The sequence below is a fragment of the Callospermophilus lateralis genome, chromosome 10 (assembly GCF_048772815.1).
Source record: "Callospermophilus lateralis isolate mCalLat2 chromosome 10, mCalLat2.hap1, whole genome shotgun sequence".
Classification (NCBI taxonomy): domain Eukaryota; kingdom Metazoa; phylum Chordata; class Mammalia; order Rodentia; family Sciuridae; genus Callospermophilus; species Callospermophilus lateralis.
In genome coordinates this window covers 50,351,135-50,414,215 of record NC_135314.1, presented here as the reverse complement: position 1 = coordinate 50,414,215, position 63,081 = coordinate 50,351,135, and the positions used below count along the sequence as shown (strand labels likewise).

The window sequence follows — 63,081 nt, the reverse complement described above, 5'->3', positions numbered from 1 at the left end:
CTCAGGGGTACTCTGCCACTGAGCTACATCCCCAGCACTTTTAATTTTTTATTTTGATATAGTGTCTTGTTAAGTTACCAAAACTGGCCTCAAACTTCTGGTACACCTGCTTAGCCTCCTAAGTGACTGGGATTATGGATATGCACCACCACACCGAGCCTTAACTTTGTTTTATTTTGTAAATTTTGGAAGAAACTTTCTGTATAAAAATGTAAAGTCCTACATACAATTTTGCAAAATATCAGAGGATTTACTGATACCTTTGTTTAATCCTTGAGTTTGTACTTAAGAAGTGACTGCAGCTGACTATATATTATTGTTAAATATAATAATTATTATATATTAATTTTATAGTCAGTGCCACATAATGTTTCAGTCAACAAACGACTATATATACTGTGGGACCTTGAAATTATATCATGTACTGACATAGCTACTTTAATTTTTGTACCTGTGTCCTGATGTTCACACCGGGATAAAATTTTAACAATAACTTTCCTGTCACCAAGCAGCATACAGCTGTATTTAAGACTTGTTTTCCTGGGAAAAATGTTACTTCAGGGAATTTAATTATATTTATTCATACATTTAACAAATATTTATTGACCAGCCACCTCGTTGCAGGAAGAGCAATCTAGAAAATGATCACAGCTGAGGAGGTCCTGAAAATAAGAGCAAGCACCGGGGATGGAAGTTAGCAAAAACCAGATCACATGGGGTCATAGGGCCTGTGAGGGGATTCTGGATATTTTCTGAAAAATGGGATAAGCTAACAAGTTTTATACAAGTGAATAATGGGATGTGTTCAAATTCTTAATTAGGGGCAAAAGTTTATTATAGATCAAGGCTGTTCTAGAGGAGGCAAAACTGAAGATGCTGGAAGTATTCTGTGTGTCCTGTAACATCTATTTCCAGTCATTTTTTTTATGTCAGAAAAGAGCATAAAAAGCATGTGGTAGAAGAGGAGCAAGCTATTGGAGTGGTGGAGCACGTGTTTATTAGCATGTGGAAAGCTCTGGACTTGGGACAAAAATGAGTAGGCTATGATATCACCTCTATCCAGGAACAGGCATGTGACAGAACTGCATAATGAATGGGCAAAGCATGTACATTTATTTAGAGTAAGCTTTGACTTTTATAACAGTTTTATTGAGATATAATTTACATACCATACATACTATTTGCTGTAAAGCTTACAATTCAGTGGTGTTTAGCATATTCACAGTTATGCAACCATCACCACAATCAATTTTAGGAAATTTTGTTTACCTCAAAGAAAACCTAGGCCCTGCAGTCAATCTTCTTGTTCCCTCACTCCTAAGCAACCACTAATCTACTTCCATTGTATATAGGTTGCCTATTCTGGACATTTTATATAAATAGAATAATAAAAGGATGGGGGCTGGCTGATAAATCCCTCAGCTTCCATGTCACCAGTGGGTACATTCCACATATTCCTCAAAAGATCCTGGAGGAAGTAGCTCCACTTGCTCACAACTAGAACCATCTCTTGAACACGCCCTTCACTGCTTTTTTCCCTTTTATCATTTTCTCTGCCTCATCACTCCAGTTCCTCCCCAGTAAACTAACAACCTAAGTCCTTGCTTAGTGTGAGGAACCAAGCTAGGACATCCCTACATGGGGAACTTCTGTTTTCACCTTTGCTTCTGCCCCAAATGCATCTCTGTAAGCATTCCTTGAATTTTTTTGGTAAGTATTGCCATCCTCATTGTGGAGGTTTGTACTTTAGACTTACAAATTAGTCATCTTATCATAGTATTTTGAATTTCTCCAGCATTTTATTCCAAGGAATATGCCACCCTTTTAAGCAGAACCTACTGTACATCTTTCATCAGTTTGTCAAGAAGCCAGTACCCACATATGTTTTCTTGTTGGGTAAACTGGAAAATCAGGCAGCAAGCTAGAAATCTACTCAGTGCCATTGTGTTTAATAGCCCTTTCCCTTCTCCGGTCTCTAATGTGAGGGAAATCATTCAGAATTTTCACCCTTAATGTCCAGTTACTGTGTGTTCCATTCTGCACATGGTATCCAGTTGATGGTGAAGAGGATATACGGGAAAGAAAGATCGTGCTTTCTGTAGATAGATTTTGCATTTTCAACAATCAGATGGCATTCTGAGTGAAAAGTGCACAGCATCCAGTAGACTGAACTTAACATTTGATTGTAGTGCAATATGTACACAGAAAGCACAACCCCTGTGCTTCCCTTCAGTCACATTCACCCTCCCAGAGTAACCACTGCTGGGACTTGCCCTGACTTTATACTGCAGATTGAGTACAGTGTGAGCTCTTTTACTTTGCTCCTTTAATCCAACATTGTGAGATTCATCCACACCGTTTACATGTAATAAATTGTAGAACATAAATTCCCACTGCTGTATAGTATTGTATAGTGTGAATATTTTGATTTTGAGACAGGGTCTTGCTAAGTTGCGGAGACTGGCCTGGAATTTGCAATTCTCCTGCCTCAGCTTCCCAAGTTGCTGGGGTTATGAGTGGCATTACCACATCTAGCTCAGGTATCTCTGATTAGAGGGAACTTTGCACCTGATGCTAATGAATCTGAACTAGCACTTAATTCACAGATCATCGTAAATCATAGAGCATCATAGGATCACCTCAGGTTTTTTACCATGTGTTTAGTTAGGGGACAAAGAGTGTGAGGTGCTGACATTAAATCTGAAATATCTGCAAATTGACATTGTACTTTTCTTCTCCCCATTAAGGTGTAGATAATATCAAAACGATTGCTGGTAGGGTCTAGGGTCCTTCTAGAGTGTCAAAGTGAACCTGGATCTGAGCATATTTTCTCCTCAAACTGAATCCATTGCCTGGGCAAATGGATTCTAAGAGATGCTTTGTGTTACTCAACCCCACTCCTGAGCTTTGAGGAAGTGCTGGTTAGGTCTCAGTACCTGAGTCTCTTCTCTGGCAGAGGACAACTCAGGAATGCAGTTAGACAGACTTAAAGGTAAATATGGCCTTTGTTCTTTTTCTTTCCTTAATCTCAGCCTCTTATCTTCATTGTACTGTTTTCTGTTCTTTTGTCTAAATTACTGAATGTAAAAAGTGACTACTGTCATGTTTTCCAGTGCATAGCTAACAGTTGAGTCCATTCCAGGAAAGAAACAAAACCAACCAATTTGGCTTCTATATTTAAAATACTGTCGTTGAAATTGCCATGACTATTGTTGGATTGATTTGGAAGCAGCAGCAACTGAAGGGATAACTATTTTAGACAGTCATTTTGGAAAACACTTTTAAAATGCAAGAGTTTTTAACCCTTGTTTTGGGCACTTGCTATCATTTCTGTGACTGAGTGGGATTTTGTGTTTTACTTTCTTGGTTGCTTAGCTATTGGGTAATAGAGAAGTAGAACAGCCATTTCAGGAAAAAATAGAATCTGATTAGTTTACAATAGGCAAGATGAAAGACATGTGCTCTGTCTGTTGCTACATAAGTCTGCATGTAGCACTTGGCAGCTATTTGTATTTGGGCTATTTTTTTTGCTTAAGATTCAATTCAGTCTTATGTTGCGAGGCGTGATGCACATGCCTACAGTCCCAGTGGGTCAGGAGGCTAAGGCAGTAGGATTACAAGTTCAAAGCCAGCCGCAGCAATTTAGCAAAGCCCTCATCAACTCAGTGAGATCCTGTCTCTAAATAAAATACAAAAAAGAAAAAAAAAAAAGATGGGGATGATGGCTCAGTGGTTAAATGCCCTTGGGTTCATTTCCTGGTACCTAAAAATAAAAAAAAGGTTCAGTCTTATACACTTGAACCCAGCACTCTTAAAGTGTCTAAGATCAATGCTTCTTAAACTCAATGTGCATACAATCATCTGGAATTCTTGTTAAAATGCTTGTTAAAATTCAGATTCTGAATGCTTAGGTCTGGGTGGGGCCCGAGTTTGTATATTTCTAACAAGTTCTCAGAGCATGCAGATTCTGCTGGTCTAGGAATCACATTTTGGTAGCAAGCTTGTAGACATCTTCAGAAGCCCACAGCTAAAGACAATGAGAACCTGGAACTCCTGCCTGACCCAGCAATCAAAGGCAGATGATGAGATTTGGGGGGATGCTAGAGTAGATTTCACATTTATAATTTATCTTGTCCACTTCTAAAATTAGGCAATTGCCAGGTACAGTGGTGCATGCCTGTAATTCCAGTGGCTTGGGAAGCTGAGGCAGGAAGATTCCAAGTTCAAAGCCAGCTTAGCAACTTAGCGAGGCCCTAAGCAACTTAGCAAGACCCTGTCTCAAAAGGGATAGGGATGTAGCTCAGTGTTTAAGCACCCCTGGGTCCAATCCCCATATAAATAAATGAATAAATAGGCAACTAACAATATTAAAACACTTACAATGTTTTATATGAATTAATAAAATTTTGAATTTTTAAAAAATAATTCTTGCACCCACCGTAGTATTTAGAAAGATGGAGAGCAGGGGAAAGGAAGCTCTTTCTTGTTTTTTTCTTTTAAATACAAGAACCTGTCAGTAAATGTAGAAGGAATGATACAATCACCACTTTGAAATCACTAAAGAAATCAGTGATTCAGACAAATATCATCAAGGAAAGTGCTTTGTACTGTGCAGAGATCAGACATCAAATAAGTGAGGAAACTGGCACCACAGGTATTGCCCCCCACCTGGCATGCTGTGCCTCTAACCGGTGCCATAGAAGTACTCATCACCTCCTTCTACTGTCTTTGTAAAAACACAGAAACTCAACAAATCACAAAGAAACAAGTAGGTAATTAGAGATCTGGGACATTCTATAAGAGGCCTGGACTAAGGAGACATACAAATTAATTATGAAATCCCAAACTGGGAAATAAACACCATACTCAGAACAACTGAGCCAATTTTAATATGAGTTACATATCAGATAACATTGCTATATCAATGTAATAGAAGTATGGTGTGTTAGAAAATGTCCTTGGAAATATAAGCTGATGCATTTGAAGTAAAGTGTCATGATACCTAATTTCAAATAGTTTAGAGCAAGAAACGGAGAACAAATGTGGCAAAAAGTTAACAAATGATGATGCTAGATGGGTATTCTTTCACCTTTGCTATAGGCTTGAAATTAAAAAAAAAATGTAGTTGTAAATGGACAGAATGCCTTTATTTTATTTGTTCATTTATATGTGGTGCTAGGGATCAAACCCAGTGCCTCACACATGCTAGGCAAACACTCTGCCACTGAACTACAGCCCCAGCCACTAGCTTGAAATTTTTCAAAACATTTTTTCAATAAATTGAAGAGACAGGCTGGGTGCAGTGGCTCATGCCTGTAATCCCTGTGGCTCAGGAGGCTGAGGCAGGAGAATGGAAAGTTCAAAGCCAGCCTCAGTAATTTAGAGAGGCCCTAAGCGAGACCTTGTCTCTAAATAAAATGCAAAAAAAAGGTTGGGGATGTGGCTCAGTAGTTAAGTCCCCCTTGGTTCAATCCCTGTTACAAAAAAAAAAAAAAAAAGAAGAAGAAGAAGAAGGGACATAAAAGGAGACAGTGAAATGCTCTAAGGGCTCGGGAGCCCTTAGGAGAAGAATGGATAAAGTTGAACCAAGTAGTTATCACAACAAACAAATGGAGTTCCTGTCTTCCCTCTCTGCCTTCACCTGTGTCCAGGTTTGGGGAAGTATGTTCATCTACTCATGTTGGCATAATGAACTTGGTATGAAGCTGGTTTCTTTCTGAATTGTAAGCTACAGTGAAAATTTCTATTTCTTTAAAATAATTACTTGGATATAAATATTCAAGTGCTGAATTCTATTTAATTGACTCTCTAAAAACTAAATTGCCTTGCTATTAAACAGCATTCGTTGATATTTGCCTCTTTAAAACTATAGGGCTTTCTTTGACGTAGTATTTCAACATCTATCAGTTCCATTAGCCCTTTCTGAGTTTCTTGAGCATCATAAGGTCAATGAATTTCAGCAATTGCCTGTTACAAATGAGGCTCATTGTGGGGGGGGGGGGGATGTAAAACAACCTTCTGGAGATCATACAGTGAGTTGATCACAGAATTCCAGAAAAGTGTAGGACCCCAACAATCCTACCACCTGTTTTAATCATGACACCCCAACATGTCCACAATGGGATTGATAGAGATGTAGAAATGCCATTATTTCAAAATGCATTCTTTAAAAAATTATTTTTAATATATTTTCTTTAGAATTGGGTTTCTTACTAGGCACCATAGCACACTAAGAAGGCTGAGGCAGGAGGATTACAAGTTCAAGGCCAGCCTCAGCAGCTAAAGTAAGACCTTTAAAATAAAAAGGACTGGGGATTTAATTCAGTGGTAAAGCACCCCCAATCTCAATCCTCAGTACCAAATAATAATAATAATAAAACTGTTTTCTTTATTATAACGAAACCAGACTGATGTATTATTTTTGTTTTTTGTCACTACTGTTTGTCCAGTAGCCACAGGCCCTTCCTCTAAATAACATGTTTGGTAAGAACACTGGCAGGAAACAGCCCTCACAGAAGGGAAAGCTCCTGCAGGCTGCCCAGGTTCCTGCACCCTTCCTTCTTCACAAGGACAATGCCCGAGACCCAGCTGCTGCTGCCAACAGGAAATGCCAATGAGCAGTGACGTGGCCCGCTGCCCAAGGGGACAAGTGCTACAGTCCTCTTGTTAGTTTTTCTTCTCAGCAAACTTTGAACAATGGCCAAAAAACATGTCTTTATCTCCTGGGCAGCTGTGGAACCTCTGAGGAGCCTGGAAAAGGAACAGATTCACCTCTGAGGGCTGACTGTGTGCAGAGCCCTATGGCAGGTACCGGGTGACTCCGGGAGGGGTCTTAAAGGGTGGGAGGGAAGGGTTCTAATATATATAATCCCAAGTGCCCTCCATAGGATGGAGCACCAATTCCCCATGGCTGGGAGCCAGTGACTCCCTGCTCGGGTCCTGTCCTTGCTGTGGTACCCCAGCTGTTTGCCTTTCTCTACAGCCATCCTCTTTTGGTCTCCAGGAGGCCTTGTCAGGGTGGTGCCAGAAAGCATGAGCTGGGCTGCCCAAACTCCTCCACTCGAAATCTGTGAAACCTAGGCTAATTCAGTGTCCTGAAGGTTTGGGAGGGAAAAATCAAAAGCTTGGTTTTCAACAAATTCAATTAGACATGCCTGTGGAACTCTCCAGCAGGAAGCTACATATGGCTGTAAAACTTGGGAGATTGGTAACCTATAGGAAAGAGAGAAATTCTGAAAAAAGTACGACTTCTATATCAAGGTTGAATCAGAAAGAAACAGAAAACCTGAACAGACCAATAAACAATAAAGAGATTAAGGACATAATTTAAAACCTCCCAACAGCTGGGTGCAGTGACACAGGCCTATAATCCCAGCAATGTGAGAGGCTGAGGCAGAAGTATTGCAAGTTTGAGGCCAGCCTCAGCAACTTAGAGAGACCCTGTCTCAAAAAATAAAAGTAAAAAAGGACTGGGGATCTAACTCAATGGTAAAGCACCCTGGGTTCAATCTCTAGTTAAAAAAAAAAAAAAAAAAAAAAAAAAAACAGCAGACTCTCTCAACAACGAAAAGCAGCCCAGAACCAGACAGCTTTTAGAGCTGAACTTGACAAAATGTCAAGGAGGAATTAATACCAATATTTCCTAAATTCTTCCAAAAGCCATAATACTTCCTAACATATTTTACAAGGCCAGCATCAGCTTGATACTTGTGCCAGACAAAGACAACACAAGAAAACGAAACTACAGGCCAATAATTCTGATGAACATGGAGGCAAAACTCCTTGATAAAATATTAGCAAATCAAATACAACAACACATCAAAAAGACGGCCCATCATGATCAAGTGAGATTTAACCCTGGCATGCAAAGCTGGTTTGGCATATCATATGCAAATCAATCAATGTGATACATCACATTAACAGGCTGCAAGACAAAACAAATGATCATATTAATTGATGCAGGAAAATCATTCAACAAAGTTCAGTATCCTTTCTTGATTAAAAGAAAAAATTCTGAAAAGTTTAGGTATCAAATATAATAGAGACCTAAATATAATAGAGGCCATTTATGAAAAACTCATTGTAAACATCAAAATAAGTGGAGAGAAACCAAACTCTTCCTCTTAAGATCTGGTTGGCCACACTAACCATTTCTATTCCCCGAGGAACCAAAAGTACTAGTTAGATTGGCCCCTTGTGGTAGTGCTCACTTGTAATCCCAGCTGCTCAGGAGGCTGAAGCAGGAGAATTGAATGTTCAAGATCAGCCTAAGCAATTCAGCAATATCTTAACAAAAATAAATAAATAAATAAAATAGGCTGGAGATACAGTTCAGTGGTAGAGGACCCCTGGGTTTATTCCATGTACCAGGAAAAAAAAATTGAAAAGTTAGAAAAAATGAGTAAAATGCATACAAAGACTTTTCTCCAAAAAAACGGTGAGATCTAATAAGTGGTAAGGTCACAGGACATAAAATCAACATATAAAATTCTGTGATATCTCTCTTTTTTCTCTCATGGGGGAGTTCTAGGTGTTGTGGGAAACAGACTGGTTGAGAAGCAGCAAAGCAGCACTCAGAGAGGAGGAGAACTCCAAACTATTTTACTTTATACCGATGGGCCCAGAGGAAAACAAAAACTCCGAATTCTGAGCCCTGACCCACAGTTTCTCACAATATTTAGAGTTATCTGATGTTATCTTAGACCCATCCTATCACTGGGGCTTTTTCCTCTTTTTAAAATTTCCTAATCTGTGTGGCTGAAGGCTTTGGGCAGGATCTCTAACATAAAGCATGCTCACAGTAACAGATAAGAAGAAAGGCTCTTTTCACAGGCATCTGTTACATTTCAGAGTCCTAGGACAGTAATTTACAATCCAAAAGGTAGGGACCCCGGGTTAATTAGGTTTCCTGGAGACAGGCTGAGAGAGGGGAGCAGAACTGACCCTTCCCCAGGCACTGGTCTCTTACCATAATGTTTTTGTAATTTCATTTCACAACCAGGATTGGTTTTGCCATCACATAGGGATTGAACCCAGGAGTGCTCAACCACTGAGTTAATCACCTGCTCTTTTGTTAAAATTTTCTTTTATTTCAAGACAGGATCTCACTAAGTTGCTGAGGCCAGCCTCAAATTTGCAATCCTCCTGCCACAGCCCCCCAAGAAGATGGGATTAGAGGCATGGGCCACCATACCCCACAAAATCCATGGCATTTCTATGCACAAATAATGGCCTGGGGGAAAAAATCAAAATCTCACAATAACATCGAAAAAATTATAATACTTAGAAATAAATTTTTCAAGAAGGTAAGAGATATGTATACTGACAACTGTGAAACATTAATGAAAGAAACTGAAGAAAACACAATGAAAAGACAATTCATTCTTATTAGGAAGAATGAATTTACATGAACTAGATAGTACAGCCTACTACACCTACTACTAAAAAAAAAAAAAATTTTTTTTTGCAATACTCACACCATATAGACCAAGTGTAGTAGGCTGTACTATCTAGTTCATGTAAATAATTAAAATATCCATATTAACTAAAGCAAAATACAGATTAAACTCAATCTCTACCAAAATCCCTTCACAGAAATGAAAAAAAATCTTAAAATCTGTATGGAACCACAAGAGCCCTTTATCTGAATAGACAAAGGAAAGCAATTCTAAGAGGGAAAAAAAGGTGGAGGTTGCACATTTGCTGATTTTTTTAGAATAGTTTTTTAGTTTCAATGGACCTTTATTTTATTTATTTATATGCAGTGCTAAGAATTGAACTCAGGGCCTCACACATGCTAGACATGCTAGTGCTCTACCACTGAGCCCCAGCCCCAGCCCACACTTGCTGATTTTATGTAGTTATTTTTTATTCTTCAGCTAAAACAGCAGAAGAGATCATGTGCCTGTTACACTCAGCTGCAACTGAGAAACAAACTAGTCCAGGATGCCAAAGGTCCCAGGCAAAGGACCAACAGGGGCTGTTATGAGCAAGGTGGGTCTTCTCTCGGAGGTGGTGTTGATGATGGGATGACCATAGAAGCTCTAGATCCTCCAACACAAATTCTGGACAGTAGTAGGCAGTCCAACAAGTTGTACCCATGTCCCCAGTCTCCAGCTTTCCTTATTTCTGCTCCCTTGGCCTCCACGGTACACAGGTTGGTTTACTTGGACCTTCTGCCTCATCTTTCTTCTTTTGCACTTCAGCCTGTGCATTTGCTGCTTGGCTCTCATGGCACAGAAGTTTCTGAGAAGATGGTGGTAAGGCTGAGAGAGCGCATTTGCTGATTTTAAATTATATCACAAAAACGACAGTATCTAAAATAGTATGGTGCTGGCATAAAAAGAGACACATAAACGGGGTGCAGTGGTGCATGCCTATAATCCCAGCTACTTGGGAGGATGAGGCAGGAGGATAGCCAGTTTGAGCCTGGGAAGATTAGCAAGACCCTGGCTCAAAATAAAATTTGTAAGGGTGGGGGATGTAGTGCAGCAGTAGAGCACTTGGCTAGTTTGCATGAGGCCCTGGGTTCAATCCCAAGTATCACAAACACGGCATGTGCATGCACACACAGACACAGAGACCAATGAAATAGAAAGCTCAGAATAAATCCAAACATATATGGTCATCTAATTTTCAGCAAAGGCACCAAAAGGCGTAGTGGAGAAAGGATCAAATAATAGTGCTAAAAAGAAACAGGATTTCCGTAGTCAAAAGAATGAAATTGAACCTTCCTCTTATCCCATACACAAAAATCAATATGGAGAAAAGACATAAAATCTGAAAACATAAAAGTCCTAGAAGAAAACACAGGGGAAAAGCTACTTGACATTAGCCTTGACAGTGATTTCTTGGATATCACACCAAAAGGTTAAGCAACAAAAGCAGAATTAAATAAATAGGACTACATCAAATAAAAAAGCTTCTGCATAGCAAAGGAAACAATCAACAAAATGAAAAGATAACTAGAGTTTAGGGAAATTTTTTTGCAATACTCACACCATATAGACCAAGTGTAGTAGGCTGTACTATCTAGTTCATGTAGATTCATTGTGATGTTCACACAATGCTGAAATCACCTAATGATGCAGCTCTCAGAACATGTCCCCATCATTAAGTAACACATGACTATCAGATTGTAGTTAATATTCAAGATATACAAAAACTCATATGACTCAACAGTAAAAAAAAAAATATGTGTACACACACACACACACACACATATATAGCCTTACTAAAAAAAAATGGGCAAAGGGTTTGAATAGATATTTCTCTCCAAAGAGGACACAAAAATGGCCAAATGTGGGGCTGATATAGCTCAGTCCGTAGAGTGCTTGTCTCGCATGCACAAGGCCCTGGGTTCAATTCCCAGCACCAAAAAAAAAAAAAAAAAAAAAAGAGTGGGGGGGACAAATGTCCATGAAAAGGTGCTCAAAATTACTAAGAATTAGAGAAATGCAAATCAAAACCCCTATGAAATACCACCTCCCACCTGTTAGGACAGCTATTATCAAAAAGACAAGAGATTAAAGCTGTGTATGGTAGCACACACCTGTAATTCCAGCTACTTGGGATGCTGAAGCAAGAAGTCCGTGAGTTGGATTGGAGGCCAGTGTGGGTCATTTAGCCAGACTCTGGGAGTAGGGGTGTTTTATTAAAATAAAATAAAAAAAAAGCTGTTTTGGTTTGGTTTGATTTTTGGTACTGGGAATTTCACCCAGGGGTACTTAACCACTGAGCCACATTCCCAGCCCTGGGATAATAAGTTTTAGCATAAATGTGAAAAAACAAGAACTAACTATATGCTGTGGAATGAACTGGCACAGCGATTATAGAAAACAGTATGGAAATTCCTAAATTAAAACTAGAACTACCATTTTGTCCAGCAATCCCTCTTTTGGACATACACCCAAAGGAAATGGAACCACCGCCTCATGAAGTCCTCTCCCCTCCCATGTTCACTGCAACAGTATTCACAATCGCCAAGATGTGGAGACAACCTAAGTGTCCAGCAGTGGACGAATGGATAAAGAAACTGTGGAGCATGTGCACTGCATACACAATGGAATAGTATTCAGCCTTTTCAAAGGAGGCGGTTCTGCCATTTGCCACAACATGGATGGACTTAGAGGACGTTGTACCAAGTGGAAATAAGCCAGCCACAGAAAGAAAAACATTGCATCCTCTAATACATGAAATGTGTTTAAAAATGAGTTCAAAATATTAAGAATAAAACAGTGGTCACCAGGGTTGGGGTATAGAGAAGGAAATGGAAAGATGTAAATCAGACACTACAAAGTAGCGAATATGTAGGATGAACAAGGGGGAGACCTAATGTATTTAGGACTTTGACTAAAAGAGTGGATTGTAGCTGCTCTTATTGGGGGTGGGATAGGGAAAGTAGGTGACTATGTGAGACGACTGTGTTCCTCTATAGTAATCATTTTCCTATATATGTACCTTAATTAAAAAAAAAAAAACTGGGGAAGGAGGTCTGACTGGAGATATGCATTTGGGAGGCACAGGCAGAGTATGTACAGCCAGGAGACCCCCCAGGGGGCAGGTAGGAAAGAGAAGCAAGAGCTGAGCCATGTGTCTTCCCATCATTGGCTGAGCTTCCTCTTCACACCTTCACACTCTTTGGAACTTTTCTTTCTTATTTACTTTTGTTTTTTGTGGACCTGAGGCACCTCCTAGGCAAGAGAATGACAGTCGTAACTTTTGCTATTGACATGTGCCTTTCTTGACCTACAGGATTTCTAAGAATCACTGCAACACTAAGGTGGGTCCCATCACCTTCCTTTTCTAGGTAAGAACACACACAAGTGTAGAGAGGTCCAATGCTCTGCCCTAAGCCAAAGCTGCAAGGAGGCGGGGCGGGGGGTGCGGTATTGCAATCAACCTTGTGCAGGCCCCCACAGCCCACACTCTTCCCATAAGTCTGTGAGCCACCAGGGCCAATGACTATAAGCAGCTTCCCTCTGACGACCATCTCCATAAACCAGTGTTTCCCACAAGACTCCCAGGAAACACAGTGGAGAAACACAGAGTAGGAGGCTCAGATCCTAATCCCTACAACCTGTAAATGCTCCCTTACATGGCAAAAGGATCTTTGCAATTGTGATCAAGTTAGGAACTCAAGATGGAGAGATTACTGTGGATTACTTGAGTAGACATAAATGCAATTATAAGTATCATGACAGAGGGAGATTTGACAGACACAAAGGAGAAGGCAATGTGACCACAAAGGCAGAGAAGGATCAGAGGGATACAGTCGAGGCCAGGCAGTCACCAGAAGCTGCAGAAAAGAAGAAAGGAAGAGATTCTCCCCCTGTCCCCCTAGAGGGAGTGCAGCTCTGCCCACATCTTGCCTTTAGGACAATGAAACTGATTTCCCATTTCTGGCCTCCATTCTGGGAAAGAATCCATTTCCGTTTCTTGAAACCACATTATTTCTGGTAATTTATTACAGAAGCCTCAGGAAGCCATGCTTATTCCAAGGATACACACCCAGAAAGTTGGATAATAGGTCTGCTTTATTGACAGGCAGGCAGAGTGATTCTGATAGACAACCTATGCACTACACCGCCCAACTGCCCAGGCAGAGACTCATAGGGAAGAACTTAAACCCTTCAACTAGAGGAACTTAGTCTGGACTTCTTTCCTCCATAGAACCCAGAGTTGAATTTCAGAGGGGTCCCCACATTGCTAAAGATTGAGAAATTTTTCAAGGATGAGGTTTTCTTCAGATTCTCAAAGGAGTCACCACACTGCCTAGGTGTATAAACCTGGTCCAGGCTGGCAGGGACAAAAATAAAGCAATTTTAAAGTTTTGCCCAGACTGTGAGAAACTTGAGTTATGCATTTTCTTCCTATTAATTTAACTTCATCATGCCTCCACTGGTATTCATTTTATATAACTTCATTTTAATCATTTTATTATTATCATTTTGGTCCCATTTGGTTAATAACATATTTCACATGTTGAACATCTCTCTGCTGCTGGACTGTAACCTTCATGAAGGTAGGGAACCACTGTTTTTGTCAACAATATGTCCTGAGCTCCTAGTACAATACCTGTTTTAGTCCATTCTGGCTGCTATAGCAAAATACCCTAGGCTGTGTGGTTTATAAACAGCATAAATTTAATTCTCACAGTTGTTGAGACTAGAAAGTTCAAAATCAAGGCACTAGCAGGGTTGCTATCCAATAAAAGCATGCTTTCTGGATCATAAATGGTGACTTCTAGCTGTGTCTGCTCTCATGATCCAATCACCTCCTAAGGGTGCCACCTCCTATCCAATTGATGATTAGGTTTCAATATATGGAATTTAAGGAGATGCAAATATTCAGACCCCAGCAATGCCTAAGACACCACATAGTGTTTCATTTCTCCTATGAGTGATCATAACTTTTAAAAAATGAATGGACCAACAAAGTAGTGTAGCCACTTTGGAAAACATTCTGTTTCTCAAAACATTTAACATAAATTTACCATATGATCCAGTAATTGCACTCCTAGATATATACCCAAGTAGAAATGAAAACATATGTCCCACAAAAAAATCCTACACAAAAGTTCATAGCAACATTGTTCATAATCTCCATAATTTCCAGAAAAAAAAGCCCATCAACTGATGCATGGATAAATAAAATGTGATATATCTATACAATGTATTACTATTCAGTCCACAACAAGGAATGTGGCTAATACATATTACAACATTGATAAAACTCAGAAACATGCTAAGTGAAAGAAGCTGGTCCCAAATAGGTCAACACTGAATGATTGCAGTCATATGGAATGTCCAGAATTGTTAAGAAACAGGTTTATGATCCCTAAAGTAGGAGTGTTGAGGAGAAGTGGAGAGTACTTCTAGGTAGGTGTTAGGAAGGAGTAATGAAAATGTTCTAAAACTCGTTAGTGGTGTTGATTGCCCGACTCTGGATATACTAAAAACCAATGAATAGTACACTTTTAAAAAGTAAAGTTTATGGTATATGAACTATGGCGCATATAAAGCTGTCATTTTTTAAAATGAAATGATAGTCACGTCCTGCTTTAAGCAAACTTACTAAAATCAATAAGGAAATTTAAAAATTATAGCAATGTGTTTTCAAGAAAAACAGCCTTTGTTTTTCGTGCAGCAGTGTGACTATGGGAAGGGACGGATTCCAAAGAGACTCCGCTCCTAGGCTGTGGTCTGGATGATGTCCCTTGGGACGGGCGACTGGAAGCGGGCAAAGGTGAAGTTGACAGCTGCGGAAAAAGCTGAGAGGAGGATGTCGGGGCGGTTGAATCCCGATGTGTTTGCTCTTTCTTCCCGTTTCCCACCCACTCTTTGTATTGCACCCTTTTAACAACGGGAACCAAGGCCCGCTCACCTCGGGTTGCCAGCTCCCAAGCGCTTCTCCAGGACAAGGGTGTGTATTGTTTGGTTCAGAAAATGTGAATTAGTGAAGGGATGAGGTGCGTTAAGACACCCTGCCGAAGCTCGGCCCCCCTCAGTCCGCCTGCCGGTCCCGTCCGGCTGCGGGATTCGGGCTGGGTGGCTGCGAAGAGTCTGCGGGGCTCGGGCGCCACGGCGGAGTGGCTGAGGCGGGGACCACAGCCTTTGTGCGGAGGCTGCTCCGGCTCCCGCCGCTGGGGGGCGGCCTGCACCCCGCCGACCCCCGACAATAGCGCGAGGGTGGGGAGCTGTGCGGTCCCGGAAACTTTCCCCCGGTGTCGCCTTGGCCGCGCGCGCCCGGGAGCGCGGAGCAGGACGCGCCCACCTCTGCCGCGGCGGCCGAGGGGAGCCTGGAAAAGGGTGCACGGGCGGCGCCCGCAGCGGAGGAGGCTGGAGCTCGGGCCGGGCGGTGCGCGCCGAGCGGTGCCATGGGGGAGGCGCCCAGCCCCGCGCCCAGCCCCGCGCCCTCGCCTGCGCTCTGGGACTGGGACTACCTGGACCACTGCTTCGCCCGCCACCGCGTCTGCATCTCCTTTGGCCTGTGGATCTGCGCCTCCTCCTGCTGGATCGCCGCCCACGCGCTGTAATGGGGCTGGGACCCGCGCGAGGGGGTGGCGGTCTGTAGTTGGGGGATTGGCGTTACCTTCCTGCTAGTGCCTCTTGGAAACCCACAGGAAGGAGTATTAAAGGGGGGCGGGCGGAGGAGGCAGCACAAATCCGGGATCAAATCTAACATTTCTCTACGAACTAAAGTCGGATACTTCTTTCCGGATTCCACGCACACGGAACCTGGGCTGTGAGCCAGCAGGAGGAGGCTGGGTGGTGCAGTGAATGGGGCCCCGACTGGGTTCTATTGTCAGCTCTTAAAACTGACTCACAGCGTGAGCTGAAGGAGTTATAAAGGCTTTGGGGCTCTTGTGAATGGCAATAATTCATCATAAGATGGATAGGAGGATGAAATGAGGCAGTACAGGAAAAGCACTTAATAAGTGCTCATTAAACACCATTATCACTCCAGCTCTGCCACCAATCCCTGGGGGCCTTGGCAGGCCCTTTGATGTTTCTGGCCACAGTTTACCCAGAGCTCTCCTAGCTGCTGTGCAGTGGGGATGGCGATGACCAGACTCTGGCTACAGCTTTTGCCTTTGTCTTTAGTGTTTTGGCCAGTGGTCAGGGTAGCCTGGGTTCTAAGGGTGAAGCCTCCAAATCTTTAGCCACTCTGTCCTAGGCAAAGAAATCCAGAGGCAATGCCAGGATAGAGCTGCCAAGAATTCCCTGGTAGGGGAAAATAGACTAGCAATCTCCAGGAGTGAATGGAACCAGCTCACCCTAGAACTGCTCTCAGGCACTTGATAATGCTCCCAGTGACTGGAACAAAATAAAAGACTGTGGGCTTAATGCTGTACCATTCACTCACCCTGTCCCTGCCACACCCCACGAGGTAGGCACTGTGACTGCACTTACAGAGGAGGAACATGAGTTTCTGAGAGAACAAAGCACCAGCTCCTATTACAAAGGGCAGACTTGTGAGGACTGAACTGTGGATCAGAGAATGGGAACTCAGGAGACCCTGCTTCATGATAACCTTTGCTCCTCGCAGTCACCCTCTGAGGTCAGCGCTGTTAGGCATTTTACCCACATGGAGGCCAAGGCTTGGAGAGGTTAAGGAACTCCCTTGAGAATGTCCAGCTGGCCAGTCTGAGAGTAGGGCCTCTGCATTCTCACCCTGCTTGGAGCTGAACCTGTCTGTTCTCGGGACCCCGTCAACCCGAATCTCCAGCTGTCTTAGGGTAATGTGTGTGGCCATGCGGTGTGTGGCCTGGTCAAGGATCTCTGTCCCCTGAAGCTGGAGAATAGCTGAGAGCAACAGGGTACAGAGCAAGGCCTTTACACAGGAAGCCTGAAGGCCTGCCTTCAGCCTGCCTTGTCAGCATAGGCCTCACTTTGCTCCTCTCTCAAATGGGAGGGTTGAAGTAAATTATTTCTCATTTGGCTCCAACTCTGAGAGTCCCTAATTTGAAAGTTCTAACTCCTTGGCCTTGAATTGGTTTCAGGATCCCAGAGCCCAGGTTAAGGGTAGATGTTCCCACTATGAACTTTGGGTTTGGGATGGTGGGTCAGGAAACGTTTAGGAACCCAACAGCCTTCCATCCCCATCCATCATTCCCAAGGACTGAAGCTCAGAACCTCACAGTAAGGAATGAGTACTAACTTCTGGTTAAAGGAAATGAAACCAGAGCTGTTGTCAAGCCTCGGTTTTCCCCAGAAATGTAACAAGGAAGCATCTAGAACAAATCATGTCAGAGACCCAGTCAGTGATCCTTCCAGAGAGACCACTGGGCCTTTCCATCCTGTCCTGCCCTTCTGGTTATGTTCCTAGGCATGTGGGGGACTGAGAGAGCCCTAGGCAGAGAAGCTGGTAGCAGCTGAGGATCTAGGTGGAGGGAGGGCAGCCCAAAGTGCTGGGTAAAGAACATGCTCAGGTTGGACACAGGCCAGCCGAGGCCAGCCACCCAGTGGCAGGGATGGATCGGAATTTCATTTCGATTCCAAAGAAACAAGTGTCTTTCCTTTTTCTTTTTCTTTCTTTTCTTTTTTGGCGATATTGAACCCAGGTATCTGCAAATGTTGGGCACATACTGAGTATTGAACCAGGTCTTTGCATAGGTTAGGCACCTAGCCACCTCTACCTCCCCAGCCTGTTTTAAGTATTATTTTGAGACAGAACCTTGCTAAATTGCTGAGGCTGACCTTGAACTTGTGATCCTCCTGCCTCCGCCTCTCAAATTCTTGAGATTACAAGCGTGCACCCCTGCATCTGGCCAAGTTATCTTTTTAATTTATGCAGTTAGCTCTGCAATTAGAGCAGTGCTTAGGTGACTTTTTGCTTCCCTTTTAGAAAATAAAACCCAAGAGCCAGCTTCTCAGGGTGGAGAGGTGGCTTATTACATGGATTTGACCTGATTTGGAGGAGGAAAGTCACCCTCTTCATTGGAAGGAGGTGGTGTCTCCATGTGGGTGAGCTCTGGTACCGGGGATCAAACCCAGGCCCTGGAGCATGCCAGGCAAGTGCTCTGCTACAGAGCTGCTGCCCAGCCCTGGCCTGGGCTTCTTGACCAGAGGCTCAGTGTTCTTCTGATCTTTTCTTCCCCATATATAAAGTCAGTCCAGAAACGCCTACTGCGTACCTAGGGGAGAAAGTGCTTCATAGAGACGCAGAATCACGTTGCCCTTTTTAGACATCTACTGAGACTCACTGCTCCTGTGTTCTGTGCACACCTCGTCACTCCAGGCTTCTCTACCTGAGATGTACAAAGAAACATGGGCAGGGTCAGTCCCCACTGTGCGCCGCCTGTTGCCTCCTGACCAGCCTGTGCGACACCGTTGGGGCGATTCTGGCCAGACAGCTCACGATCCAGGTATGTTGGGCCCCACATGGAGGCAGCCACAGTGGCTTCTGTTTTCTTCCTTTCACCACAAGGCAGCTCCCCCTCAGGGCCTGTATCCTTCTGTTCCTTCTAGTGCCCGTCAAATGCTCTTCTCCCTGATGTCCATGTAGCTCACCACTGACTTCCTTCAAGTGTCTGCTGAAAGTCACCTTCAAAATAAGTCCCCCAACCCCCCGTGTAGAATCACAACCCACCTCCTCCTCCAGCAGTCTAGGGCCCCTCATCCTGCGCTATTTTTTCCACAACTTAACCCCTCATTCACCACGTACTTACCCTTATTGCTCACTGTCCGTTAGCCCCACCAGAAAATCAGCTTCACAAGGCAAGGAGTTCTTTACCGTCATACCCACCACTTCAGAAAGCTTATAGTAGATGCACAATAAATAGTTATTGTGGTTGTTACGGTTTTTAAAGCTCTGAGGCTAGCCCCAGCTGACTCAAGGGCAGCTGAATCCTTTCCCAGGTGCTGATGTGGGCTGTGGAGCAAGTGAGAAGCCATCCCTAGTTTCCCAAAAGTCAGGCCCTCACACAAACCTCTGTAGAAACATCCTATCTGCAAATATCTCCTAAGGAAGACTTGCAGGGTCCCCCTGCAGAGACCTCATGGGCCTTGTGCCCACCAAGGTGGAAGTAAAGGAGATGACCTAGTGGTCAGGACACAGGTTGCGAGACTTCTAGGCCCTGCTTTGAGCAGTGTTCTCTCAGAAGCAAAACATCTTTTTTCATGGGTGCTCATTCCCATAGAATGAGGCCCCACTAAGTCCGATGATAATAACTAATGTTTGCTAGATACTTAACTATATCCTTCCATGTATTACCTATTTAGTCCTCAGATTCTCCTCTGGCATGTGCTCATCTCCCCCTTCTATATAGGTGGAAACGGAGGCATCAAGACGTTAAATAATTTGTGAAAGGTCACCAGCCAATAGTGTCAGGATTCCAACTCCACCACGCGGGCTCCTAATCTAAGTGTACTGTCATGGTCACTGGTGCCTTCGTAGGTCCTTTACTCTCTCCAGGCGCTGTTCTAAGCACTTTCCACCAATTATCTCAAGAAATCTTCTCAACAGGTTTTGGGGAGGCTCTGTTACGCCTGTTTCACAGGTGGGAAAACTGAGGTTCAGGGAGATTCAGTGGTTGGGCCATAGTTAGACAGCCATGGAACGCGTGCGGAGGGAAGCAAAGGGCTGGGTTCTTGACCCATCTCCACCAGTGGGCATCTGTGTAACTTGGGGTCAGTTGCTGGAGCACGCCCCATGTGCTCAAACGTGAGTGGGAAGGATCACTGGACTGATCATACAGGGTCAGGGGATCTTGGGCTGATAGTCACCGTAACTGCTGGGAAAAGATGCTTAAATACCAAGATTGAGTTTCCTTCTGCCCCCAGGTTTTCAGTGGTGCCTACCTAGCGACTATTGACTTAGCCAACTTCATGTTCGTCCTCTTCCCAGTCTGTGGATCCAAATTCAAGTCTCATTCGGGTGAGCATGTGGACGTGTGCTTCTGTCTTCATTCAAACATTCATTCATCAGTTGGCTTGGTGCCTGCTGCTTATCACAACCTGAACTGGGCCCCAGACAGGCACAAATGAATGAGGTCCTTGACATCTGCCAGATGAGACAGCCAGGGCCCTAAGCTAGTCACTAATTACTAGTGTCAGCTTGGAGATGTGTGCACGCTGTGGGCAACCAGAGGGAATGGATTGCGGGTATCAGGGAAGCGCTCAATACGGAACTGGGAGCCCAGGAAGGGGCAGTCAGGTGAGCAGAACAGCCTGGGCCAGGGCTGGGAGCAGGGCTGAACAGCACGTAAGTCTGGGTGGCCAAGCAAAGCCCCCAAACTTCTGTAAATGAATACCAGAAAAAGTTTGGACAAGCCCTGGCAGAACAGGGCCTGGAAGTGACTGAGATGGACAAGGAGCCCTGAGTATGTGAGACTGAGGGTTCCTGAGAAGGGACAGCCGTGTGCTGGGGTCCTTGTTCAAAAGAGGGTTTGCTTGTCCCAGTGAGGGATATACTGTGCCCCCAGCTGCTCCATGCTGCCCAGAGGAGAAGTGTACTTAGATGCTCAGAGGAATGTGAGTCTTAGATGTAAACTGTCAAGACTTTTCTTGTTGCTGTTTGCCCTGCTTATCATGCACGAGCCTGGTATAGACTGTTCACTCATGGGTGCATTCATGAAACTCGGCCCAGTTCTACTCTGTGCAGATTGTGGAAACAGCCAGGGCATGGCGTCCATCCTTGAAGCAAAGGGCACCAATTGTTAGGGGAAGAGGGAAGGCATCTCAAAGAGGTGGCCTAACCCCAGGGGCTTGAGGTGGGAAGGACCCGGCTGCAGCACAACATGCCAGCTCTTCCCATGCAGCAAGCTGGCAAGTTCTAGGTTCCAGAAGACACATGGGATTTTGGTGTCTCTCGCAGGCCGACACACCAGAAAGAGGAAGAGGAGGAAGCGGCTCAGAGCTGGTGTATTTGCCCTGGCTCTGCCACTGAGCCTGGGCCCAGGCTGGACTCTCTGGGCTGCTGTTCCAAAGGCTTCAGCTCTGGTCCGGGGGCCCCAGCGGAGGCTGCTGGGAAGCCTGCTGCAGGTGAGGCTGAGCCCCCTCAGTGAGCACACAGGGTAGGGAAGGTTGCCTCACTCCTTGGGGTCCCTGCTTGCTGAATGCCCTGGGTGCGTTGGGAGTGGGGCTGGGGGCCAGTGAGCCGTTGCCATTTTGGGAAGGAAACTTCTAAAAGCAGAAAAGTGCCCATCAGGTTCTTCTGCTTCTTGGGACACATGGATGATCCCATAGAGTGCTGAGAATGTCATCTGTTCTTGCAGGAAAATACCGAAGTCCTCGGCTACCTGCTGGGTGTCATTGCTGCCTTGGGCGCCTGGGCCTCTCGGATACCCCCACTCTCCAGAATCGTGAGGCTGGGGTGGGGCTGGGGCTATAGGTCATGTGGCAGGTCCCAGGACACAGGGAGCATCTTGGAGGCTCCAGGTCATCCTGGAGCTGTGGTGTCACTGTGCATGTGACACACATGCACTTACATTTCTCTGAAGAGCTACAACGAATGACAGAAGTGAGGGTGTGTATACAGGGAGTAGGCAGCTGAGCCAGGGCATCCTGAGGCCATATGGGGGCTCTGATGGAAGGCCCACTGTGTTCTTTCCCTTTCTTCTTTTTTTTTAATGGTCCTGAGGCTTCATTCATGCTAGGCAAGCTAGGCAGGTACTTTACCACTGAGCAACATCCACAGACCTTTTTATTTTGAGTAGGAGTCTAAGTTGCCCAGGCTGGCCTTGAACTTCAGGCCTCCTGCTGCAGGCTCTCGAGTCGTTGGGATTATAGACGTGTGCTATCACACCAGCCTGTTTCCCATTTCTTATAGCCAAGGAAAAGCAGACGAGGGAAAAGCCACTGGGCTGGAACAAACAAGGGTCCCTCTCAAGTGCAAAGGGCCTAGAGGTCAGGTGCATTCAGCTCCTAGGGCTCTGTAGTCCCAGAGCATCTTATCAGCAGATGTTTTGCAAGTATCTGGGGTGAAGGAAGCACTGCTGGCCAGTCCTGTTGGGGGTACAGATGTGAGGTGTCCTTGGAGAGCTCATAGTCTCATCAGGGACAGAATGTGCAACAAGATATTTTAGTGCTCTAAGAAAGGTAGAAAGGAAGGTTTGGTATTTTGGAAGATGAGGGAGAAGGCTCCTAAGCAATTCTAGCAAGCAAAGAGGAGACCATCCCTGCTGCCAGGCTGTGAGCAGTAGAGAGCTCTCATGGGGCTCAGAGGGGAAAGTGGATATGAGGCAGCAGAGGTGAGGGAAGGACAGTTGGGCAGAGGAAGATATACAGGAACGTCACCATTCACAGAGCCTGAGAAGGGCAAGCTCCAGAGCTGGTGTGACAATTGCTCTGCCAGGTGTTCTTGGCAGACTCTGTCACAGGTGTTCCTGTCTCAGGAACAGTGCCAATGCTAACTCCATGAAATGTAGGAGGCCCATCATAGGGCCTAAAAAGGATCACAAGCCCAGAAGCACCATGTTTTGTTAATATATTCTTAGTTTTCAGTGGACTTTATTTATTTATATGTGGTGCCAAGAATCAAACTCAGAGCCTCAAACATGCTAGACAAGTGCTCTACCACTGAGCCACAACCCCAGCCCAAGCACCATGTTTTCATAACAGAAGGGAGGATGGGGGTAGGGACTGGGGACTGGTGCTCATTTGCCTGAAGGTTTAGTCCCTTGCTAAATGCAAGAAACACCCCAGGGTATGACCTCACCAGCAAGTGTCCCAGCTTCAGACTTAAGAGGGGAAACAGGGAGCCTTGGGCTTAGTCCACTTAGTGGGTCTTCAGGGTGGCCTGGGGACTGGGGAGCCCCACTGAAGAAGACCTTTGACAGAGCCAGGACAGCACCCTGACTGCCTGTGGTGTTCCCTAGGGCCACAGTGGGGCCTTCAGGCTGGGGAACCCCAAGGCCTCCAGCTCCAGCTGCCCTGCTGCCTGTCTGAGGTGGGAAGGCCCATGGGAAAGGGCCTCAGCCTCTGGGGCAGGGGCCAGGTCCACCCCTGCTGGCCAGGTACTCTGTACCTGACTGTGCTGTCTTGATTCACCAGTCTCCAGGGGATTGTGGCTGGAAACAGGCCCTGGAGAAAAAGTAGATGAAATGCAGACACATTCATGAGGATTCTTTTTGAGAACTAAAATGGGAGGAAATTGGCCCAAACATGCTCTTCCCTGCTTTTATTCCCATTCCTTAACCATGTCCCAATGCCTCTAAATATGGTCATCTAGTAAAAATACTATACATAAATAGAAGTAATTTAAAATATGTAATTTTATCCAATTAATAGTTTTGTGGACATGCATATATATTATCTAGATAGATAGATAGATATAGATAGATATATGGTGGCTCAATATCTGTAAAGTCTATAACATATAAATATTGCGTGTTTCTTGATTTTGAACCAATATGTGTCCATTACTTGTTCTGCAGAAATGTCCCCTTGGCTACTACCTCTCATTTTCCTGACCTTTTCTATTTGTCCTGGTTCAAAGTTGGGGGTCCCAGCAGGAGAAGGGTGGTGTGGTATTTTATAACTCAGTCTCACCCCTACCCTAGCTGGCAGTCACGAAGTCCTGCAGTCCAGCCTCAGGAGCTGGGGCACTGAGATGGCAAGGACCTAGCACGGAGCTCTGTGAATGTGTCAAGAGTGAAGTCATGCTCAGTAAAGGCACTCTGCCAGGGGATGGGGCTAGTGTGACAGGGCCCAGAAGAGAGGGTTACTTGCTCTCCCTCTGGTGGAAGGGCCCAGGGAATGTTTCCTAGAGTTTAGTTTAAGCCAGGTTTTGAGGGATGCGTAGGAGTTTGTGAGGCAAAGGAAGCAGCTTGAGCAAAAGCTGAAAGCCAAACAGAGGCAGCACGGCCCCTGGAGAGTGGCTGGGGTGGAGGGCTTGCCCCGGGCCACCTGCTGTGCCACCAAGGGTCCTGGGCCTCAGGATCTGGGGTTCCTCTGCCACTCCCTTCCTCTCTCTCTCTGCCCAGTGCCGGGGGAAGTCATTCTCCTACATCCACCTGTGGACACGGCTGCTGTCTGCCCTGGCGGGCCTCCTCTACGCCTCAGCCATTGTGGCTCATGACCGGCAGCCCGAGTACCTGCTTCGGGCTACACCCTGGTTCCTGACCTCCCTTGGCCGTGCTGCTTTGGACCTTGCTGTATCCACCCTAGGCCCCATGGGTGGGGGAGGGGGGAGCTGATTGCAGCCAGAGGAGGCCTGTGTCTCACCCCCATACTCCCTCCTTCCCTCTTGTCGGTAGAACTCTTGAGAGATGGGGTGGTTTGAAGCCTGGGACAGGCAGGCACAAATGCAATTATTTGTGGTTTGGTGCTTCCCCTTTTTAAAACAAGAATTTATCTCCTGGTTGGGGCTCTCTAAAACAGCAAAGAGGAGTGGCAGGCTCCTGGCCCGGAGGTCAGAAGCCCCTGGTGCCAGGCTCAGTTCAGCTCCCCAGGGGGCATCTCCTCCTGGATTGGTGCCACTCTCGCCACTCCCATGAGCCCTGATCCCAGCCTTTCTCCCAGCCCTGCAGGCCCTGCTCAGGGAGTTGCTCCCTTTCTGCTCTGCTCTCTGGAGCTGGAGCCTGTGGTGCAGGAGCAAGGATCAAAGCTGACAAATGCTGCATCTGTTGGTGACTGCAGAGCGCCTTTCTGGTTCTCCAGGTGTGCCTGATGTGCTGGTACCCAGGTGACCTTGTCATGAGCGCTTCAAGGGCAAGCTAAACTCGGGCAGTGGACTGCAGGTTTGCTGGGGATGTGGGCAGTGGGACTGGCCTGCATTGGTGACGGAGTGCGAATAACCCAGCAGGGTGGGCCCTGAGGTTGAAGGCTCTGGGGAGACTCTTCCCTTGCCTCTCCCAGCTTCTGTAGCCCCTTGGCTTGTGGCCTCATCATCTTGGTTTCTGCCTGTATCTTCATATAGCCTTCATTTCTTCGTGCATCTCTGGTGTCCTCTCTTCTTATAAGGACTGTGGTCATTAGATGTTAAGACCCACCCCAATCCACTGTGGCTTCCTCTTAAATGATTTAATCAGCAAAAAACCCTACTTGCAAATTAAGGTCATAGTCTAAGCTCCAGATGGATATGAATTTTCAAGAGACACTTGCAACCCACTTTATGTTCTGTCACTGAGAGCCAGTCAGGAAAGATGTTTTTCAAAATGTTTCTGTTTAATGAGTGTTTGCCAGGGGCAGGAGTGCAGAGAGAGACCTGACCCTGTTCTCAAATGAGCACTCGTCTGGGGACAGACAGGCAGGATAATTCTGGGAAAGGAAGGGACAGGAGCCCAGGGTGAGCAGGATGGAGCAGGGGCTGCTGGGGAGGGTGCATGTGGTGTGAGGGGCAGTGCCGGGTGGCCGGAAGCTTTCCACTTCCTTGTCCCTTAACTTCCAAATCTCAGATCATCTTCCTTTCGTGTGTGATGAAAAGCAAGATGAGGCAAGCCTTAGGATTCTCCACAGAAGCCAGAGAGAGCCCCGACACCCAGGCCCTTCTGACCTGTGCAGAGGAGGAGGGAGAGAACCAGGAGGCTGGTACCAAGGACAAGGTCTCTCCTGGGAAAACCTCTGGCCCCCAGAAGTGTTTACTAGCTGGAGAGGCAGAGAGCCTCGCAGAGGGCTGGGCTTGGGAACTCTGGAAGTCCTTCCACTGCTGGCCAGCTGGTCACTTAAAAAGCTGCTGTTTCTGTCCAAAGCTAAGTGACCCCAAATGCAATGGGATCCTCCATCTTCCCAGTTTTAAAAGTATATCAAGTTTATTTAGTGATATACTTTTAACAATGTAGGTGTAATAGTCAAATATCCACTTCCATTAGTTGATAACAGATGAACTCATATACTACGCCATATATAATATCCATGTATTAGTTTCAAAATTTGATTTCCATTTATATCTTATAAAAATATGTCTGCCCACTTTCACATGACTCTTTGACACCCATATCATCACCTCCACGTGACACAATGTTCCAGAGCCCATCACCTTTCCAAGTCATTTGGTCTGGACTTTGTGAGAATCTGTGTGCAGTGCTGACTCTAGAAATTTATCTTAAGCCACAATGACCCACGTGCTATTTGTGATCAGTACTGCTCTGTTACCACACTACACTTTAGTTGATATTACTAAAAAGCTGATCTTCAGAAGTTTCATTTACAATAATGTCCCCCATTTATGATTTTGTTATACCATAGTAACTTAATATGTCTGAGACAAATATGTTTGTTTCCTTCACATGTGTTTGTTACTAGGGATTGAACTCAGGGACACTCTGTCACGGAGCCATATCCCCAGCCTTGAACTGTGATCCTTCTGCCATTTTTTTTTTTTTTTTTTTGGTGGTGCTGAGGATTGAATCCAGAACCTCACACATGCTAGGCAGGAGCTCCGCCACTGAGCTATGTCCCAGACTTTTGACTCCTTTTTTAACAATTCAATCATGTAACCTCTACAAGTAGCCAGAACTTATTCTAATTAAGGCAATTTGTCTTCATCAAAAGAACTTGATTCCAAAGAGTCGAGACAGTAACCCATAATACAGGAAAACTTGTAAGGATTTAAATATAAGTCAACTCCCTCTTTACTAATTTTTTTTTTGGGGGGGGGAAATATTTTTGCCTGTTACCTGAGCTACCTTAGGTTCCTCTCAGAGAGAGTGAGAATGAGACTGTGAGCCAACATCCTTTGTGGCCAGGAAGAAGGAAGAGGGAGGTGGACAGTGGGTGTATTTAAATAGGTAAAAAGTAAAGCTGCTCTTTGGAGTATTTCAGGCTTACCATTGTGATCTGAGTTAATAGCTAGAAGACGATGGTGTGTATGACAAAGGTAAAAGCCTTTTCTTTAGGCTTTTACGAAGCTCCTAAGCGGCAGTTACTTTCATTCTATTTCAGCATAGGGTATGAAATCATACCCCAAAAGGAAAGCCAAGGATGTAAAGTTCTGCATGTCTGAGTATTCTGAATAGAGAAGTAGAAACCTTTGGAATCTCGCAGCAATCCTTGGCAGCAGTGATTCTCAAAGTGTGGTCCCTGGACCAGTCTCACCTGCTAAACTGTTAGGAATGAAAATTCTAGGGCTCTGGTGGGGTCCAGCAATCTGTATTTTAACAAGCTCATGCTAAAGATTGAGAACCCCTGCTTTACAAAAGCATTTTTTTTTTTTATTTCCAATACTGGGGATTGAACCTGGGGATACTCTATCATTGAGCTGTGTCTCAGCCCTTTTAACTTTTTATGTTGATATCGGGTCTTGCTAGGTCATTGATGCTGGTCTGGGAACTTGTGATCCCCCTGCCTCAACTTCCCAAGTTGCTGGGATCATAGGCATGCACCACTGTGCCCACTTTACAAACACATTATTTAATACCACTGCAGTGAATCCCAAATTCTGCAGCCCATTAGAACCACCTAGGAAGCTTCCCAGCCCCAGGTTCCATCCCATGCCAATTAAATCAGAATGTCCTTGGGTGGCAACTAAGCACCAGTGTGTTGCTTTTTAAGATCCCTAACTGATTTTATTGCACTGCAAAATTTAGGAACCACTGGCCCATGGGTGACCTCAGTAGAGAGCACATCTTACAGGAAGCCAAAAGTAAAATTGTACCTTAAAAACAAACAAAATGCCCTAGACGTTCTTTTTAATAAAATGGGACCTCATTTCTAGAAAATCCCTTCTGACTTTAAAATTTTTTTCTCCCTGTCTCCACTTGAAAGACTTCAGATTGGGTGCCACTCACCACCCTGTCACACTGCAAGTCACTGAAGACAATGGCAGCAATCAGTCATTACATGGAGCTGACCGTCGAGCCTATACAGCAGGTGAGTGGCCAGCCTGGGCCACGGCTAAGTGTCCATAAGGGTGGGAATTAGTCCTGGAAGGCTTCCTGGAGGAGGTGATACTTTAGCTGATAGGAACCATGTGAAAAAGGATCTCTCCAAGGCTACAGGTGGGACAGCTGGAGGGGAGCAGAGTGGAGGAAAAAGGCTTTTCCTCTACCCTCTTAGGTATAATGGCTGAGGATTATGAATCAAACCAACAAAAGACAGTAATGAGTAAGAGAGAGCACACTTTAGTTACTTGTATGCGGAAGTACACGAAAAAAAACTATGGCAGGAAAAGGGGTTTGGGGCTTCTGGAGTTGGGAGCAAGTTAGGAACGAGGAGGGAGGAAGTGTATGGTGATTAAGGATTGTCTTGTTAATGCAACAAGTCTCTAGTGGTGAGAGTTGTCTCTGGAAGTGGCTCTTTTCCCAGGGAACAAATGTAAGTTTCCTTTGTAAAAATAAATTTCCTTTACAAGGAACATTTATATCCATGGGTTCTACATCCTTGATCAATTCACTGTGGATCAAAGATATTTGAAAAAAAAAATGTATTTCCATACTGAAAATGTACTCTTTTTTAGTTGTCATTGTCTCCTAGAGAACATACTATAGCAACCATTTCCATGGCATTTACATTGAATTAGATATTAGGCGTATCTAAGAGGTGATGTAGAGCATATGGAGGAGGTGTGAGGGTTATATGCAAATACCATGCCATTTAGCCAAAGGAGTTGAGCATCTGAGGGGTCCTGAACCACTTCCCCATCGATACCCAGGGACAACTCTTCTTTACTTGTAGGCAGTTAGGTGCATATCTTCTCCACTTGTGCTGGTTTTCATTTGTATTTAACGCAAAGTAATCCATATGCCAACGAGGCATATTTGAGGTGCTCTACTCTATTATCCTCCCAGAATAAGGGAGATAAAAAGGTACAGATCCCCACCCAGGAGGCTGATGATCACCCTGAGGGTGGTGGGAGCCCCACCTGGGAGGCTTCAGTGCTGGACTCAGGTCAGTTGTGCATTTCAGAGCCTCACTGGGCCTTGTTGGGTGAGCAGGAGAGACTGCCTCAGCCTCCTAGAAGCAGGCCGTCAGCCAGGGCAGTGGTAAGTCCTGGGAAGAGGTGGTTTGACTTGCACCAAGGCTGCAGCAGGAGAAGCAGAGGTGGAATCGAGAGCTGGGAAGCGGAGTGTGTGAGGGGCCAAGGATGTGGGGTCAAGGGGAAGGAGGGCTCGGGGTGACTCTCAGGGTCCTGGCCCACACTCCAGGTCCTCAGGTGGAAGAGGGTTGAGGAAGAGGGGAGAAGTTCACCTCATCGTCCTACTATTCCAATCAGACTGTTCTTGTCAAGGTCACTAGTGACCTTCCTGTTGCTAAATCCAGTCATTCCTCTTGTGATTTCTGTGGTCCCCGTGTTCCTGGCTTTCCCACCATGCTCATAAGCTAATCCTTCCCCAGGGCTTCTGCTGGCTCCTCCCATCAAGCTTGGCTTTAGAGTGGGGGGCCCCCTTCTGTGGGTGTGCTCTTGAGGACCACAGTCCCAGCTCTCGCTGGCTTCCCTGGTTTGCATCTATATCCTTTTCCTCTCCACTCAGTTCCAGTCCCAGCTGCCCAGATGCCTGTTTGGTGGCACCACACAGCATCTCACACGTTTGCCTCCAACACAGAATTCTGGATTTCCTGCCTATCCTGGCTTTAATCCCATTTTCCTCATCGTGGTAAATGACACCCTTGTCCATGCAGTGGCTCAAGCTAGAAGTTCCTTCCTTGGCCTTGCTACACTCCCATGCCCACAGTCCATTTATGGCTCCTGTAAATGCTTCCTTTAAAATAAACCTTGAGGGCTCAGGGTGTAGTTCTGAGGCAGAGTGCTTGCCTAGCATGTGCAAGGCCCCGAGTCCCATCCCAAATGAGATGAAATGAAATAATAAAATAGACCAGCAGCTTCCTAGCTGGTCTGCATCACTACTCCACCTGCACCAGCAGCCAGAGGGTCTTATACAAACCTATTACTGTCTTGTCCTTGATTAAAACACTCCTCTTTCCTTTTCATGAAGAATAGAATCTAAACCCCTTTTATTTTTTTGGTACCAGGGATTGAACCCCCAGGGGCAATTAACCACTGAGCCACATCCCCAGTCCTTTTTTATATTTTATTTAAAGACAGGGTCTCACTGAGTTGCTTAGAGCCTTGCTAAGAGGCTGGCTTTGAATTTACAATCCTCCTGCCTCAGCCTCCTGAGCCTCTGAGATTATAGGCGTGCGCCACTGTGCCAGACAAAAATCTAAACTCCTTTCAGAAACTCCCAGGCTCCCCAGGCCCAGGCCACGCCCCCTTTGCTCCCCCTATTCTCTCCCTGCTTCACTCCTCTCCAGCAGTGCTGCATGGGGTGCCCCACCATGGAGCACACACCAGCCCACCATGGCTGCCTCTTGCTGATCTTTGTCACCTTCCCCACAGGCCTTCCCCAACCCCCAGACAGAAGTAGCCTCCACTGCTCTGTCCTGTCACTTTGCTGTCTCTGGAAGTTCTCTGCAATGCTCTTCCCCCTGCCTCTTATCTTTGTGAGACGGCCATCTCCTGCTGGGAGGGAACTGTGTCTCCTGTATTGATGGCTCCCAGTGCCTGTAACCTGGGAGTCATGGCCCCTGGGTAAAGGGATGTTTCGAGCGCATGCTTAGCAATGTGGTCCCTGCCCAGCTGCCTAGAGGATACTGGTGCTGGGAGTGAGTTTGGCCTGACAGATAAGCTTTACTCCTGGCCATTGTTGTTCCTGGGATGTTGGATGCGGCCACCCCTGTGTGTGATAAGCAAAGGTCAGAGTTAGAGCATGCTGTCACAGTTGAAGAGTCCACTTCAGCCACGAAACCATCCTTCTGACCATAGGGAGGAGGGTGGCTGGGTTGTGGGAAGCCCTCAGGAGGACACAGGGAACTCTGGTGGCATTTGGCCAAAGCTTTGCACTAGAAGATTTTAAATTATGGAAATAACTTCTGAAAAAGAAGCAGTGTGCGGGGCGGGCATGTACTGTGTGGTAGAGAACATGCCTGGCACACACAAGGCCCTGGGTTCCATCCCCAGCACCTCAGGAAAGAAAGGGCAAAATGTATGTTCACTGTAACTGATCTTGTAAGTCAGGGTTGCCTGGGTCCCTGCTGGGGTTCCTCTTTCATGGGGAGCAACTGAAGCCCCCAGCTGGTTTGAGCTTCTGCCGGCCTCTTCCATCTGTGTCCACCAGAGGGCGAGACCAGGAGGGGAGCCCAAAGCCCTACAGTCCATCCAGCCTCGGCAGAAAGCCCTTCCCACGGCTCCTGGGCTGGCATGGCAGCCTGCTTACTGAGTGAGGGCTACTTGCCAGGCTCTGAGCAAACAGTAACCATGAACACTACCTGGTCTGCTTATGAGATAGAGTGCTGATCTAAGTCCTTTACAAAGATTGACATTTTTTCCCTCATTTTTACCCTTGAGATTTTATTCTCATTTTACACACAAGGAAACTGGGGTACAGAAAGAGTATACAATTTGCTTAGGTCACACAGCTTAATGGTGGTAGATCCAGGATTGAGACCTGCTTCTACCTGAGCTTGTGCCCTGCCCCACTATGCTGCCCATCCTCTAAGTGAGCACCATGGCTGACTCCAAGTAAGTGCATTATAAACAGTTGTTATTATTAATACAAATTATCACAACAGCCCCTGAAGTAGATTATTATTATTAATCTATTTTTTAATCTTAACTAATAATAATTATGTTGAGTCACAGAGCCAAGCATGGTGGTGCACACCTGTACTCCCATCTATATAGAGGCTGAGGCAGAAGGATCATTTGAGCTGGGAGTTCAATGCCAACATGGGTAACATAGCTCGACCCGGTCTCCAAAAAAAAAAATCCAGGTGCAGTGCCGCAAGTCTACAATCCCAGCAACTTGGGAGACTGAGGCAAGACAAACATGGCAAGTTCAAGGCCAGCCTCAGCAACTTAGTAGGATCCTGTCTCAAAATAAAGCATCTAAAGGGCTGGGGATATAGCTCAGTGAGAAAGCACCCCTGGGTTCTATCCCAGCACAAAACCAAAACAACAATAATAACAAAAAACTTGAGGCACAAAGAACTTAAGTAACTTACCTAAGATTCCACAGTTAGGAAATCACAGAAACAGGTTTCAGACTAAGCCTATCTGAGTTGGGGGCCTGAGCTTTTATAAAGAGAACACACTTCCTCTGCTGCCATATTGTACCTGCTCAGTGATTTTTTTTGGTTTTACCTTTTTTCAATGAGATGACCCCAGTGGGCTAGGTTGTAGTGAGACAGGTGCCCAGTTGGTCATATGCACTGACACGGATCCTGTTTGGACAGTCATCTAGAAATGGGTAATAAGGGCCACAGGGATGCTCCTCGCTTTCCCAGCATCCCTTGCTAACAAAGAGCCGATCCTAAGGGGAGACTTTGAGGAGGTGCCAGGAGTGCCACTCATCCTTCAGGCCAGGCTTAGAGAGGGGCATAGAGCTTCATAGATGAACTGCCTCATTCTTGCTTGGAGCATTGGAAAACTCCACCTCTTTGTTGACTCGGATGTGGCACGCCCTTGCAGATTATAAGATTTATCCCTGTTGCCAGGAGCCACCTGCTTCCCCACCTCCGCCCACAGGTTCCTGTTTCAGCACCTTTGCGGGAGAGGAGAGCTGCAGGGCTGGCACCTCACCCATGTTCTTGGGCTGAACACTGAGTGTATTTCTTTGTTTATTTTCTCTGCCTGTTCCAATGACTCACATGACACTGTGCATTTAGCCCATTGAGAGCCAAGCCCTGCTTGATTTGGGGACAAACACTCCCAGGCATTCTTTTCTTATGTCCAGAGCATTTACACAGGGCCCTGTGACACTCCTTCAGCAGAGGCCAGGCAGGGATCACCTCCCGCTTTGAGAGATCAGGAACCTGAGACTCAGGGCTGATTTCCTTCTGAGGCCCAGAAAGCAGGTGAGCTGCTTCTGTGTCGTGGCATGGAATGTCTGGACTCCCATGTGACTCTGAAAGCCCAATGATGGAGTTTCTCTGAACTCTGAGGAAGCCCCCTGTGAGCCCTGCTAGAGAATAAATAGATATCTTTCAGGTTACCTCTTCCCTTACCTCCCAACTCTCCCAAACGCTCTCTCGTACGCTGCCACGGCGTGAGTAGGTAAAGCCTAGATGGAGAACATTTTTGGCAAGAGCTGTCTAAGTCACACATGCCCACACCCTTTGATCCACTAGTTTTCCCTCTAGGAATTTATCCTCTGAATATCCTGAAATTTTGGATGTCCGGTGGAATTTGCTGCAGTCAGCACTGATTGTAAATGCAAGGGATGAGAGGCACCCTAAACCGGCACCACTAGGGGACTGATGAACAGATTATGAACACCCACAATGGTACCCCCAAGCTCCAAGGCTTCTGAGATAGAACTATCTCAAAGCATATTGTTAAGTAAAAAAAAAATTTAAGTGTGTAACACAATAAGAATTGTGCTAGAATTTGTGCAGATGGGAAATGTGGTATGTTTGTGTGTGTGAGTGTGTAAGATCTGGAAGGACGCAGGAGCTTGGACACTGGCTGCCTCGGGGTGGTCAAGGGATGATGGTGCCAGGTGACCACTGCACATCCTTTGGACCTTTTAAAACTGAAGTGTGTGGATGCTTCAACAATTCAAAAATGAACTAAAATAAGTGTCCCCACCTGCCCTTTCCCACACACCTTGCAGGCAAGCTGTGGTGCCATGAGACTGCCTGGTGATGGACAGACCAGCACAGGAGACGCGTCACTGCAAGAGCCCCCTTCGTACCCTCCCGTTCAGGTCATCCGGGCCCGAGTGTCTTCCAGCAGCTCCTCTGAGGTGTCCTCCATCAACTCAGACCTTGAGGTACAGGGTCTGCCTATGTGCGGGTGCAGGGATGTGTCGCTCACCCACACTCACCTTGCCTCCTTGGGCTTGCTGTGCTCTTCTCTGATCTTGCCAGTGAACCTCACCCTGCTGTTAAGGAATGTGCCTGTGCACAGCTGCCAGTCTGCCTGCTGCCAGTCTGCCTGAGGAGCTTCCCAAACCAGCTTAGGACTAAAAAAAAGGCCCCATGGTCAATCTGGTCGGGGGAACACTGGGTTTTGGAGTCCAGTCATCAGGGATCACTTGCACATTTGAGTCCTACAGAAGCAAATACACAAATAGTAAACTAGTTTTTAAAGTCTCAAAAAGTCTTAAAAGCTAGGGGTGTGGCTTGGTGGTAGCGCACTTGCCTAGCGTATACCAGATGCACCAGGCCCTGTTCCATCCATTGCAAAAAAAAAAAAAAAGAAGAAGAAAGCCTTTGTGCTTCCCCAACCCATTTGACCATGGAAGCTTTTCTTCGTCCCAGGGAATGTCATCTCCTCATGCCAGCATATAGGCTACACACTTTATTTATTACCTTTGCTTTATTTGTATCTGTGAGCAAAACTCATGTCCCATCTTGGAAGCACAAGTCTCGTGTCTGAGTTGTCCCATAGCTGTGGTTTCTGTCCCATTCAACGAGGAAGTTTCCATTTGTCTGAGGAAAAAAAAAAGAATGAGGATGATGTGTTGGCCATGGGCATGTTGGCAGAAGGGTGCCAGCTGTCTCATTTTGGTGAGGGAAGGACCGTCTTTCTTTCTGATTTTGTGTTCTTCCATCTTTTTTGGTGTTAAGTGCCCTTTTTGAAATGATGGTAATAATAGGTGGTAGTTAGGGTTGAGTTTTTGGTTTGGGTTTGGTTCCTACCCTACCTCACCCCACCCCCAGTACTGGGGACCAAACCCAGGGGTGCTCTGCCACTGAGTTGCATCCCCAGCCCTTTCTATTTTGGGACAGGGTCTTCCTAAATTGCTGAAAATGGCATTGAACTTGCTTTCCTCCTGCCTCCAGAGTTCTGGAGATTACAGATGAGTGGTGCTACACCTGCTTGGTTTGGTTTTTAATGGCCTCATTTGGCAAAACAATCATTACCTGTCCTGAGTTCCCAGATTTATCAAACTTATACTGGACCCTGAAATCCAAACTCAGAGCCACTGACTTGGGATGAAGTTCAGGTTCCTTAGTGTGATGTTCTAGCCCTTCTCTGTTTGCCCAGCCTCCTGTTCTTCCCTGCCCTCACCCAGCTCTCTGACCTGACCGTGGACGACTCTTTGTCCCCAGACCTTTAGGCCTCATCTTTCTAGCCCCATTTCCTCAGTTCATAATCCTATCCAGATGCCGCCTCCTGGGAGAAACCACCCCAACTGTGGCCTCTTCCCCTGAGTGCCCAGAACACACAGTCCCTTACACACCTGCACTTTGGCAGTGTGCATGGTCTGGTGAGCTGTGGAGTGACTGTCATCTTTCTCTATCCCTCAATTCTGGAACCCATGAAGAGCTGGGTTGCAGTTAGGACTTCTACACCCTTTGGGTCATATTTCTGTGTCAGTTCATGTCATATATTTCTTTGTTTATTTATTCTAATTTGTTATATATGACAGCAGGATGCATTACAATTCATATAACACATATAGAGCACAATTTTTCATGTCTCTGGTCGTACACAAAGTAGAGTCACACCATTCATATCTTCATACATGTACTTAGGGTAATGATGTCCTTCTCATTCCACCATCTTTCCTACCCCCCTCCCCCTGCCTTCCCCTCCCTCCCCTTTGCCCTATCTAAAGTTTTCCTTCCAGGTTCCACCCCCGACCCCATCCCCATTATGGATCAGCATCCTCATATCAGAGAAAACATTCAGCATTTGGTTTTGGGGGATTGGCTTACTTCACCTAACATAATATTCTCCAACTCCATCCATTTACCTGCAAATGCCATGATTTTATTCTCTTTTAATGCTAAGTAATGTTCCATTGTGTATATATACCACAGTTTCTTTATATATTCATCTACTGAAGGCATCTAGGTTGGCTCCACAGTTTAGCTATTGTGAAATGTGCTGCTATAAACAATGATGTGGCTACATCACTGTAGTATGCTGTTTTTAAGTTCTTTGGGTATAAATAAACCAAGGAGTGTGATAGCTGGGTCCAGTGGTGGTTCTATTTGAAGTTTACCAAGGAATCTTCATACTGCTCTCCCTGTTGGTTTCACCCCTTTGCAGTCCTTTTCCCCCTCATTCTCTCCAACAACTTATTGTTGTTTGTCTTCATAATAGCTGCCATTCTGACTGGAGTGAGATGAAATCTTAGAGTAGTTTTGATTTCCATTTCTCTAATTGCTAGAGATGTTGAACATTTTTTTCATTTTTTTTGATTGATTGTATATCATCTCTGAGCAGTGTCTGTTCAGGTCCTTGGCCATTTATTGACTGGATTATTTGTTGTTGTTGTTGTTGTTTTGGTGTTAAGATTTTTGAGTTCTCGGGCTGGGGATGTGGCTCAAGCGGTAGCGCGCTCGCCTGGCATGCGTGCGGCCCGGGTTCGATCCTCAGCACCACATACAAACAAAGATGTTGTGTCCGCCGAAAACTAAAAAATGAATATTAAAAATTCTCTCTGTCTCTCTCTATCTCTCACCTCTCTCTTAAAAAAAAAAAAAAAAGATTTTTGAGTTCTTTATATATCCTAGAGATTAGTGCTCTATCTGATGTGCATGTAGTAAAAATTTGTTCCCAAATTGTAGGTTCTCTATTCACCTCACAGATTGTTTCTTTTGCTGAGAAGAAGCTTTTTAGTTCCAATCCATCCCATTTACTGATTCTTGATTTCTTGTGCTAGAGGAGTCTTGTTAAGGAAGTCAGGGCCTAATCTGACATGATGGAGATTTGGGCCTACTTTTTCTTCTATTAGGTGCAGGGTTTCTGGTTTAATTCCTAGATCCTTGATTCACTTTGAGTCCATGTCATGTATTTCTTGGATCCAGTCTCAGAACATGTGGGACACCCAGGGTCCACAGCGGTATCTGCCAAGGCCTAAGGCTAAGGGAGAAGGAATAAACTGGACACTGAATTCATTATGGAGAAGGGACAGGAAGGCTGGTGAGGGCAGGCGGGCGGAAGAGGGATGCAACATTAGCTCTGTGGAAACAAGCGTGTCTTGCTGCCCACCTTCGGCTGAGGCGAGAACTGAATAGGGAAACTGAAAATTCAGACGTCTGTCCTTGTGGCTGGTTTGGCCATTTCTCTGTTTTGCAGTCCTTGTTGTTCTACTCTATTTTCTCCCCACTTTTATAAATCTGTTGTTTAAAATATGTCAGTTCCAAGGATATAGGGTCACACTCTTAAATTAAGCAAGTGGAAATGATGTTTTTGTCCGTGGTAAAAGGAACAGTCAGAATCCCAGTCCCCCCGGCCTCTCCCCTGCAGTCTTTCTGCTTCACACCCTAAAACATAAAAACACTGTAGATAATAAGGCCACCAGGGTCCTATAAAGAGATGACCTCACCTTAACCACACACACTAGCGGATCAGACGGAATTGTGAGGCTCCCAGTATCGATTGTTTAGTGTGCGAGCAGGAGGCTGTGGAGCCTTCTTCAGGTGTGTGATCCAGCAGGGCGTCTGTTTTTAAAGTAACACCACCCACCTGTTCAGGAGGCCGAGGCGAGAGGGTCGCCTGAGCTCTTCAGTTTGAGCCTGAGCAATGGAGTGAGACCCTGTCTCTAAATAAAGAAATAAATGTAGTACATGTTTTTGGTATAAAATTTGGAAAACAAAAAAAAAGTAAAGAAGAAAATTAAGCCCACTCAACCAATGTGTGACTGGGCATGCTTGATATGCCACCTGGGTTTTAGAAATAGTATTTTTGGAGATCCTGGTTGGCTTGTGGGGAGGCGGGGCTCGGCAGATGGTTAACAAGTCCCCCTCAGCTGGCCATCTGGTGGCTCATTCAGCAGATGTGTCCTGAAGGCCCAAATTGAAAGGGAGAATACCTGAGGACACATAGGCCCCAGCCTGCCCAGCCTGGTGGGTTTAGTGCTTGGTAAACTGGCCACAATCCACAGTCTGATCCTCTGCCTCACGCACACTCCTTTTAGAAGTGTGACAAGATGAAAGTGTAGAGGTCAGTGTCAGGGCTTAGGTATTACTTCCTGTGGTTTGTGACTTCTCTTGCAGAATTCACGTATTTCATGGTACTGGACTCAGGTAACCTAGGGCATCTCTCACCACTCTTGCCTACCCATGCTCCTGCCCTCTGCCCTGGACTCCAGTGAGGTTGGCTTCCATGGTCTGCCTCTTACTGACCTCCTGGGTTTCTCCCTGACCCTTTGGGTTGACAAGTGAATGCTTCCTGACTCCCCTGGGAGCTATTCTGGACTCAGAGGTGATGTGTCCATCTCCTAAGGTCCTTGATCATCTCATAACTGACCTCTGAGGCCAGGTTTTGATGTTGTGTTCTTGGCCATGTGCCTGCTGTCCTGAGCACCACGTCCTGCGATGCGCAGGGGGAGTGGGGGACAGACGGGTCTCAGCAGCACACATCTCCACACACTCAGGTCACAATGCGTCTCCACATCCATTCGTAAGGAAGTAAGGTGCTTGCCAAAGTGCTGGGCACAGGGTGGTATAGTGAAGACTCATCAGGACTTTGTTTAAGCAGTCCTGAAGCAGGAGACTAGGAGTAGAGGAGTTTAATTAGCCACAGGAAAAGGAGGATAAGGAAAAAAAGGAGAAGGGAAGGCAGATCTGAGATTTGAACCCAGCATCATCTACTCTGAAACTTCCCTCGTTGCCCTCTGCACTCCACTGCCTTGAAGGGACTAGTACCCAAGGGACTTTGCAGGCCCATGTCTGTTATCCATTATTCCCATTGAATGTCCTAAGTAACAGAGGGTAAAACATTGGGATTTACAAATGAATCCAGGGAAGGCAGAACATAGGGAGGAATGAGACAGGACCATAGAGGGACAGCTTGGATTGTTTTTGTCTTTCTTCAAAGATCCCACAGGCTGGATCGGTTAGGGCGCCAGGTGAATGGTTTGAGAGCCCCAGTGAGACCAACAGCCATGATGAGAGGCCATTTGCTTGGGTCCTGTAGTTTCCAGATACCTTCCAGGAGGTGCACCCTCCATAGACCTTAGATCCACTCAGCCATCATCCACCGGTCCAGCACAAGGGCAGCCCCAGTCCTGCATAGCCATCCAAAGGGTACACTGAACAGCTGCTTACAAAGGGTCATTGTAACCCCAGCAGTTGGGAGGCTGAGACAGGAGGATCACAAGTTCAAAGCTAGCCTCAACAAAAGCAAGGCCCTGAGCAACTCAGTGAAAACCTGTCTCTAAATAAAATACCAAATAGGGCTGGAGATGTGGTTCAGTGGGTGAGTGCCCCTCAGTTCAATCCCTGGTACCACCTCCCCTCCCCCCCCCCAAAAAAAGAAGGGTCACTGAGCTCTTGGAGTCCGGGTCCACAAGTGGGAGGTCAAAGAAAATAGTAGCAGGGCTTACAAGAGTGGCCTGTCACTTTCCAGGAAGCCATCTGAGTGCAAGGCTGACCTTCCCCAGCACCGGAACTGCTAAAGATGTGTGTGTGGTGTCCCCTTGTGCTGACCTAAAGCACGGTGAGGGTGTGAGTGTTGAGACTTGAGAAACTGCAGAGGACCTAGCACTGCTGCTCCTGTGGTGTGGCTTTCGACGGCTTCTTTTTCTTTTCTTCTTTTAGACTGTGGGATTCTAGAGCACACAGAGTCCAGCCTTGTGACCAAAGAGTGTTTATGGCAGCGAGTTAATTTGTTCCTTCTGGGTTCCCAGCAATGGCACAGGCCTGCTATAAGCTGTGTAGGAATTCTGTAAGGAGCTGTTTCTGTCACTGGCACAAAGTGTGCACAGCAGAGATGTCCAGGACAGGAGCTTCTGCAGCTATGTGTTGTGTGCACAAGTGTGCACATTGAATGCATGCAGCATTGTGTGTGTGTGGCATGAGAACAGGGCCAAACGCCAGACTGCTGTATCAGAAGAGGGTCAAGTGTTCTCACTAATTCTGTGCCTCAGGCTCTTGGTAACCAAGACTGCTTATTCTGTCTCCAAACCACATTCAGAACCAGCTGACCAGGACAGATTCTCTTGGACATGTGCCATTCTTAAAGCCAAATCATTCTTTTAGGAGAAAAAGACAGAGAAATGACTATGAAAGTGCTAAGTTTAAGCCGAGCATGACAGCACAAAAGTGTGATCTGATTCAGGAGGCTGACGGGAAGATCCCAAGTTCGAGGCCAGCTTCAGTAACTTAGCAAGACTCCATCTCAAAATAAAAAATAAAAAGAACTGGGGGTGTAGCTCAGTGGTAGAGTACCCCTGGGTTCAATCCCCAGTACCAGGGCAGGGTGCCAATTTTAGAAGAAAATTTATATAAGCATGAAGAAGGAAGTTAGAACATACCAAGAGGCAGCAAAGGTCAGGAATCAAGTTCAAGATGTGGCTTCTGCCCTCCACAGGTCTTTTTCCTCCTTGAGGAGGTGAGGGCACCTGCCCTCAGAACCAGCACAACACAGTCCATCCTGAAATGTGTGGGGCAGCCGGTTCCCCTTGGGTGGGGAGAAGACTTCACTGGCCCCAAGGGGAACCTGGGCTGTGTAAGGGAAAGAACAGTGGCCCAGGAGTGGGGTGCATGCAGGGGCTTGTCTGGGGCTTGGGCCTGCACAGAACTTCTCAAGTTGTAGTTTCTCCCTCTGTAAATGGGAATCATGAGACCCAGCTCCCACATGACAGAGGGACTGGATGGGTCCAATGGGAGTGCTCTTTGCAAGATTACCAAGGCACCACACTTGTTGCTATGGAAAATGCATAAAGCGGAGGGTCTGAGCTCAGATACTGGCTCTGGCCTGTATGGCTGCAGAACTGGGCACCACCCATTTACTTTTCACAACCTGGTCTGGAGTGGAGATGATGAGCCCCAGAGGGTAAAGGAGGCTTGGCCAAAGTCAGATGTGAAGGAGCTTTGAAATGCAACAGAGCGCTGTCCACCCAGAGGCCATTATGAAACTCCAGCTTTGGACTGGGCCATCTTCAGGACCCACCTTGCAACAGAACCCTAAGTGGAAGGTGTATGTTGGAAAAGGCAGGCAGAGGGTGATTATGTGGGTCAGTTCTTGGACAGGCTTCTCTCAGGAAAACAAATGGGCAACTCAAAAGCATACTCTGCCAGTCCTTGCTAACCTGGTTGCTGAGTCTGCCTAGCTCCACTCAGAACCCTCCCCGCCTCTGTGGTCTCTAGAGTATTTCCAATTCCACTGACCTGGTAGGCCTTTCCTTCCAACCCTGGGGTATTTCCAAGGACACTGTGTCCTCTCAATAAAGGAGGTCTGTCCACAGGGGTCAGAACTTCACTGTTACTGATCCTGCTCAGGAAAGACCTGTGCAGACCTGAATGGAGAGGGATTTGCATGGTCAAACCAACCAGTCATGGGGTCATGTTTTGCCCTCGCACAGAGCACTTCAGGGCCTCTGGAACATTTCCCTTCTTACATCCCAGTTCTTTCCCTCTACAACATCCCAGGAAGGAAGAGCTAGCAAGAAATAGAGCAGGTAGGGAGGAGGAGATACAGCCCATTGCGGGGTGAAGCCCTGGGTGATGCAGAGTACGTCCATGGTGTTGGCTAATTAGACAATATTTATAATTGGGTTTTATATATTTAATAATTTGTGTTTATGTATATTGTATAATTTGTATATATTTAATAATTTGGGTTATATATATATTTTTAATTTCTTTTAGTGGTTGATGAACCTTTGTCTTATTCGTTTATTTATATACATTGCTGAGCATCGAACCCAGTGCCTCACACATGTGAGACAAGTGCTCTACCACTGAGCCCCAGCCCCAGCGCTGTATATTTATATATACTTTAAAAGTAGGGCTGGCGTGTAGTTCAGTGGCAGAACACTCACGCCGTTGGTCATGGCCCTGAGTTCAACCTCCAGCCCACCCCCCAATATAAATAAGTAAATAATAAAAATAGAAAGATGAGATTTTTTTTTTTTCTGTAATGTTTTCAAGGGACTTGGTCAAAAGGCAGTTCGTTTAATGGAATCTGGGAGAGCTGAAGCTGGTGTGTAGTTGGCTATGAAAACATTATGACCTCTGCCAAGTCTAGCACCATCTCCCCTCCCAGCCTTGGGGAAGGTCATTTCTCCCCAGATGCAGGAGGAAGGAGCTGGACAGATGGTCTCTGAGGATCCACCAGCTTGAATTTAAGACAGTGACTCTTATTTCCTCAGTGACTTAGCCACACCTCCGATTCCTCAGGAATGAAAGAAATGTTGCCCCACACACTGTATAGACCAGAGCTGCAAGGTGCTGCTCCCACAAGCTTGGGAAAGTGCTCTTGTAGAGATGAAGTGAATTGCCCTGGGTGCTGGCCCACGCCTGGAATCCTAGTGGCTCAGGAGGCTGAGACAGGAAGATCACAAGTTCAAAGACAGCCTCAGCAACTTAGCAAGGCCCTTAGCAACTTAGAAAGACCCTGTTTTTAAATAAAATATTTTAAAAACTTAGCTGGGGATGTGGCTCCATGATTAAGTTCCCCTGGGTTCAATCCCCAGAACACACACAAAAAGAACGAAGTGAATTGAAATGCCACGTGCTATGGCTCACAGAGACGATGGTCCTGGACACAAGTTAAGAATATGTGGAGCCAGCTGGAGCAGTCCCAGCTACTCTGGAGGCAGGAAGACAACTTGAAGCCCAGAAGCTGGAGGCCAGCCTGGGCAACACAGCAAGGACCCAGCTCAGGAAAAGAGAGAGAGAGAGAGAGAGAGAGAGAGAGAGAGAGAGAGAGAGAGAGAGAGAGAGAGAGAAAGAATTTGTGGAAATGCTTGTTATATATAGCGGGAGAAAAACTATTTGAATAATTTAATTATATTTCATTAGAAATATATATTATTATATATGTTTCAGAGGTCTGTTTAGTAACAGTTCACAGAAGTGCTGTTTTAGGGATAGAATTATGGGACTTGTGTTTTTTGAAAATTTATCTATGATAAACACATTTTTGCTTTTTTTTTTTTTTTTTTTTTTTGGTTCTAGGAGTGAACTTGAGATGTGGCGGAAGGGGCACTGAACCGCTGAATAACATCCCCAGTCTTTTTAGTTTTTATTTTGAGATGTGGCCTTGCAGAGTTACTGAGGCTGACCTCAAACTTGTGATCCTCTTGCCCCAATCTTCCAAGTAGCAGGGATTACAGGAGCACATCGCTGTGCCTGGCTTACATTTTGTTATTCAAGCATGTAAAAGACTATGAAATGTTATTTATACAGTTTTGGGGAGATGAAGAGACCTCACTTAAAAAGACTTGGGGTAACTGTCCCTTCAGATATTATCATAATTCATTTGAAACAGTTTAACATTAAAAAAAAAAAAAAAAAAAAAAAAAAAAAAACCTGACTACTATCTCCACTAGAGGGCACTCTTCTCCAATTTCAATGCTGGGGGTTTATTTATTTATTTATTTATTATAAGGTGTGAATGGACACAATACCTTCATTTTGTTTGGTTTGGTTCCTTTTTTTTAATGTAGTGCTGAGGATCAAACCCAGTGCCTCACATGCAAGGCAAGTGCTCTACCACTGAGTTACAACCCCAGCCCCCATGATGGAGATTTTTAAAGGCAGTTCTAAAGTTTTATTTCAATCCACTTGGGGAACTCAAAACCTATTTATGTTTGCTTTCTTATTTGTTTGGCTTTAAATAAACTTTTTATTTTGGAATAACTTTAGGTGTACAGAAAAGTTTCAAAAATTAGTACAGGGGCTGGGGATGTGGCTCAAGCGGTAGCGCGCTCGCCAGGCATGCGTGCGGCCCGGGTTCGATCCTCAGCACCACATACAAACAAAGATGTTGTGTCCGCGGATAAGTAAATAATAAAATATTCTCTCTCTCTCTCTCTCTCTCTCTCTCTCTCTCTCTCTCTCTCTCTCTCTCTTTAAAAAAAAAATTAGTACAGAATTCCTTTATGCTGTTTGCCCAATTTCCCAAATATTCGCTTACATAACCTTCCTACATTTATCAAAATTAAGAAATTAGCACTGGTACATTACTTTTAACTAAACCACAGGTTTTGTTTGGATTTCACCAGTTTTTCCACTAATGTTCTTTTTTCTATTCTAGGCTACAATCCAGGACACCATATTGTATTTAGTAAATTTTTTAAATAAACAAATATACACTAACTGTAATATTCATAAATTACCATTTACATTTTGCATGAAAACCTGTATTTTCCCAGAAAGGTGAAGGTTAGTATTTTTATTTAATTTCTCTTATTAGCCACCAGATGCAGTGGTGCATACCTGTGATCTCCACAACTCAGAAGGATGAGGAGGCTAGCCTCAGCAACTTAGTCAGACCCTCACTAATGTAATAAGACTCTGTCTCAAAATTAAAAAATAAAAAAGACTGGGGATGTAGTTCAGTGGTAAAGCACCCCTGAGTTTAACCCCCAGTGGATAAATAAATCATTTCTCTATTTCCATGACCTTTGTAAGTTATTGAACTTTTTCAACCCCTATTTACATCATCTGCATTTCTGTTTTTTTGTGGTGCTGTGGAAACACCATTTATGTTCAGTTTATGTTCCTGCAGCAGATGTCAGAAAAAGAGTAATGCTAGCTGGGGGTGTAGCTCAGTGGTACAGCATGTGCTTATTAACATCTATGAGACCCTAGTTTCATCCCCAACATCCCACCCCTCAAAAAAGGTGAATGCTGGGGCTGGGGTTGTGGCTCAGCGGTAGAGCGCTCACCTAGCACCTGCAAGGCCCTGGATTCGATCCTCAGCACCACATAAAATAAATAAATAAAATAAAGATACTGTGTCCAACTACAACTAAAAAATAAATTTTTAAAAAAAGTGAATGCTACGGAATTACCACTGGTTTTGCTAGATATAATCACAGCATTATGCTTAGAACTTTTAAAAATAAGTCTTTATCTATGAGATTCATTCTAGAGTAGTTACAAATGAAATTATTTACTTTAAAATACTTTAGCAAATTAAAAGATTTGGGCACTAGATCAAATAAAATGGATTTATCCATTAGTGTTCATTAGATTACTCTTTTACTTTTCTGTGTGATTGAAAGAAGCTGTTTGAAATGAAAATTTGAAGGAGTTGAACAGCAGAGTCTTTGTTTTCATGTGACAATGACCCCAGATCTTGTGCACAGTTCATATTGGCAGCTAGTAAGGTTAACAGATATTTCACAGATCAGCCTAACACGTCTGCAGCCCTTAGCTCTGTGTCAGAAATACAGGGCTCCCAGGCTGCGCAGGCGCGCTGGAAGAGGGAGCGCTGACCTTGGTGCCCGAGCTCCAGGAACTTGAGTCAGACATACTTGAGGCTTGGAGTAGAACCAACCCTGCAGTAAATGCTGATTAAAACTGAATCTTGGCTGGTAGCAAACCCTGTATTTCAAGGTGGGGATTTTATTTGCATCTCTCTTTCTTAGTTTTATGGGTTTGTGTTGAATCATCTCAGCCATGTGGTTAGCTTTATTATTATTATTATTATTACTGTCCCTAATAACACTAATTTATAGTAATATTAATTTAAAAATCTCTACAGTCATTTTTTCCAGGGCCTGCAACCCTTTTTAGTAATTGTGATTATTCTTTTGATCATTTAACTAACCTGTCACTGCTAATAACTGCTGCTTTTCTGCTTGCTGAAATTGGCTGTCCCTTTGCCTCTAAACCATCTGAGGGTCTGTCTCCTGGCTCCCTGAGCAGATGGGCTGGCACTGAGCTCTGCTCTGCTGTGCTGTGTGATGATAGCAAAATCAGTCCAACATTTTTCTGTCTCTCTTTTTATCCTGCAGCAGAAGTATTGGGAGGCCCTAAACTCGGAGCAGGTATGGACAATCATGCTGTCTCTCTCTTCCAGGAGGGACTTCTATGGCTTGATTTCAGCTTCTGTTTTTGTTAGAGGCTCTCGGATGATGGCACATGACAAAATCCATTAAAAAAAAAAAAAAAGGATGTAAAAAGCAAGAGACAAGTTTGAGGACTAGCCGGGCTCTCTTAGTTCAGAGTCTTTTGCTTTGGGGGTATTCACATAAGCCCATACTATCCACTAGGGACTCAGAAAGCAGGCATAACCCAGTGAAGATCCATGGATTGGAACAGGGCCTATGAGCAAGCGAGAGTCGCCGTAGGTCACCAATGGTAGTGCTGGTGTGACATGGCTGCAGCAGCTGATATGATAAACAGTTCTACACATTTGTCTTTCTGAGACCTGGGGCACCTGGTTGCTGTCACCATGCCAGCAGTAGCAGATGAGCACGTGTTTTATGACAACTGCCTGTGCCTGTCATCTCCCAGGATGGTTTCTGAGAGGAGAATAAATGCATTATCTTTTGTTCAAATTATTTTTATGACTGGTTTCCCACAATATTTTTATTACTTAAAGTGAAGTTTGGCACTACCTTTAATCTCAGTTACTTGGAAGTCTGAAGCAGGAGGCTCATAAGTTCAAGTCCAATCTCAGCAATTTAGCAAGACCCTGTCTCAAAATAAAAAAAAAAATAAATAGGGCTGGGGATATAGCCCAGTGGTAGAACATTTGCCTAGCATGTATGAGGCCCCGGATTCAATCCCGAGTACCATGCAGGAGAAAATGAAGTTGGTTTTTTGTTTGTTTGTGTTTCCTTCCTTTTTTTTTTTTTTTTTTTTTTGTACCAGAGATTGAACCCAGGGGCATTCAACCACTGAGCCACATCCCCAGCCCATTTTATTTTTTATTTTGAGAGAGGGTCTTGTCAAATTGCTGAGTGTGGCTTTGAACTTGTGATTTTCCTACTTCAGCCTCCAAGCCCCTGAGATTACAGATGTGGCAATAAATGAAGTTTTAAAACACATTATTCAAAAGAAAGGGATTTAAAATGTTGTCTAATACCTAGTTCATTTCAAAGAGTTCACTTGGTCAAAGTGGCAGGTTGTTTCTGTTTGTGGGCAGCTGATTTGGTCAGGATTAGCAAGAATAACTTTTAAGAAGTCATTTCAGCAGTTGGAGCCATAGTTCTCAAACATCAGAGCATCTAAGAAATATCATAGGAACTTGTTAAAATGCCAAACCGCAGGTAGGAGCTGAGGTGAGTCCTCAGCATCAGTCTTTTTGAACAGTAGCCCAGGTCCTTCTGGTGGGGTTGGTCCAGAGTACCTTCTGAGAACTCTGATGTAGGACCCAGGCTTCAGCTCCAAAACAGCCTTCATCAGAGAGCACACTTCCATCCTCTGAGAATGGAATGGGCCCATACTTGTGCCACTGGGCAAGTGGGTCACAGAGGCTGCCAGCGAGCTCTTTTACTTGGAATCTTTGATAACATCAGGGAAGAATTTACTTAAAGGTGTCCAGCCAAGTCTATAACCACAAGTAAATAAGGAGTTCACACCAGGAGTGGCTGGTACAGCGGGCAGAACTGCATCAACTAATCCAGCTCATCCCCAGGCCTATAGGGTCACTGGGGTCTTTTTAACATGATGGTTTTAAAATCATCAAGTAGCAGAAGTTGGTTCAATTATTATCAGTGAATTTCTAATTGAACCAGCTTTTCTTTTCAACAGAGACATAATGTGTGTTTTATTACTGGCATGACATGGATGTTATCTGGGAGACCTTATTTGGGACCTCTAAGAACTAGACTGTTTGATTCAGCTCAAGTTTGAACATCTGGCAGAGTGTCTTTGTCAGACATAAATCTGGGGTCTATGACCTCTGTCCAAATACATAATCCAGCCTAGTCTGCCACATTTTCCATCACTGTTGCTTGTTTCTGGGTTTCCCAGTACTGTCAAATGTGACCTCATGGCTCAAAATCATCAGTCATAGAGGCTCAGAAATGAAAGAGGTCTTATTATCTAATTGTTGATCCAACCCTCAGCTTATATACAGAGAAACTGAGGCCCAAAGAAGAGCAAGCAAGTTTGTGACAGAAGGAGGACTTGGCCCAGTCCCCACTTGCCTCTGGAGCTAGAACATCAAGGGTAGCACTAAGAATCCCTTGGGTCTTGACCGTGTGCAAAGTTCTCTCTCTAATCCATCATCTGCAAATACCTTCATAAAAGCTATGTTCCAGCTTTTTTTTTTTTTAACTTTTTACCCTTACCCTTGAAAATTTCAATTTTCCATACTTATCTGAGTCAGATGATGAAATATTCACTGGCAGTGCCCACCATTCTGAATTGGGTTTTAAGTGTTTATTTTTTCAGTGCCAGGGATTGAAACTGGGGGCACTTAAACCACTGAGCCACATCCCCAACCCTTTTTATTTTTTGAGACAGGGTCTTGCTAAGTCTCTTAGGGTCTTGCTAAGTTGCTGAGGCTGGGTTTGAACTCATAATTCTCTTGCCTCAGCCTCCCAAGCTGCTGGGATTGCAGACATGCACTTACACCAGGCACAGTGGCTGAAGTGTTTATTTTTAACAAATCGTCTGGGCCTCAAATTGAGAGGAAACACCAAGTGAGAACCCTGCTCTTCAGGAGTTCATCATCTCCCTAAGAGAACAAGGTACATGTCCAAAGAAAGACTGGGGCCATCCATGTGCAGGTACGGATGAGTAGCAGATGTAATACAAAGAAAGAAGGAGCAGGTGCAAGCTCACTGGGCTAACCCAGCCAAGGCAGGATTCCTGCCAGAGGAGGTATTTCCTCTCAAGAGTGGGTTGAGGCCAGGTATGGTGGCACTTGCCTCAATCCCAGCTACTCAGGAGGCTGAGGTGGGAGGATGAAAAGTTCTAGGCCATCCCAGGCAACTTAGCAAGACCTTGTCTCAAAATAAAATACATAAAATAAAAAGAGGGACTATAGGTCGCCAGCAGAATGCTTGCCTAGTACACATGAGGCCCTAGGTTCAATTCTTAGCATCACCAAAAAAACAAAGAATGGGTTTTTATTGGTCTTTTCCAAGAATGAATTAGGCATGGAGGTAGACATTTTCAAGATAAAGGGATGGTGTCTCAGACTCACTAGATAAGAATTTGCTGAATATGGGGGACAGTAGAAAGGAGGTGGCAAGGGAAATGGGGCTGGTCTGTTCAGGGTAATGGTTCATTAATTCCTTGATTTAAAGGTGTACTTGCTCCCTTTAGGTGCAGGAAACAGAGGCCTGGTTAACTTGACCTCGCCCAGTTGTCCTTATCTTTGCCTGTGTCAGAACTAAGATTGAGTTGTTGTTTAGGGTGCAGGATAGTAATAGATGGAAAGGACCTGTCCCACCAAAATATCTTTGTGTCTTTTCTTCACAGTGGGATCCTGAAGATGTCAACTTTGAAAGGAACAATGACAACATGGAGATCTTCAGATTCGAGGTGCCAAGGGGCTCTTTGACAACAGTAGACTTGACCTCTGCTGATTAGTATCTTCTAAAAACCAGTCCATCAGCTCAAAGACCAGGATGAGGCATTCATTAGTAAAACTGAGCAGAAATAGACCTACAGTGACACCCATAGCAGGAATTTAAGCCACTGAAGAAGCTGCCCAGGGAAGTGAGGAACCTGGAGCTGAGCGTGGCTGGTCTACCTGGCTCAGAATAAAACTAAGATTGTGGGTTCTATGGACAGACCTGGATATGCCATTTGTTCTGAAGAGTAGAAGCTCACAGATGGTTCCTGCTTTGTAAAGATAAGCCTTCATCCAAAGGACAATGGGCCCTCTTTTCCCGTCTTTCCTTTCCCTCTATTCCCATGAAATGCAACTGTAAACTCAGTATCTGCTGGATGCCAGGAATGAGTTCACCTAACAAATAGCTCATGTGTTTGGACCTCAGCAGAGCCTGTCCTGCAAGCCCTGGCTTCTGCCCTCCAGTATCTGCTGGAAGTTATCCATAGGACTGCTTGGTCAACCAAGTATCTGTGAGATCAGTGGTATGGCAAGCACAAGCAAAGCCAGTTGCTCTAAGCAAGAGGACTTCCTCCAGCCTGGCAACACGTGTGCGGAGGCAGGGTTTAGAGGTGAGGGGCACTGTGTGCTTTAGGAGGTCACTGAGAGCATACAGAGGGTAATAGGTATGCTGGGACATGTTAATTCAAGCACAACTTCAAACCCCATTTGAAGATGATTGGTAGTGTGATCACATGTGAGGGGAAGGGTGAAGGGAATGGGGCTAAGGTCGGAACAATCACTAGAGTGAATAAAATTTAACTGAGTGAATCAAAGCATCTCACACTGCAATATAGTGGTAAGTCAGAATCCCAGCAGAGCCACAGAAGTCTGCCATGAGGGGGACTGGGATAAATGCCAAGAAACACAGCTCTGCTGCTGGCTGGCTCACAGTGACCTGTGACTCAGCTGCAGCTGCCCAGTTTCTCCTAAGGGTATGTGCAAGTCCCGGCAGCATGAGGAAGGGGGTGCTGGGAAAGTGGGTTGGTTCCGCAGGTCTCTGCATAGATCCTAATCCCCTGGGTGACCTCTGAACTAGCAGAAAACTCAAAGCTACTTTATTTATCCCATTTATCTGCTTTGGGTTCCTGGTTGTCTTATAAAAGAACGATAGCTAAAGGCAACTTTGTTTTGTGGTCTTAGCCAATGCAGCTGTACTTTGAAGGAGGAGGAAGAGGTGAATAGAGGCCCAAGGCAAAGGGAATTGAAGGGAACATGCCAGTAAGTGAAATGGTAGAAGCCTGGGGGCAGGGAAGGGTGGAATCTAGTTGATGGTGCAGTGTGGATTGTAGAGGGTAGAAGACAATGGAAAGGAACCAGAGCATGTAGGCTAGGGAGTAGGTGCTTCAGTCTGTGGCTGATGCTAGCCATGGAAGATACCAAAGGGTGACTGACTTGCTCAGGGGCTCAGCTACTCAGTGAGTTTTTTACTTCTATTGCCACAGCTTTTCAGGAAACAGAAATGTATAATCATGTTTGGAGTGAACATGGGGAACGTGTTTCATTTAAAGACTATTGAGTGGTAACCCTAGGCAGGAAGAGGGATCAGCTTTAGAAAAGCAGAAGGCATAGGGATAGGATGACATTTCTGAAGTTCACCTTTAGCATGTGCACACACACTCACAAACATTTTCTCAAAGGGAGGTTGGATCATGCTCCCTGGGGTATCAGAATCCCTTGAGTCCTCATAGGATTGGCCATTCTCAAGAACACTAAATGATCTTGCTGCCTTGGAGTAGTACAAACTATTTCAGCTCCAGATGTTATTTATCTCCCTATATCCTATCATCCCAGTCTTTTACCTTCACAAACCAGTTACTATCATTATGGTCCCAGATTGTCTCAAGTCTCTTCATCCACAGTGAATCACCCTGGGAGTTTAGGAAGTAAAGTTTGGCTTTATTGTTTAGTGAGAACCTGCCTGTATGCAAAGCTCTAGAACCCCAGGACCTTTGTAAAGAGGTACCAACCAAAACGACCTAGTAGGAGAGCAGCTTCATTTTTAGATATTACTCTGGCCACAAAGACTATGGAAGGTCCTTGCCCTGAGGACCCACTAAGCAGTGCAAAGAGTTACCTCCACTGGAAGGGCTGGGAACAAACCAGGCAATCATCCTATCCAGAGAAGAGATGGTGTAATATGTCTTAGTTGTCTTACCTATTATCTACATGGCCCAAAGCATGTTACCTAACCTTTTTGAACTCTTAAGGCAGACTAGGAAACCTCCCTAGAAAGCTTATGGTAATGACTAAGTGAATTAACATAAATGAAGTGCTTTATACCTAACTAACAGCAGATTTTGAAGAGTGATTAGTTTCCCTCCTCCCTATATTTTTGGACACATGTGCTGAAACACAGTAAAACCAAAGAATCAGATCCACAGATGGAAGGGATTTCAGAGATTTGGATCTCCTTAAGAATAACCACAATAAGTGATTATCCAGCCCCTGCTTAAACTCATCTAAAGAAAACAAAAACAGAGATTTCATCTGCCAAAGAAGTTTGTATAATTTAGGGAGAGTTCTGATGACTCTAATTTTCTAAAGAGCCTGTATAGAGCCTGAAGAACTAGTTTTCTTATGTCCCTCTGATAATTCCGTAAATGCATCATCTGATGATATATTCACACCATGTTTGCTACAGTAGACATGAGCTATAGTTTAAGGAGAGGCATTGGGCCAAGGAGTATGATGAGGCTCCATTTCCCAGGTCTGATTCAGTGTAATATTTGTCATTTCCCTTTCTGGGTCAGTTTCCTCATATATAAAATGAAAGCTAGGTTAGATTTATTTCCTTTTTTCCTTTTTTGTCAATATGCCAGTTAGTATGTTTCCCACAGACAAACGGACATTTTTATAAACGCTCAGAAAAGAAACATAATGTTAAAGACAAATTTCAGATATGCCTTGAAGATATCCATTTAAGATGAATACTGGTGCTGGGATGTGGTTGAGTGGTGGGGTATGTGATTGGCATGTGCAAGGCCCTGGGTTCAACCCTCAAAACACACACTCACACACACACGCTCCACTACCATACTTCCCAAATTCTCTGCACTTCTTTTTCTGCCCTTTACCATTCTCCTTCAAATTTTCCAACTATGCAGGCACTGACCTATTCTCTTCGACTTTGTTTTTTCTGAAGTTAAGGTCAATGCCCTGGCAGAGGTGGCTGTTTTGAATGAACCCAAGCTATACTGCAGTGCCCAGGAAGAACTCTTCAAGAAGTTTACATATGCCTCTCCTAGTATTCAAGAGTCATCATGTGAGAGGGACGATCTTAAGAAGTTCAAGAACGATACTAGATGTTAAAATAACTTAGAAGTCTAATCTGCTTTTTCTTGATACCTAACCTTAAAGCCAAACAAACCATGGGACATTCGGGACTGCTCCTTTCGAGCAGGGCAAGTCATAAACCAGCGTTAACTTCCAAGAACCTCCGTTGATTGATTGCCTGGAGAATTCGGCATGCCCTCCCAATTCCCTAGGGCATTTTCCATCAGCGTTGGGTACTGGCAGGAGGCTCAGGCCTCCTCTTGCTAGTCCTCACCCAGGGTCTGCAGCTATGACAGCTGAGGGGTCTGTCTCCTGCAGAGCGCCTTCTCTCGGCAGTCCCCAGGCGGATCGTTCACAACCGCCTGAGGGCCAGTCGATGGCCTCCTCAAAAGAAGGGTGGTGGCCCATTGTCCATATGAGTGGGAACTGAACCACGGCTCCCCACGCCTACCTCCTGGGAGAACCGGCCACCGGCAGACAGCAGGTAGCCCATTCAAACCACTCACCTCGTACTTCCGGGAAGAGGGGAAGAGGCGCAGCCCTGCGCGTGCGCACTCCGCAGCCACCGTCTCCCGCTGGGAGTGCGAGTCCCGCCCCCGCGGAGTCCGCCGCTTTCCGGCTCCTGCCAGCGCAGCCGCGGCCCGGGAGACCACCAGCGGCTGCTAGCTGCTGTCAGTCTGTCTCCTCTGAGTTAGTCACATAGTTATTTTTTGGTTCCTAGTGTAGTTGGGACCAATCAACAGCCTTAGCCTGCACTGTAAACCATTCTTTAAGTACACTAAATTTTTTTTTGAAATAAGTATAATACAGGTGCGTGGTTTAAAAAAGAAAATCAGATCCGACCAAGTTTATGAAGAACAACAATTCCCTGGCCCTCCGTTCCCAACCTGCTTACTTCTTTCCTTCCTCGCAATCACACTTGCTCATGTTCCCAAAGGGTTTTGTCCAACTGTCTTCTCCATTGATTTTTTTTTTGTTTTGTTTTGCTGGTGTGAACCCCTGGGCCTCACTCAAGCACATAGGACTCTATTAGTTTTGAATTGGAACCCAGCTGCTGTCAACAAAGTTCTAAGATTATAGTTTTTTAGCTAAATTATCTCTAACTTCCATTAACTACAGGCTAATGAGGTGCAGTAGGTGGGACAGGGATACTGGCATGTTGAGAATAGTGTTAAGAACTGTCTACACATCTGCAGGTTACTGCGGAGTCCTTTGTACCACTAGAACCCAGTTTCTGAGTCCCAGGTTACTGGATCTGAGCCCACTCCAACTGACATCTGCCTTCAGGACAGCCTGGCAAGTTCTACCTATCTACTCTGGATTTGACCTTTCCCTCTATCCCTCTACCTCTTCTCCTGCAGATATCTTAGCCCTTGGAATCTCCAGTGGAAAACAGGGTTTTCTAACCCCACCACCAGAACAAAGGACTGTATACACTTTCACCACCACAGTCTTTCCCAAGGACAGCCTGGCCACCTGTGAAGAGAGCCTTTTCATAGGCCTAATGTTTTAACCATCACACTTTGTGAAATGTGTACCCTAAAGCTCTGATATTCAAATATAGGTTCTTAAGCTCCAGCCTAGGTCTGGACAGGGCCTGGGAATCTGAAGTTCCTCAAGTGATTCTGTCACAGAGGATAGAGGACCACTCTTTGAGAAACACTGTCCTTAGGAAATCAATTTAAAACTGGTCTATTTGTGTAAGAAGATGTTCCCATGAAACTACTTAAAATAGGGGGGGAAGTGATAAGTACCCCATGATTGGGAAACATTAAACATTACACCTTTATTTATTTTTTGTGCAGTATTGAACCTAGGGGCTCTCTGGGCTAAGTTACATCCCTAGCCCTTTTAATTTTTTGAGACAGGGTCTCTATAAGTGGCCTGGCTGACCTCAAACTTGTAATCCTCTTGCTTCCCAAGTAGTTGAGATTACATATGTGAGATTTCATGTTCAAATAAATAGTATAATTTAATGAAATCACATTTTGCCTTGAAGTCTAAAAGATTGTGGGACAATAAACTGAGGCACATACCTGAATTGCCTTGAAATTATTTGGTGCGATGCCAGAGTGCAAGTTATTCTGATAATGAATTTGTAGTTCTCACATGGTGAAAAAAAAAATCCTTTTTTTTTTTAAATTTTATTGTGGTGGTGGTTATAAAGTTGTATGTATGTTTGAACTTCTGAGGAGGCAGGATTGAGACACTGAAAGGCTGAGCCAACTCTGCGTGAGCAGAGTGGCAGAGGATGTTTTTGATAGCACCCTAACCAGGAAACAGATTCCTGTGGGCAAGCAGTGACTCACCCCCCCACCCCAGTCTCAGTGAGTCAACAGTGTCCTAAGGGAGCCAGGGCTGGCAGCCCTCTGCTGCAAGGGATGTAAGCAGGGCCTAGACTCAGTCCAGGATATCAGTGTGACAGATAAGGGGTGGCAGAACAGATCCCAAGGAGTGGAAAGGGAGCTGAATCCTTCGAATGGGTCAGGTTAAAAAAAAAAAAAAAAAAAGCTACAAAATAAAGCAAGTTAAAAAAGAGAGAAAGAGAAAGAGAACACAAGCCAGGGCAGTGGTGCATGCCTATAATCCCAGCAGCTTGGGAGGCTGAGGTAGAAGAATCGCAAGTTCAAAGCCAGATTCAGCAATTTTTGGACGCCCTAAAGCAACTTAGCAAGACCCTGCCTCAAAATAAAAAATAAATCAAAAGGATTGGGAATGTGGCTCAATGGTTAAGCACCCCTGGGTTCAATCCCCAGTACCCACTCCCCCTATAAAAGATAGAACACAAGAGAGCATGTGCCATTATTAGTAATTACAAGAGAAAATTTATTAGTACCAGAAATCATTAGATTCCATGATAGATTATGTGGAAGTTGGTATAGTGGCACACACCTGTGATCTCAGTGACTTGGGAGGCTGAAGCAGAAGGACTACAAGTTCAAAGATAGCCTCAGCAATTTAAGGAGGCCCTAAGCACCAAAATGAAAAAGAAAAATAGCCAGGCACGATGGTGCAGATTCATGGTCCCAGCTACTGGAAGGACTGACACAGAAGGATCACTTGAGCTCAGGAGTTTGAAACAAGCTCAGTCAAATCCTGTCCTTAGTGTGTGTGTGTGTGTGTGTGTGTGTGTGTGTGAAAGTATATATAAAAAACATATAAATATATAATTTTTTCAGGTTTATGTGGAGCGAGAGCTATTAAAGCACATTTGTCCAAAGGGGACAATTAGTGAATCTAGGTGAAAAGTCTAAACATGTTCATGGTGTTATTCTTTCATCATTCCTGTGGGTTTGAAGTGCTTCAAAACAAGGCATTGGAGAAAGTATAGTAGTGAACAGACTCACAATTGGCCTCCTTGTTGATGTGGCTTTCCAGGGACTACAGTCACATTTGCCAGCAAAGGACCCCGACATCCAAGGGCTATTGTTTGATTTTGTGTTACTAGCAACAGACTTCCTGGGACTTTGTGAAGGAAGGAGCTGGACTAGTAGGGGCTGCTTTTCAAGCAGATTCCAAGTGTACTAGATTCTGAGCTGGCTGATGATGATGGCAGGCATTAAAGGGTGGACAGGTTCCAGTTTGTCTGGTGTTGAGAAAAAAAATATGCCCTATATCTTAGACAGCCGTGATAAGGTGCCTCCATGGATATGAGTAATGGTCAGATCTAGGGGATGGACTGGCCTAAGAAGTCTGGACAACGGAAAGCCTGGAGCACCGCGACAAGGAAATTCTTCCCCTGAATTGCCTTTTCCTATTGAGATAAGATAATGCACAATAAAGCGTGGGGCTACAGAGAAGTGCTGCCACCACCCACAGCGAACAGCCTTTGCACAGGCCCCGTGGAGGAGGCACGTAGCCTCCAGGGGGCTGAAGGTGGCCTGCTACCCACGGGATAGAACCATTGACCTTAGATCCTGAAAGTCTGGGGCGGGTCGTGACTCCCAACACTCACCAGCTGTGGAACTCTGATTCCCATTATTCTTTTTTCTTTTTTTTTCTTTTTTCTTCTTCTTCTTAGTTATGGTGCTGGGGATGGAACCCAGTGCCTTGTGCACGCTAAGCACATTCTATACTTCAGCCACTAGCCACACCACCCAGTGCCCGAGTGCCTTTATTCTTAAAAAAAAAAAAAAAAAAAGACTACATATGTGTGTCTCTATATATGTATATATACCCCTCTTCTACCAGCCTTACTGAATGGTTGCAAAAAGTGATAACAAATCATGAAAGGACTTTGTCAACTTCTAAGGGTCACAAAAATATCAGTTATTATCATTACTTACTCAGCATGAGGCAATTATTTCGTAGATATCCCCATTTAAAAGTCCAGTTCCAGATTTCCTTGAAAGTCACCTGGATGTCTGTTAAGGCCGAGTGCATTGTTGGTATAAAGTTGTGTGTACAGATGGATGAACTTCTGAGGAGTCAGGATTGAGACACTGAAAAGCTGGGTTGTCTCTTGCGTGAGCAGAGTGGCAGAGGATGTTTTTGATAGCACCCTAACCAGGAAACAGATTCCCGCGGGCAAGCAGTGACTCACCCCACCCCCCTAGTCTCAGTGAGTCAGTAGTGTCCTAGGGGAGTGAGTGCCGGCATCCTCTGCTGCAAGGGAGTAAGCAGGGCCTAGACTCAGTCCCCATGATGGATCAGGGGTGGCAGAGCAGAGCCCATGGAGTGGAAGAGAGCTGATGCCTTTGGATGGGTCTTTAGGAGGAGGGGACTGAACAGATGACACAGAGGATTTTAACTCAGCATAAGGAAGCACTTTCATCTGGTTCTGGGAGCCCCCGTTACTAGAGTCCTTCCAACACAGTCCCTCACCCTTCCTCTGTGAGGGGAAGGTGCACCATTGCCCAGAGGGTTGAGCCAGATGACATGTCAGGGCTCTTTCAACTTACTTTCTAAGTAAGGGCCACAGTTCCAGGGTGACAGGTGAGTTCACTGATTGGCTGTCCCATAGGTCAGAGAAAAGGTCACGGTTACTCAATTTCAGTAACCATCCTCCAAACAGGATTACCCTTATATCTTTTTTGTCTTCCCTATCTCTCTGACTTTACTCCTCCCATCTTTCTTTTCCTCGTATTCATTTAACTAACACTTTCTGAGAGGCTGCTATTTTCAGGGCAGCCTGCTGGGTCTGAAGGGAGAGAGTGTAAACACCATCCAGTGTTTGACTTCAAGTGTGTCTTGGCTGGTGGGGGGAGCACAATGCCCAAGGTGGAGGTTGGGAGAGAGGGAGACTGGAGACAGGTAGTATTCACCAAGAATAAGACACTTGAACCTGGCTTTGAAGAACAGATCTTGGAGCTTGGGTATAGCTCAATGGGAGATCACAAGCTTAGCATGCTCGAGGCCCTGTGGGTTCCATCCCCAGCACCCAGCAACACTCACACACACACACACAGTCACACACACACACACACACACACACTCATGATTTTCCAAGTAGAAAAGGCAAAGGGAAGATCAAGAGCAAAGAATGGACAGGCCTGGGACTGTAGCTCAGTGGTAGAGCACTTGCCCTATATATCAAGGTCTTGGGTTTGATCCCCAGCGCTGAGAGTAGAAAGGAAGGAAGGAAGGAATGAAGCAAGCACATGTGTTTTATTGCAGTAGGCCCAGCACACTCCACTACTTTTTCCCCTTGCTTTAATGTCCTCATCTGCAAAATGGGAATAAAAATACTTCCCATCTCATAGGCTCATGGTGAAGACTGAAAGTTCAGAGAAAGATGAGAAATACAAGACCAGCAACCCTGCTAGGGGGCTTCCAGGTGTCTCTTAGATCCTTCATGCTGGACTGAGATCTATATGGCCTATTGTTCTATAGACATATGTAAATATGTACATTAAGGAAATGACTACAAATATGTATGTAGCCATATAAGTATGTTGTGTATAAAACATGGAAATTTGTTCATATATATATGTGGCTTTATCTGCCTGACTTGGTGGTCTCACCATATTCCTAGAATGAGATACATATTTAATACACATGTCTAAATATACAAATACAAAAAGAAATATTTCTAGTAAATAAACCATATGAAAAAGTATCTATTTATAAATACCCACAAATAAGATATATGAATAACAAAATATGAATAATAAAATAAAAGTGCACAGAAAATATAATAGCAGCTAGTAAGTGCTGGATAAATGATGGCTATGCTGGGCACAGTGGCACATGCCTGCAATCTCAGTGACTCAGGAGGCTGAAGCAGAAGGATTGCAAATCCTGAACAACTTTGTGAGACCCTATCTCAAATCAAATAAAAAGGGCTGATGATGTAGCTTAGAGGTAGAGTGCCCCTGGATTCTATTGTTAGTGCCATAGAAATAAATAAATAATGTCTATTACTATGAAGATAGCAAGGCCCAGGAGTGGGCTCTGGCACACAGCTGCCTGAGTTCATAATCTAGAAACTGCTCTCTAATTCTGTAATCTGCATACCTCTGTTTCCTTTTGTATAATGGGGGTGATAATGATTCCATCTCAGAACAGTTATTCCATGTTATTAAATGAATGCATAACATACCTGGGCAAGTGACACCAAAGAAATATGAGCAGTTATGATCACCCTTGCTGTGACTCCTCATTACCTCATGGTATCACTATCACATACTGGTCCTATTCTGTCTTCAGCTGGCACCTTCTGGCTGCTCAAGCAGCCTATCAGGACAACTTTGACCCTTGGAGAGAGAGATCACCCCTCCTCCTTTGCTAACCTTGGCTAAGGGAACCCCTGCTTAGACTCCTAATATGCAGTTCACCTGCACAGCCTCCTCCCAGCTGGCCCTGGAATGCTAGGTCAGACCTGATTTCAGCCCCACCAGCTCATGGAACCAAAACCTCTCTAGCCTTCTCCTTCCCAGAGATCCATCCTAGGGGCTGCAGCTTTCCTTGGCCATCCTGAAATCTGTAGGGTCCAAGAACATCCCTTCCCCTGGATAGTGCATCCATTGTTTTAAAGGAGATGACCATGGTAGGTGGTGGGATCCCCACACCCCATTCTGTTCAGAAGGTTGTCCCCGATGGCTCCTGGTGATGATCCTCATAAAGGAGATTCCTCAAGCAATTACCAGGTGCTAACACCTACACTTCTGATGGAGCCACTGTCTGAGATTCCAAGGCAAGTTTTTGCTTCCTTAGAGAATGGAGAAAATCCCACTTATGTCTATCCCCTGCTTAGAAACCATAGTATGCATAATTTTCAAAAACCCTAGGCATGATTCTCCAAGATACAGAATTCCGCCAAGATACAGAATCACTAGGTAGGAAGATTGAGACTTCATGGTTATTAAAACACAAGTGGGAGTCTGTGCGCATATCATTTGAGGCTGCATCCCTTAGAATATTGCAATCCTCAAATATTGGAGCGTCATCAATTCTTTGGGATTAGCTGCTCAATGATTCTCAAACTCGGGCAGTAGAATCCCCAGGGTGTTGTGTTTATAATATGGATTCCCAGGTTTTATCTCAGCTTCCCATCAGTGACACTGGTTCAGTAGATTTTGAGGGTGGAGGAGTGGGGAGAAAGCCCATATCCTATTGAGGTGCCATGGTGAGGGATGCTGAGTGGGGAAGGCATGGGCAAGGGGGTGGAGGGCTGCTCCTGCAGGCCTGCCTAGGCAGGGAGTCAGGAGAGGCAGCAGTAACATCTCAGACAGAATCAGATGTGAGAGTTGTCATCAGAATCTGGAAACAAATGCAGTTCTCAAAGTTAAATCACAAATCTCTTGCCAAATAATAAAGAGTTCCTGTCTAGCTATCAGGGTATATTTTCAGATGGAAGAAAAAGTATGTCCAAAGCAGGATCCCAATATCAGAACCCTCTGTGGGAGCGGAGGTAAGCCCCTGGGAATGCGCTGGGAAGACAATTGCTGCCAGTGGTCATGAGGAAAGCCTTGTGCTCCGATGACCTCATGGCTCTTTTCTGTCGCCGGTGACTGGACACTCCCTTCCCCTCTGCCCACCTCCACCCACAGGCATATCAGACAGATGACCACATGAGTGCAGGGGAAAAGTGTTCCCCATCGATAACACACTTTCTCATGTGCTGCTGCCCCCACCCCCAGCCTCATCTCCCGAATAGCTCCAATAGCTCGTGATGGCAGACAGAGCAAGAGAGAGCGAGCAAGGTCACCCAGAGCTCATGCTCTCTTTCCCTGGAGATCCAGGATTTTTTCCACCCCTCGTACTAGGGATCAAAAACCCAGGGGCACTCTACCACTGACATATACTCATAGCCCTTTTAAAATTTTTTATTTTGAGACAGGCTTTTGTTAAATTGCCCAGACTGGCCTAGAACTTGCAGTTCTGCCTCGGACAGAGCAGCTGGATTACATGTATGCACCAGATTCAGGCATTTTTGACAAGTTGCAAAAGGGCAAATACCTGGTCATGCCTTGAATTCCCCCTGTGACACCTTTACCTGGACAGCTGAGGCCACATCTATCCCCTGAATTACTGGGTGTGATTTTGTTTTTCTGAGGCATTTTCACCATGAGAATAATCCCACATCTCCTCAGAGGGGTCAGAAAGGCTGCCTGGCCAGCTGTGAAGCAGGGAAGAGCTGAGGCCAGCAAGGAGACTCAAGCGCTTCCACCTGCAGAACCCACGGCTCTGGTGGACCTCCACTGTATCTCAGCATCAAGGTGGTGAGTGACCCTGAGGTGTCTCCCTACCCTACTCCTTCAGAGTTAGTGACAGCTCAAGTGGCAAAGCCAGGCCTGCTCACCAGTCCCACCCAAAAAAGTCCTTCCCCCCGTGTCATCAGGCTCTGGAACCTCTGCCACTTGCCTGCCCTCTCGGGCCTCCTACTTGGCTAAATATTTGGGAACTGAAACAATAGCTTCACTAAAGCAGTGGTGGGCAGTTACTGGAAGGTCATGTGATTGTCCGAATTGAACCAATTTGTCAAAGACCATTTTCCTTTCACTCATCGCCTCTCCCACACCCCATGATAAGATAGGGTCCCCAGAGCACAATAATCCTTTCCTGAGATACAATTTAGAGGCTCCTGAGAAAAGAAACAACAGTGAGGCTAATTTTGGCTTTTCTGAGACTAAAGAAAAGCTCACAGGCAGGCCCTGTCCTGCTGGAGGAAGCCGGGGTGGGCCTCCTTTCTCCCTCAAGGGTATCTGCTGGGATCCCAGGGGACTGAGAACAATGCCAGGGGATAGGAGGGGAGGATGGGAACTGAGCCTTGGCCCTGGCTGCTCTGGAGAGATCTCTGAAATGACAGCCCAAGGCTTCAGACTTAAATTTTTCTTGAATTGCCAACTCCTTATCATCCCTCCACCAACTAAATTATTAATGAATTAAGAGTTGGGGATTCCTTACAGACCCACCCAGGGTCCTGAGGCTCTTCAGAGCTTTGTGAATCCCCTAGAGTTTTGGGGTAAAGTTGGCATACATCAGAATTTTTTTTTTCTGGGGTATTTCTGGTTATTTCAAAGGGATCTGTGATCAAAAAAATGTATGTGTCTCTGGGAAGAGAGACCCCCATCCCCGGCAGAGCTCTTGTCCTTTCGGTTGATGCCAGTCAAATGCCAGTGTACTTTAGAGTCATCTGAATATAAGGTTAAAGTGTAGATTCGGATTCAGTAGGTCTGGATGAGGCTCATTGTTAGCACAAAAAAGATCAGGCCAGACGCAAACGTCACGGGTCAGCTCAGCTCCTTATTCAGGAACAAAGTTTCATGCAGGAACAGGGTATGCAGGAATGGGTGACACACCTCTGATGGACCCACTCTCCTGGTAGAAAAATGAGCCACTGGCCAAAAGGGAAGTTTGGGCTTATATAGGTCATACTTTGAGGTAACCTAATTGTTGCCAGAGCGTGTCTAAATGGAGGGTCCAGGGTCAGCAGTCAGTGGACCAGATGGATGGTCTTGAGTCCTTCCGGGATCTCATTGTACTATGACTGAGAAAGAACTTATTTTGGGAAGGATCAGTACTTCAGAAGCTTCTTCCCAGAGAAAACTAGTCTAGGCTTGGATGGATATTTCCTCCCCAGGGCTTGTCTTGTCACTAGGAAAGAATGCGTTGGAAAGGATCAATGCTATCAATGTATGGCTTTCTTTTTTACTCTGTTTTCCCAGGCTGCAGTATTTTGGAGTTTTTCATTCATATCCAACACTCACAAGTCTGCATTTCTGACTAACTGATGGTGACTCAGAGACTGCTTATATGCAGATGGCACTTTGA

The 63,081-nt window shown here is 45.2% G+C and overlaps 1 protein-coding gene across 4 annotated transcripts; it reads left to right on the top strand.

Annotated features, from left to right (window-relative positions):
* Window positions 1-15,258: 15,258 nt before the first annotated feature.
* On the top strand, window positions 15,259-50,551 carry Tmem44 (transmembrane protein 44). 4 transcript variants are annotated; one of them, XM_076868323.2, is made up of 11 exons: window positions 15,259-15,423; window positions 18,742-18,868; window positions 20,286-20,379; window positions 21,319-21,485; window positions 21,719-21,805; window positions 24,428-24,598; window positions 25,841-25,987; window positions 28,149-28,253; window positions 33,995-34,153; window positions 46,034-46,066; window positions 49,458-50,551. In XM_076868323.2, the coding sequence occupies exons 1-11, from the start codon at window positions 15,305-15,307 to the stop codon at window positions 49,566-49,568; spliced, it is 1,320 nt and encodes a 439-aa protein (XP_076724438.2). In that variant the 5' UTR covers window positions 15,259-15,304; the 3' UTR covers window positions 49,569-50,551. The 4 variants fall into 4 exon arrangements, with proteins under 4 accessions (XP_076724438.2, XP_076724436.2, XP_076724437.2 ...); XM_076868321.2 differs by lacking the exon at window positions 15,259-15,423 and adding an exon at window positions 15,679-16,032; XM_076868322.2 differs by lacking the exons at window positions 15,259-15,423; window positions 46,034-46,066 and adding an exon at window positions 15,679-16,032.
* Window positions 50,552-63,081: the final 12,530 nt, after the last annotated feature.

What these genes read in the sequence shown, in the direction of transcription:
- Tmem44 (XM_076868321.2), top strand. Translation starts at nt 15,878, where the DNA reads ATGGGGGAGGCGCCCAGCCCCGCGCCCAGCCCCGCGCCCTCGCCTGCG. An exon ending in CAAATTCAAGTCTCATTCGG is followed by an intron (nt 20,380 to 21,318) that starts GTGAGCATGTGG and finishes TGTCTCTCGCAG; the next exon opens with GCCGACACACCAGAAAGAGG. An exon ending in GTGCTGCTTTGGACCTTGCT is followed by an intron (nt 24,599 to 25,840) that starts GTATCCACCCTA and finishes TCCAAATCTCAG; the next exon opens with ATCATCTTCCTTTCGTGTGT.